This window comes from Prinia subflava, chromosome 5 (genome assembly GCF_021018805.1).
Source record: "Prinia subflava isolate CZ2003 ecotype Zambia chromosome 5, Cam_Psub_1.2, whole genome shotgun sequence".
Lineage (NCBI taxonomy): Eukaryota > Metazoa > Chordata > Aves > Passeriformes > Cisticolidae > Prinia > Prinia subflava.
The window spans coordinates 1,952,976-2,023,185 of NC_086251.1; the positions used below are offsets into that span (position 1 = coordinate 1,952,976).

The 70,210-nt window shown below is 42.2% G+C and overlaps 3 protein-coding genes and 1 long non-coding RNA gene across 5 annotated transcripts; 2 read left to right on the forward strand and 2 right to left on the reverse strand.

Annotated features, from left to right (window-relative positions):
* Window positions 1–446: 446 nt before the first annotated feature.
* ZDHHC13 (zinc finger DHHC-type palmitoyltransferase 13) lies at window positions 447–15,903 on the forward strand. Its single transcript, XM_063397545.1, has 17 exons — window positions 447–599; window positions 1,154–1,287; window positions 1,662–1,784; window positions 2,028–2,105; window positions 2,551–2,695; window positions 3,985–4,049; window positions 4,599–4,761; window positions 5,603–5,728; window positions 6,047–6,180; window positions 6,950–7,050; window positions 9,432–9,556; window positions 10,553–10,615; window positions 10,999–11,092; window positions 12,470–12,553; window positions 13,362–13,519; window positions 14,690–14,787; window positions 15,301–15,903. Exons 1-17 carry the CDS (start codon window positions 579–581, stop codon window positions 15,434–15,436), a joined length of 1,848 nt encoding a protein of 615 aa, XP_063253615.1. The 5' UTR covers window positions 447–578; the 3' UTR covers window positions 15,437–15,903.
* A 92-nt stretch (window positions 15,904–15,995) lies between these two features.
* On the reverse strand, window positions 15,996–29,662 carry CSRP3 (cysteine and glycine rich protein 3). Its single transcript, XM_063397546.1, has 6 exons — window positions 29,551–29,662; window positions 24,049–24,179; window positions 20,133–20,301; window positions 18,679–18,814; window positions 18,131–18,224; window positions 15,996–17,011 (listed from the first exon to the last, which is right to left on the reverse strand). The coding sequence occupies exons 2-6, from the start codon at window positions 24,158–24,160 to the stop codon at window positions 16,932–16,934; spliced, it is 591 nt and encodes a 196-aa protein (XP_063253616.1). The 5' UTR covers window positions 24,161–24,179; window positions 29,551–29,662; the 3' UTR covers window positions 15,996–16,931.
* Window positions 29,663–31,002: 1,340 nt separating this feature from the next.
* Window positions 31,003–36,193, forward strand: LOC134550768 (uncharacterized). Its single transcript, XR_010080427.1, has 3 exons — window positions 31,003–31,123; window positions 35,066–35,140; window positions 35,851–36,193. It is a non-coding gene; the product is annotated as an uncharacterized LOC134550768 (long non-coding RNA).
* E2F8 (E2F transcription factor 8) lies at window positions 32,379–43,903 on the reverse strand. 2 transcript variants are annotated; one of them, XM_063397548.1, is made up of 13 exons: window positions 43,675–43,903; window positions 42,224–42,499; window positions 41,750–41,906; window positions 40,422–40,673; window positions 39,609–39,770; window positions 38,072–38,209; window positions 37,558–37,767; window positions 36,942–37,026; window positions 36,208–36,691; window positions 35,112–35,330; window positions 34,230–34,359; window positions 33,825–34,141; window positions 32,379–33,134 (listed from the first exon to the last, which is right to left on the reverse strand). In XM_063397548.1, exons 1-13 carry the CDS (start codon window positions 43,711–43,713, stop codon window positions 32,961–32,963), a joined length of 2,643 nt encoding a protein of 880 aa, XP_063253618.1. In that variant the 5' UTR covers window positions 43,714–43,903; the 3' UTR covers window positions 32,379–32,960. The 2 variants fall into 2 exon arrangements, with proteins under 2 accessions (XP_063253618.1, XP_063253617.1); XM_063397547.1 differs by having other exon boundaries at window positions 40,368–40,673.
* Between the last annotated feature and the right edge of the window lie 26,307 nt (window positions 43,904–70,210).

Sequence of the window (70,210 nt, forward strand, 5' to 3'; positions counted from 1 at the left end):
TGCAAACAAAAAACTGTTCCAGCCCTCGACCACCATTTCAGGAGAGCTCCGCAGAGACTCGGCTGGGAATGGAAATGGTCCCAAATAGCCGTGAACTCCTGTGGGAACCGTGCCAGCAAGGAGGTGGCTCTACTCCTTTCAGGGAATTTTGGAGAGTCAGAAAGTCTCCGCTGAGCTTCCTTTTCTCACGGCTGAGGTCCCCCCGCTCCCTCAGCCGCCTCATCAGACTTGTGCTCCAGAGCCTTCATCTAAGGATCGCTTCCAGCTGCTGAGGCACAACCCCCTTTAAATTCGCCAGCAGAAAATGCTCCTTGTCTGCGACACGGAGGAGCCCTGTGCGAAAACGAGGGCGTTTTTCGGCGTGGTTGCGTGGGTAAAAGGGAAGGAGCCATTTCAGACACAGCTCCACAAATCGGGAGCCGCCGATCTGCAGCCCAGGCGGCTCCGCAGCGGCCCGGGCAGCTGAGGGACGGCTCGTCGGGACTCCCCCGGTGCCGCCCCGCCCGGGCCGTGTGTGCCCGGCCCCGCCCCGCAGCCGTGCCCAGGAAGCGGGAGCAGGAAGCGGCGGGGCCGCGGGCATGGCGGGCAGCGGCCCGGCGGTGAGCGGGGAGCCCCGGGGCAGTGCGGGGGCTGGAGCGGGGCTGGCACCCGGCGCTGCCCGGGCCGGGGGTGCGGAGCGCGGCCGCGGAGCCTCGGCGGGGGCGGGCCGGGGCGGCCGCGGTGCCGCCGGGGTCTGCCGGGGGCTCACGGGCAGGAACCGTGCGTGTCCTGCCCTGCGTGTGTCTTGTCTTGTCTCGTCGGATTTGTGGCCGCACGGGTGACTCTGTGGCTGCCGAGTGCGTTTCAAACCCTCCCCAAGGCCGTAGGTGGTGGTTTCTGGTGTGGCAGCGCTGTTGTGGGTGAGGCTGCTGTGTCGGGAACCACATGAACATCTGTAATTTGTCCTGATGCCCTTTGACCACATACCTGCTCTCCCCCGCAAGGAAAAGGATTGGTCTCTTGCTAGGAGGTTCCAACTGTGCTTTGAATTAACATTTTTGTTTGTATTTAGAGAACCTGATACGCACAGTGAGTGCTTCTGGTAAAGGGGGAGGTGTGTGTGGTTTGCAGCCGGTAAATAACAATGGTTATTAATTGTTTTGTTAATCTACAGTGTAAAAGCCATTGCCATGGGCCTCATCGACCTCATATGCACAGCAGCCACAGCGTCCATGGAGATAAAGGTCTCCCAGGCCCATATCCCATTGCTGAGGACCCCAGCACCTGTGACATTGTCAAGGCTACACAGTAAGTACATGTTCTGAGTGTGCAGGGCATTGAAATAGATGGGAGTGTCCTCAAATGTGAGCCAGGCTAGATATTTTTACTAAGGAAACATTTCCAGTTTCGTTTTCTCCCTGTAATGGAAGAAGAACAATGACTTACAGCTGCTATTGTAAATAAAAGCCTTTCAAGCAAGTTTGTTTAAGTAGAAAAGTCTACTCATCAAGGCACAGCCCCACTCTTTTTACGAGGCTTCTATGGAATGCAATGTTGAATTTGCTCCAGTAGGAACTGCTAGGTGATGCTTACTGAGATATATTTTTTCTTTAGAATGCAACTGTCTCCAGACTGGAAAGTACTGAAAAAATAATAAGTAATATTTTTTTTCCTCATTTCAGATATGGAATGCTAGAGCGATGCAAAGAACTGGTAGAAGCAGGATATGATGTTCGACAACCAGACAAGGAAAATGTGACTCTTCTTCACTGGGCAGCAATAAACAACAGACAGGAGCTGGTAAAGTAAGCTGCGAGTCCCTGTGACAGTAACACGGTGTATTCTGCCACTTTTACCTGTAATCACTTTGTTGCTTTTGTAATTGAAAACAAAGGAACACGTCATTTATTGCAAGCCCACTGTTGTCCATTTGCTTCTCTAGTGAATTTATTATGTACAATTTACTCCTTTAGCTGTGTTATCTTTAGTATAACATTTTGCTATTTTATTATGTCTGTTCCTGACCTTGTTGTGTTGGTATTACACAGGTATTACATTTCCAAAGGTGCCATAGTAGATCAGCTCGGTGGAGATTTGAATTCTACGCCCCTGCACTGGGCCATCAGGTAATGCTGCTTGCAACCACTAGCTGCAAATCTGTCTGTATTTATACCTGTGGTAGCTTTTCCTGCAATCCAGAGAGCAGAACACTGCCTGTCTGGAGAACACATAACCTGAAATAATTATTCTGGGAAAACTTCTCCACTGGTGAAGTCTACCATGGAAAAAAGATCAGTGCTTTCTTCTGGACTGTCAGGCTTTTGCCAGAGCCGGAAGCTTGCATGACTGCTCACAGGAGAAGTTACCTTAGAGTAATCACTGTATTCTAAATTAATGCTTTGCCATAGGCTTATTTATTAGAGTGTATATATTTATTATAATTTCCTGAGAAAAGCCACGAGGGTCTGAAATCTTTTGTGGGATGCCTGTGAGAATTATTAAGGCAATGCTTTCATTAAAGTATCCATTTTTGAAATAATCTCTCTAGTTTTATTTAATATGTCGTTGTAGACAAGGACACCTTCCCATGGTCATGTTGTTGTTGAAATGTGGAGCGGATCCCAGTCTCATTGATGGGGAAGGATTCAGCAGCATTCATTTGGCAGTGCTGTTCCAGCACATGCCCATCATAGCCTACCTCATAGCAAAAGGCCAGGTATGTTGCTGATGCCCCAAATGTTGTTTTCTGCTTATAAGTAGCTGCCTGTGTTATAGGAGACATTTTAGAATTAACTGGGTTTTTTTTTTCCTAGATGAAAAGCAGTGATTTTACACCCATTTTTCTGGGCTACAAGTGCAGGCAGACTTAGATCTTTTTTATATTTGTATATATTATTTTTTTAATACTCTTCCCTATTCCTGACATCCCCCACCTCCAGATTCACCTACATTTCAGCAGGTTTAGGAGTGTTGGTAAGGCTGTGCAGATTTGTGGTGCTGTGAAATAACAAATGGCTTTTAAACCTGGGAACAAAAAGCAGTAAATGATGTATAGACATGAAGAAGTATTTATGATTTGATTACAGGTATGTAAGTAATAACCTATGCAGGTGTCCATTAATTGAAGATGATCAGACTAGGTCTGAATTTTCATTAGAAATTTCTGTATTGCATCTATGGTAATTGATGTCTCTTAGCTTAGATATGAAATGAGCAGAATTAATGGCAAGTGTAACAACTTGCTGATAAAAACAGCAGGAGAGTTCTTAGATGATCAGCTGATTCTGAGAAATAATCCAGTGTCAGGATTTAGAAGTTTGCTAAGTTTATTTTCTTTTTCATAAAGCTCTCTTTAGAGAGAATAACTGATTTCTGGAATGTAGATACAGTGGTGTATGTCACAGGCTTCATAAAACTGTTGGCCCACCTATCTTCTACTAAAAATATCCAAGTGAATAATTCTTTTAAGTAAACCTGTGCTAATGTAATAATGGATGGTGGCAGGAAGCAGGGAAACCTTTGTTATGAAGAGGGAAGAAAGTTAGGTAAGAAAGAGGAAGGAAGAAAATTCAAGTAGTTAGATATTTAACTACGTTGTGAGCTATGTAATCCTTCTTTGTTGTTTTAATAAACCTGTTTTATGTATTTTCTGTACATCTGTTTACACAAGGAACATGGTTAGCATTGCTTTACAAGGTCCTTCTTATTTATGGTATTTCTTTGCAAAGAGGACAAGCAATACAGGTGAGGTGATTCACTTAAAAATATCCTTAGTGGATTCTCTCCCTTAAAAATTTCTTTAAATGGAAACTCAGAATGTTGTGAAAGACTTGAAGAAGGAGGAAAAAATTTTGAATGTGTGTTGGCTTCTGGGCTGATATAATTTGATTTCTGTCGATTTTCTGTTCATTGCTGAAGCTAAGCCAGTTGTATAGCCCAAAATTCCACTGTTTCTTGAAATCACTGGGATTAATCACTTGCTTGTTATCTCTTTCTTATTCTTAGAACATAGACACAACAGATTTCAATGGACAAACACCTTTAATGTTAACAGCACAAAAAGCCATGGGGTGAGTAGAGAACAACTGAAGAAGAGTATTGTATTGTACTCAAGAAGCATTGAGGTGAATCATTCCTGGTTTTTTAGCTGACATTCTTTTCTCTTCCATTTCTACTAAAATATGAGGCATTTCAGAGATCATGAGTTGGGAGTAGCTCATTGGATACAGCAAAGAAAGTGAAAACAGTTTTTAAAGAAGTTGAGGTTTGTGGCTGAATGATCTGCAGCCTTATTGTATGTTCCACAAAATGAAAACAGATGGGTGTGGATGCAGTGAAATGCATTTAGAATAAAATGGGGAGGTACAAACTACACATGGTGTTGTAGCAGGTATAGTCTGTGTTATGTACCTCATATTTGTTAAAATAATAAGGTAACCTAGTCTAGAGAAAAAACTTCCAGGGCAGGTCTGGAATTCTAAACATGGATCTGTCATTGATGAGCTGGTTTGGAGAAGGCATTATATATCTGCTGTTGTTTCACAAATGGGAACGGTTGATTTATAAAGTGTTCAAAAGTTGCATTTCCAGTACAGATTATCTTCTTTATTTTCATCTAGACCAGAACCCATGAGGTTTCTCTTAAAGTTTAACCCCTCTCTCAATGCTGTAGACAATGTTCAAAAGAATACTGCACTGCACTGGGCAATAGCCTCAGGAAACACTAGTGCAGTGGATCTGTTGCTGGAAGCTGGTGCCAGCCTGGACATAAAAAATGTCAAGGTACGATTTCCTTTGTGATATTTTATCCTATGTGGCATGAATGTGTAAAATGAACATGAAGAAAAATCTCGGTCCTTTCCATGTTGGATGTGAATTGCAGCAGGGATTGGCTAAGAGGAGGTGTTCTTAATCTTTCCCAAAAGGAAAAGCCACTCCTTTCTTGAGGTGTGGCTCAAAGTACAAATGCAGAGGTTCTTCACAACCTTTGTGCAATGAACAGCCAAGCCTTGTGTTCACTCAACAGCGATTGTGTCCTTTGCAGATTCTGCTCCCTCACTGGTTTTTTGTTTCATTTTCTCAGTGCCTTTAATTTCTTTTTCATTACTTAATTTGCCTGTTTTCTACTTGAAGATGTTGTCATGAGGACTTGGGCAGATTTTAAAAAATACATTTCTTAGTGTGCAGTCAGACTCGTAAAGACTTGAAATTAAGTGAATGTCCTCCTTGGAAAGCTGGTGTTTGGCAATGCCTGATTGTACATTCAAGAGGTTATCACATATGAAAGGCTTCAACTTAATATTTGTAGAAATTTATACTATGGATGTTGAAAATAGAGATTCCCATGGCTATATAGATATGTTATTGGAGGCAGTCCAGCAGATAAAAAATGCAATCTATTTGCAAGTATCAGTTTTCAGAACTACTAAGCTCTGATTTAAGCATGTTAGCACTCTAAATTTAGCTTACCTTTGCCTTAAAAAAATAGTTGGGGAAGGTGGGGCTGGGAAGTAATTGCCCAGTTAGTTTTCTTGTTTTAACTGTAGTCCTTTCCTGCTTCTGTTAAAAGTGAGAGTATTTATGTGTTAAGTACATAAATAAATAATGTTCTCTGTTGTTAAAGGGAGAGACACCACTTGACATGGCTTATCAAAGTCAGAATCACTTCATGGTTTATATGATACGAGAGGAAGAAACAATGAGAAACAAGAGAAATAACAGGTTATTGAAAATAGTAGAGAAATACGAGGTAATTTCCTGAGTTATAACTACTGGAAATGAAAGTAAAGCATGCTGTGTTTAGAGTGACATGCAAATTTATTCTAACCACAGTAATTTCTGAAACTGGGTGCACAAAACAGAATCCTTTAAAAGCACACAGGAGTGGTTTGGGTGGGGGGTTTTGTGTCATACCTCACGCCTGCTTTTGATGTATTGATATATTGATGTGTCACCTTGTCCTATCTTATCTTGAGTCTTTCAACATTTGTTATTGCATGAACTGAATACTTTTGAGTAAGACCTGCTTGAGTACTTTGTCCTAATTTAACAATAATAATTTTAACAGCTCCTCCTGATGTTGGCATCTTCCTTGGCATTCATGTGGGCCGTTGGATACGTCATGGACCTAAGTTCTGATTCTTGGCTTTTAAAAGGAGGTTTGCTTCTCAGCCTGCTCTTTGGGATGGCTCTGTTTGTGAGGTTTGCAGCTTTTTGTCTCTGTTTATGTACTTACATTTGAAAGTGTCTTTCACAAGTATCTGATGCATAATTCTTTTCAGAGTTTAGTTGCATTTAATATAAAAAATACCTTCTGAGAAGTGGTTGCATGGTGTGTGAAGAATTGAAATACATGTCCTTTTTAGAATGAATGACCATAGAAATTGAATTATTTAAGTGTATACAATAATCGTTTATTATTACTGAAAGATTGGAAAGAAAAGCCCAAACCCAGTCTGTTAGCTAATTTTATTGTCAGAGTGTTACTGATGGTCTGCATCTGGTAGACACTGAGATATCTGCTCAGAAATGTCCTTTATCACAACTTTTTCCTGCCGTATTCTGTCAGAGAATGAGTTTTAATGAGCCATCCCATCTCCTTCTGCTCCCCAGACCTCCCAGGGTTATCCTGAGCTGTTTCTCACTTTTCCTGCTACAGTCAGTGGTCACTAATATGACAGTGTGTGCAAATAGACAGAGACTGGACTTTTCACCCAGTCCTACAGCACTTCTCATACATAATATTGTGCTGGAACAGAGCACTCTTCAGTTTTATTTTTGCATTGTTAACTGTATATGTATGTATATGAATAAAAAATACTTGTGAGTGACAGTTCTTGATGGCTGCGAGAGATTTGAAATAAACCATGTGCGTCAAGTTTTTACAGTTACAAACCAGATGATTTATAGTCTGTGCATTTATGTTTCAAATTTATTTTGAAAAATACTTTTTCTTTTAATGTTCTTTCAGGCAACTCGTAGGGCTCAAGAATCTGAGGTATCTTCCCACAGCATTTCTGCTAAGTTCCGTTTTTTGGATGTCCATGACCTGGTTGTTCTGGTTCCTGCCTGATATCCTTTATGCTCAAGAAATGCAACTCTCCTTGGAGTTTATTGCTAATCTAAGCCTGATTGTGCAAACAGTGATGAGCAGTTCCAGATAATTCCATGTGGCTGTTAATGTCTGTAAGATTGGTTTAATCCCAGTGGGAACGGGCAAAGTGACTTCAAAGTTATACACAGACTAAAAATCTGTACCTTGTCTATAGATTTTTGTCTTCTTTATAACCTGAACTGTTTCATGTGTTACTGGAATATCAGAATGAAGATATTTGTTATAAAACTAATGGTTTCTGTTAGCATCTCCACATCACTCTTTAATCTTCCTCACTGAGGCTGTTGTACAGTGATGTATTTGGCATGTGGTGTAACTGGGTAACACATATCTTAATAATAATTTTAAATGCATCCTTTCTTTCTAAAATGATAAGCATTTGACAGATAGTGGTATTCATGCTCCTGCCCTTAAAAACAACCTTTACCACCACCACCTCCCTAAAAAAAAGAACTTTCTTTGTATTCCTGCAGAGAAGACTGTCGAGTCTTGTCTTTATTCACACTGAATCTTTAGTGTACAGTGGATTCACTTCTATCTGACATTCACTTCCTTTGAAGAGGCTTCTCGCTGATAAGTACAAAAACATTTTAGTAGTTTGTGCTCTCTGCTCTTAGGTTACACAGTGGCCAACTGTTTATTGATAAAGTTGTGTGAAAAAGCCTTTAGGAAGATACTTTACTCTGGCTGGAATCCTGTCCGGGCTTTTGCTCTAACCGGGTGACTTACAGCTGCAAATAAATTTGTTCTAAACCAGCTATAATGTATTGCTACACAGTTTTAATTAATTTTTAATTCATCCTTTCGATGACATTTTCTCTTGTACTGTTCCCAATTAGGATGTCCCTAATAGAATTATCAGGATTAACTTTGATGAAACAGATCGAGTATATTCCTGCTGGGGATTCACAAATGTGCTTGTATAAATGGGAATGGTGTTATTCAATTGTGGAGCTTTAAGGTTTGTTTTATTGGTGTGATCTAAGTCACAAGGTAAAAAGATTCCCCTTGTATGGATTTGAGTCAGACCCTTTGCTGAAGGTAGTCAGCATAGCCTTGTTCCTGACGTCCTAACCATAGCTTGGTGAGATGGGCCAATGGATGGGTTTCCATTTCACTGTCCAACCCTTTTTCTCATGAATGTGTTTTCCTTCTGGAGCTGGTCACAGATCTGAGTGTTTTAAAACTTCTCAGGATTTTATTTAGAGCTGTCTGTCTGTCAGATTTCCTCTGGACTGAATGAATATCCAGCCATTCTAATTAAGGATTTCTCTGAGCTCCAAAAAAACCCAATAGGATTGCAAATAGACCAGCAGTACCCACAAGAAACACACCATCATTTTGACTTCTATAGTTGCACTCTTGTGCCAATATTTCATAAGTTATCATCTTGAATTTCATTAGAACTGTTTGCAGTGTTGCTAGTTCATAAGACCAAAGAACTTTGAGGTTGGCATCCTGGATTTTTAACAATGGTTTGCACTGGGGTTCATGGAGTGACTGAGGGGTCACTGGAGATGCAGTGCAGGCCTGAGCTCTCTGCCTGCTCCTTGGTGGCAGCAGGGACTATTCTTTAGCTGCCTGAGCTCTCAGGTTTGATGCATGAATTTCATTAGTATGAAGCTTGTCCCACTCCATGTTCCTCTGTTGCTGTATAGAGACAATTAATCTTGGCATGTTTTCCTTCCCCACTCATCCCATACACAAATTATTTTAGTTCATGGTGTAGGAACTGTGTTCCTAATGTCCCGTTACCCTCAGAAGTGTTTAGCAGTGTGTGCTTGGGGTTTTTTTGTGTGACAAAAGGAGTTTCAGGGTGACTTTCAGTTACATTTTTCTGAATGAGCATATTTAGTTGCTTTTGGCTGAAATGAATGGGACAAGCTAAGATTGAGTTTGGGTTGGGGTGGGTGCAGCAGCCCATCAGATCTCACAGCTGCCAGGAGCTTTATAGCTCTTCATATCTGACTGGTAGTGTTTAAATAAAGTACAGAAGCTTCAGAGGGACAAAAGAAATCAAATTTGTTTCATATCTGTGAAATATTCCAAGGCAGAAGTCTGGAGGACTTTTAAGGAGGGTGACATGGAGCTATATTGTGATGCAGGTTTATACAGTTGTACAAGTCTTCTCCAGCACTCAAACCGGACAGAGCATTCCATTTCTCTGCTAAGATGGCCTTGGAAGGACAGAGAGGATCCCACTGTAAAAGTGAAAGTAATTTTTTCCTTCTTGTGTTTTGCTTGTGAAGTAGTATAAACTAATTTTAGAGTATTTTGTTTGTTGGACAAATAGTGGTGTTATGAGTTATAAGAATACAGTCCTTAACCTGACTATCACATACCACAAATGTAATTCTTAAAATCACTGTCATGCTCAGCATGATGGGTCTCCTCTATTACTTCTATAAAACCTGGAGTACTGATCCTGGATATATAAAGGCTTCAGAAGAAGAAAGAAAAGAGGTGGGTGATTCTCTAAAAACAAATGGAAGGGCTGATGTGGTGCAACATGTATGGACTTCTGGTTGAATTGTTTGTCATCATGTGCAGCCTTGTTAAAGCACTGAAAAGCAGTGAAATATTCTTCCTTGCAGAGTTTCTAGCAATGTCATTTAACAACACAGATCTTGGATAATTTCTCCTTCTGCTGCTTGTTTCCTTATCATCCTCCTCCTGCTATAATTTCCTTGCCTCTGTCTTCTCATTGAAATGTGAGCTTTGGCCAAAGATTGTACAGGCCCACTGGTGTTACCTGCGGTATGAAATCACACAGAACTTCACTTAAAAATAGAAATTTTGCATGTGTTCTGCTTCAGTTGTCTCTGGTTAGAAAGAAATAATCAGTACCTTCTTATGTATCAAATGCTAATAATTATTTAAATTTTACCATGTGCTTTGAGGACGTGTATAATAGTTTGATTTTTGTGCTTGAACACCCTGCAACTCACATGCTATTTCCTAGTTGTTTTATAGTGGCTGAAAGAAATCATGGCCAGCCAATCAGTAGAGAATTTAGTGTCTGGTCTCCCCAGCCTATGGGTTAAGGAAAGCATTTTGTTTGTGATCTCGGGGCTCTCATTGAGGTTGGATTTTTTTAGATTGCCAGGGAGAATAAACTGCGGTTTTAATGTACTGCTACAGGACTCATAAATATTGAGAGACTTCTCTGGCTGACTGTATGAGAGGTGCCATCTCCTTTTAAGGAGTATTTAATTCACATCATTTATTAATTTTGGCAACACAGAGATACTTTTTGGAGTAATCTTGTGTGGGTGAAGCTGCATTAGTCTTTACTGGTTTGGTTTTTTTCTTGTGCACCTCTTTAAATAGCAAGTTCTCATTCCTGTTCACGCTTAGCACTTGACACACTTAGAAACTGCAAAAGTTGTAATGAAGAAAGGTTCATAGCACCTATGGAAATGTGATCCAAATGCAAGCACACAATACTTTGTCTTTCAGAACATTGTAGCTCTTGCAGAAGCTGGCTGCTTGGACTTCAGAACGTTTTGCACATCATGTCTTGTAAGTGGGGCTTTTGTGCTTATTTTCTTTGTGAGCCTGCCTTTTACTGAATACTGCCATAAAGAACCCTTTTCCTCACTGTTTGTCATTAAAGTGTTACACAAGTCGTTTGTTATATATTGTTTAGATTTCTTTATTTCTTTCATGCTGACAAGAGATGCTTTGAGATCCTTGGATACTAATATTAATTTTAAAATTATTCCTTTTTTTTAAATTAAGGTGTGTGGTTCCCATCTATGTTCTGTGTTGTGAGCTCTATGACACAATAATTATACAAAATGTGGTGGTAACTGTGAGATGGTGGTTCAACCTTTGAGCTGAGTAGATGGTTCTGCACTGAGTGTCTTCTTTTCCTTCATCTCTTTTCCTTCATCGTCCCCTAGGTGAGGAAGCCTTTGAGGTCTGTGCATTGCCTTGCTTGCCAGGCATGTGTAGCCAGATATGATCAGCATTCTCTGTGGACTGGACGGTGCATAGGTGAGAGTGTGTTCCATCAAATTTGAAAATACCACGTATTTTACAAGTTGCAGAGGTAACATTTATCCCCTTGGAGAGCACACGTGATGCCACAATATCCCTTTGATACTGAAGGGCTCTCATAGGGGCTGGAGGAAAATCAGATGGAAGAGAGAAAAGCAAATAAAATTATTCAGGGATCACCCCAACAACACAGGCCACACAATCTGTACCACTTTTTTTGAGAGAGAAGGAACAGGGGATATGATTGATACTTTAAAAATGAAAGAAAAAATTATTGAGATGGTGGCTAAAGTGAATGCAGAATGATTAACCAAGCACATGGTAGTAGAACTAGGGATTTAAAATGGTAAAGGAGAAAATGTCTCCACATGGCAGGTAGTGAAATTTTGGAGCTTGCTGCTGTCAGGGTTTGCAGACACAGGCAATCTCAGCAGGTTCAGAAGGGGATTAGACAAACTTTTTTGGACAGTGTGTCCAGGGGTAGATGCTAAAAGAACCAGACAAGTGTGCCCAGTCTGACACTTTAATGCAGTGGCTGTGGATGAGGAGAATGAAGTGCAGGAGGTGTCTGGACTCGTGTGTCCTCCTGAACTTGCATTGCCTCTTGTCACTGTTGGGGACAGTTGTGAGTGGAGCAGCTGTGCCACTGAGATAACCCTGCAGGGTGTTCCCATCTTCTTCTTCTTCCCTTTCACCCTCTCTCTTCTCTTCTGGCTCATTACTGATGGTGCTCAAGATGGGAAGGTGACAGCTTCGCATTGGTAACAAGATATTTTTCACTTTTTTTTTTTTGCCAATAGCTTTTTCCCTAGTGTTAAATGCTATTTTTACAACGTTGGCTATTTACAAGGTGCTGAGACATCCTTCTGATGTGTTGTCTCAAAGCTTTGAGCAATATGATTGTAATTAAAAAGAAATATCTTCATGTAACAGTTTTTCTGACAGAGGTCTGGGGGTTTTTATGGGTATATTTTCAATTCTGAAGCACACAAGGTCAGACAAATTGAATAGCCTCGACTTCTCAGCCACATGAGACAATTTTATTGTGCATGGAGTGAGTTGTGGTTGCTTGATTAGTTCTCATCAGACTGAAACAGCTGCAGGCATGCTCTGAAGGAGAGACAAATCCTGCTTGACTTGATCAGAACTAATTCTATTATATAAATTGGGGTGGCTTACAGGAGAAAGTTGAGAGAGAGGTGAGCCTTGCCAAGCTCTCTTATGGATGGCAGAGGTTAAAATGAGAAATGGTTTTGACTGCCTTTTTATTCCTGTTAACTTCAGTGGAAGTGCAAGTACTGCTGAATTTTAAAATATTCAGCTTTAAACATGTTTTTTTCCTTTTTTCCCTTTCCTTTTTTTCCTCAATTTCAGGCATTGGGAACCATTATTACTACCTGTTGTTCCTGTTTTTCCTGACAATTACTGGTGTCTGGCTGCTTTATGGAACTCTTCAGTGTATGTATCCCTGAATTTAGTTTTATTTAGCTTTCAAGAACATCTCTGTGGTCCTTATTCTATCAGCATTTCATTTCCAGCCAGTGTAACCTGCACAAGTGATACCTTATTTCTGCAGTGATGTTAGTGTGTGGCCTAAGTGAAAATCCATCCTATCTGAGTCTCTGGTCAAATACCTGATTGCATTTGTGTTGAGCAAGAATAAAGGTGCTGCTATAGTGGGATATCACTGGAAAATGAAATAGCAGGAAGCATTTTTGTTCAAGGGGAAATAGGGGAGCCATGTGGAGGAAGGGCAGGTGACAGGTTCTGATCTGGATGCCCTTTGCTGTCACAGAAAATAAGTTGGTAAATACCTTATTGCAAAAGCTTGATTAATTTTTTTTTTAATTTGGAGACATCTATACTAAACACAAATACTTCTTTTTGGTTTTGACACAGTTTAATTCTGAAGAGTAAAAAGTATATTATCTCTTTAATAAATCCGAGCTGTTACTTTGAAAAATCACCAAAATTATTGGAAAGGAGAGGAAAGCCCTTATAATTTAGTTGCTGAGGGTGAATTCCCATAGCAGCAACCTTTAAAGCAAGGCTGTTTTTCTGTGGGTGATGAGCACAGAGTGTAGAGAGGATGCAGCCAGAATAGCAAGCAGTGACACATCTCTGTGGGTGCTTTTGGGTGGCAGCGGGGTAGGTGAAACCTGGTGTTTCTAGAGGGTGTTGCCATGTAATATTCATTTCATGCAGTAATCTTTGCTCAGCTCTTCAGGGCTTAAAAGCACAGCTGAGTGATTGTGTGTCTTGGCAGATTGGTCCAAGCACTGTGCAGGAAGCTTCCAGCAGGATGGAGTGTGGGCATACCTCACTCAGACAGTGTCCTGCTCTCCCTGGGTGTCCTACATCTCCTCAGTGGCCTCTTTCCACACCCTCTGGGCCTCTCTGTGGCTCACTGTTCAGCTGTATCAGGTAATATTTGCCTTCTGTTGATGCTTCTCATCACATTAAAGCTTTTCTCTGGATGATTTGCTCCCATAAAAACTCTGTGCCTGCTGTCCCTGATTATTATCACAGCACGGTGCTTCTCTTAAATCTCAGGGCAGCCCTTGAAGTTTCACAGGTTCTTGTGCACTCAGCATTTCCCTGTTGCCAGTAGAATCACAGTCTGCTAATCATTCCTATGAACGAGTTCTGGGCATAGAACTACTATCAAAAATAGTAGTTTTTACTACTATTTTTACTACTCATCAAAAATTCCAAGGCTATAAGAAGTTGAATTTAAAGACAAGGATTTTATTTGACCAGTAGAACTGGTATTAATGCCCACCAAACTGCACAAAAGCTCAGTAACACAATTGTTCCTGAGCTGGAAATTCTATGGCAGAGCTCAGCCATGTGTCATTAGACTGTATTAAATCCCACTGCTACTGTAAAAACATCTGACCTGGATTTTATCTTTTTGAGGACTGTCAAATTTCTTGTTTGAGTTTTTCTCAGGCTGTGCAAACAAAATTGAGAAGAGCTGTCTTTAAACATCTGTGAAACAGCTTGTTTAGCAGCTCTTAGGAAAGAGGTGACTTTGAAATATCTGTTAAGCACACTGAGCTTGTTTTACATCTTGTTTAGTGAAAAAACCCCAAAAGCTCCCCAATTTTAAATGTGTACTGCTGGATTTTTGCAGTGCCCAAGACATGAGATACCATGCTGGAAAAAGGGAGGGTATTTACAGTTTGACTCCTGTGTTTCATACACAGTGATTTGAAAGTGTAGCATTTAGTGTCATTGTGGATCAAGGCATCTTTTTCCACCACTTTGTGTGGTAGAATGCAGACAGAAATCTGAGGAGATTGGTGCTTACCTGTGCTAGATCTTATATTCCTGCAGGCATCTGTGGAAGTACACTCCTCACAGACATCCCAGTGAAGCTTGTCTTCTCTGGAAGCTGGTGCTGGAGCTTGCCAGCTTCTCTTTTAGCCCAAGTGACATTTAAAAACAGACTTTTCAGTCATCAGTTAGAGCAGTGGTTACTTATTTGTTGGATCTGTCCAGCCTCTTCCCCCCTGCATCTTTTGGTCTCACTAGAATTTTCATTTGTCATGTTCATGTTGTAACAATGACTTATGTTTTTCTTTTAATCAGATTGTGTTCCTGGGATTGACTTCACATGAAAGAATGAATCTCCTGGTACAGAGAAAATCCTCTAAGCATCCTGTTTCCCTCAGGAGGACTCCATACAAGTGGGTATTAATGAACAGAGTGTTTTAAGCACATTATCTCTTCAGTAATGATTTACTTCACTGCTTCATAAGTGCAAAAACTCTGTTGTGGGGGTGAGGGAGTGCTGTTCTTTAATTTGTTCTTCAGTCTCTGTGCCTGTAGTGTAGGATCAGAGAGAGGATTAAGGTTTGAACTGGCCCTTTTCTGACTTCTCTTGCAGAATTTAGTTCTGTTAATAAAGAAATCAGTACCAAGGTTTCCCTGTTTGCTCAGGTATACTACCAGATGAGATCTAACTAACTCTTAAATATTTGAGTTCAACTTCATCTGCTCTCATTTGTTAAAGTAAAACATGTTGTGAAAATTCAGCCAAGGAATAATGCTCAACTGAGAGCTCTTCTGTTTCTTCTCCCTGAGCTGTCTCCCTTGACAGGTTAATATCTTGAATACTGTCTCATGGTGAAGTGGTATTTTTCATGCTTGCAGTCTTTTTTTTTTAGCTTTATTAATGCATATTGTTCTCTTTTTTTCAGCCTTGGATGCTTCCAGAATCTTGCAGACTTTTTTCAGTGCAGTTGCTTTGGTATGTTCAAACCCAATGTCATTGACTGGGCCAAGCAATACAAACTTCTTCATCTGGCCAAGGAGAAAAATGTTCATTCTGTGTAAGGTTCTGCCTAATTTCGAAGGCAGTTGAGCTGAAAGCTAAATAAGACTGGATATTTTGTTAATTTTTACAAATTCTTCTGAAGCTGTTTGTTTTTATTTTTTATTCTTGTTTCAAATGTTTGAACTTATCTTGCATAAGATACAGCAGATTTGTATATGGAAGTCAGCCTGTGTCTGTGTATGTTTAGTTTGAGCTGAAAGTATTTAAAATTTTATGGGAGGAGATGACACAAATATATATATTTTTAAAGGTAAGTTTTTTGGGGCAGAATTTCCAAATCATGTTGGTACCCTTTTCCGGTAACAAAAGACAATCAGATTTGAAAATTAAGGTGAATGTTCATGTTTAAAAACTTAATATTCCAATTACATTGTAATTTTATTGCTTATGCTGTGAAAACCTCTCTTAAGTCTTTGTATTTGAAGAGTTTACATGTAATAAAATAGTTTTCATACTTGTAAGTGTATTTTTGCAGACTGAAATAGATTCAAGGGATATGTGAGGTATTTAAGAGTGGGTGGGCACAAAATTATAAGAAGAATTATGAATCTTTGCTTTGTTTTTCACATATATATGCCCTGATGGGGAATAAAAATGGGTAAGTGTATGATGGAAGATAGCAATGTGCATAAAAAGAGGGAATTGTTCCCCAGTGCATCTGGAATATCTCATGTCAGCCACGTTCCCAGGGAAAGGAGGGGCCAGCTGGGCAGTGTGATATGAGTGTAAGTGAAAGCAGGGAGCAAGGAAAACCAGCAGGGAAGGAGTTCAAGATCAGGAAATTAAGGTGAGATACCATCTAGAACTGACATGGTAAGCAATGCAGTGAAATGCAATTATTGTGGCTAAGCTATGGGGGGTTTCATTCATCTTGATGAAATCCATTTATCTGAAACACCGTGGACTGTATAAGCACAAGCAAATACAAATAAAAATCATGTGAAGCAGTAAGTACTTTATTGGAACTTGAAAACAGACAAAACTTACAACACTGTATTGAGAGAAAACATTGAGGCTTTTTAGAAATGCCTCCCTCAGAGAGAGAGGATTTCAAATCCTTTTTAATTGTCTCAAAGCCAATGACGTCTGCTTGTTATAACACAAATATCAGCATGTCCAAAAGTCAGCTAGGAGACTCGTGGAAATACAGAGAGATGAACATTGTGAACAAAAGAAAATACAATCTGACTGGGAGCACCTGGACCCTTCACTCCAGAAGGGATCCCTGTGGTAATCTACAATTCCAGTATTGGTTTAAGAAGCAAAAATGTTCCATGAGGTTCCTTGTCTTTATACACTAAACACAAACATGAGTCTAGTTTTATCACTGTACCTTTTTAATCTACTCCAAGAATTTCTTAAAATACAACTCACAAATTTTTTTGCCTGCAATGTGGAAAATCTTAATCCAATGCCCTAGGTTCTTTCGTATGTTATTTAGTGTTTTACTTGACAGCATCAACAGCAGTTTGAGTCTGTGGCCTGCATTTCTTCTCATTCACATTCTTTCTTTTCCACTTGAGTGAGGCCACCAAATCCAATTCCTTTGGGACCAAAATTTTTTGCGTAGCAAACTGCAAAAGAAGGAGGAGAAGGTCAGTGGTACTCTGAAGGCTCCCAGAGGTAAATGTCTTTCGATTTTAATTTTTAAGTTACTGTCACATTTAAGTTGGTAAAAAGGAAGGAAATCTGAAAAAGTGTATTTTCCACAAGTTTATCCAGTTCTTAATAGTGAAACTGGTATCACATGTTTGAATTTCACCAAATTTGCATCTGGTGATCTCAGAAAAAGTTAAGAAACTATATATTTTTTTAGATCTAAGTAATATTTTCATTAAAGTTACTTTCCTGTCTGAAAATGCTCACTAAAACTTGGTCTGATGAGTAACACAGAGTAAACCAGAGATTTTTAAGAAGGAGAACTGGAGCATAATCCAGAAACTGTTGATGGGTGTTTAAGTAATTCCATTTGAGCTCTATATTGGTTAATGTGTGCCTAGTTATTTATCACAATTCTGCTAAGTGGTCGTGGTGAGCATATTTCTCCAGATATGCCAGTTTGATGCACTTGTGTTTGACAGGCTGTACCCAAAGTCACAGAACTCCAGTGTTCTTCTTGAGGGTTCTCTATAAAGTTTAGCTTTGGGTATAAAAACTTCATGTATTTTTTTCCCCTTAAGCTATTTCTGGGAGTCAAGTCAAGTCTGTGAACTTTCTGAATCTAGGCAGAACATCCAGATGTATAATTTACCATTTTTGCCTTAGCTTCCATGCTACCAATGCAGTGGAAATAACTTTAGAATTTTACTGCCAACAATTCTGACCTGGAGGACCAAAGCTCTGTGGATTTTTTATTTCAGTGAGTGAGACTGTGCAGGCACAAGAGCCTGCCCTGCAGACGTTGCCAGCGCTCTGTTAGGAGGGCTGACAGATTTGAGAGGTTGTCACATTTGTAGAAAAATCACAGCTTTAAAATTTAAATGTTAATTGTAGAATAGTAGAAATGTTAATAGTAGAACAACTACAATGTTACCATAGCTCGTTGCTTTCAGAGAGTTGTTAAAAAAAGACAAAATGAAATTTCCAGGGGATGTTAAGCGGACAGCAAGGTAAATCTCAGTGGCAATCCTAGGTCTGAAGAGACTGATTTTAGGCTGACCCTGTGCCCCAGCTGAGCTCCCTGCAGCTCTCACCTTTGCAGTAGAGCTCTCCATCCTTGTCCGTGACGTTGGTGGACTCCAAACTCTTCCCGCAAATGGCGCAGCGGAAGCAGCTCTTGTGCCAAGGCTGGGCAGAGGAGGACAAGTCATGGTGTGGCACAGAAGGTGCACAGCCAGCAGGTAAAAAACCAACAACTACTGCTTTGTGTGGTGAGGAGAGGTTAAAATGGGTTTGTTCATCTTGTGGCTGCAATTTTTAGTCATTCTGGGTTGGCCTTTTTTCACTTACTTTGTCTTTATATCTTTAATTGCCACTACAAGTAAATATTTTTAAATATACCCAGAGATCAAAGCCAGCTTGTACAGTAATCTGCTTGCTCCTCAGACATCAGTAAGCAGCAAAAAGTAGAAAAAGGTTTGCAAAAAGCACAAGATTTTAATACCTGTCGCAGCAATTTGCAGATTCACCCTTATGTTAATTTTATGAGTGATAATTTAAATGATCAAGGGCCTCTCAGCTGTGGTTTCTCACTATTATAAAAGAGTGGGGTTTTTCTCCTGGTGCTGAAGTCACTACTTACTTTTCCTCCTCCCATGATCTTCTCTGCAGCATACACTGATTTGCCACAACGGGGACATTTATCCACATCTACCATCTTTTTGGCAAACTTGGAAGCATTAGTTGGTGTTGAAGGGCGAGCAGGCTTTGGTGAGCCCCTAAAACAGAAGTTTTTAAAGCTGCTTAAAAATGTTATCTTCTTTAGAAGAAGGATTTCATTATTTTTTAGTAAGGCATTAAAAAATATTACATTGCTGGTCTCTGACATGCAGAAGGGGATAAAAAAAGAAGAAAATGAAAGTATTCTATTAAATGCTATGTTGTGTGATTAAGAAACTGGTACTGTAAGCTCTGATATTTCCTTTTCTGGGCAAAGTACATAGAACTAACAGCAGAAAAGATGATATTTAATGAAAATTGAAGTAAAACTCCATTTTCTCTCCTTGAGAGGCAAGAAGAAAAATACAAGGAAAAGATATCTAGTTTTCATAACTGCTTATCTGCTGGTACTCATCAAACAAAATAAAAATTCAGGTTTTTCATGCCATAATTTCATTAGGCAGTGAACTGTTTGGACAGGGGTTCTTACCTGGCCTAGGGTCAAAAAGACATCAGAAAAATACCTTTGTTTTCTATTTCTGGGCTTTGTGCTTTTTATCTTTGTGCATCAAGCCTTTTACAGAATGATTTCTGAATTATCAGGTCGCTGGACTGCAACAGGTCATTATATCCACAGGATGCAACAGTTTTTGGTGCAGAACTCTGCCCGTAATGGATTTGTGTGGTACAAGGAGCTACAGTTAAATACATTGTTTAAGCTTTTATTTCCTACACAGCATATTGGTTAATTGGTTTCTTTACAGTCAGACCACCAGAAGGAAGAAGCCTCGTTGATTTAGAAATGTGCAGCTTTGAGAATTGCAGGAAAATCCTGTAAAAATGAACTGTCAGGGCTAATTATGTGCTTTTGGGAGATGGTGTCCCATTAGAATTTCTTTGTTCAAACACATTCTCAGTGTGTTTGTAAGTGTTATTCGAACCACAGGGAGGATTTAGAAATGTTATTTCCCCCACTGAGAGCAGAGCTGACAGTATGGGGTAGTGTGATTATTTCTCTAAGAGTGAATTTTAGCCTCTAACAGGAAAAATAAAATACTCTCCTTTTCTGTGGTGGATGTGACTTCACCACTGTGCTGCAAATGGCAAATTACAATTGCAGTGAATATTTACACGTGTGGTGGCATATAAAGGCTGCTTCTGCAAGATAATTGCCTCTTGAAGGAGGGGATAATTTGTAAAGCTGGTTTAAAGACACTGAGCATCATTAAAACCTGTAAATTACTGTGTCCGTGGAAGCAAAGGGTGTAGCAAACTCTGCTTCTTATGCTGGATGTTGTTATGGCAACAGAATAAAATACATAAAACACCCTGGTAGAGATGAGCAGGACCAGGAGCTGTCCCTGGGGTTGAACTCACTGCTGCAGGTTCAGGCCCAGGTGTTCCCCAGTGTCAGTGCTGAGGCATCCTGCCCCTTGCCCAAAGCCAACCCCCTTGGGGCCGTATTTTCTCCCGTAGCAGGTCTTGCAGTAGATTTCAGACTCGTGAGCTGCTACCGTGGTGCTGTCCAGAGCCTTCCTGCAGGCCACTGAAAACAGGGAGAGAGAGGCATGTGTCAGTGTTTGCCTTTTGGAGTTTGAATTTATGTGGTTTAAATTAATTGGACTGTTTATTTTTGTTTGGCTTGAAAAATATGGGGAAAGGAGCCAGTCAGCATTAAATTGGTCAGTATAAAACTTGTCAGTATAAAACTTGGCTGGGCTGTTGCTGAAGTAAGGGGAAGATTCCTCTGTGTGTGCAAAACCTGTTCTTCTTTTGTCACTCTGAAGTTATCCTGTGATCCCAGGGAAATCTGGATCTGTGAAGCTTAAAATGGACTTGGGATAACCATCCTTAACTCCCAAATTTGAAAAAAGGGGGGAAAGAAGGTTGCAGAGGCATCGATGCCACTGTGCTTGTGGACTTGTCAAAATACTTGCTGTGAGTGTGTGGTGGCTTTCTGAGCTCAGCCCGGGCTGTTTGGATGGGATGTGTTTGTGAAAGAGGCTTTAACATCGACACCAAATCTGGAGTCAGGCAGGATGTGCTGGGTTTTTTATCATTATTTGTTTGTTGGAGCTGTGGCACTAAGGCCAATTGTCAGCTCTGTCAGACTTGCTCCAGGATGACAAGAGTGTGGTGTAGCCATTCCCAAGCAGAGCTCTTAAAAATCACGTTTGGTACAGAGAACAACAGCTGAGCTCAGCTCGCTAAGAAAGGGATGGCAGACTTTTGGAAAGAAGGTGCCACAGGAACGCCCAGCTTTCATCAGGGAATACAAATTGTGTCCTCTACAGCACTACTAATAATGAATGGGGGAAAAAAATAGTTTTTACCCTCCTCACTATTTGGTGAGGAGTATATGCTGGTGTTTTATGCACCACTTTGGGAGGAGGCAGCCTCCACCCCACAGAGAGAGGAAGATCTTTCAATTCAGAGTCTCTCTTGAAAACCAGGATTTTCTAGTATGCTAAAAAATTACTGCTTCAGTATTTCTTGCAAGTTGTTCACTGTTCAACGGTGGTTGATTAGCAGTGGGGAAAAAATTGGCAAAATCTTTCACTCCAGGTTCCTTAGAACAAAATGCTTGCCCTGCAGAGGGCATTCCAGTCATAAGCTATTGATAACTTGGAAAACAAAATTGCTGACTTCATGTATGCAATAGAAAGCTGTCAAATACAGAAGTATTGCAAGTGGCCAGAAGTGCAAACTCTGGAGGAGCTACCTGAGGGTTTGATTAGCCCATTTCCCCCAGGTTTACTTTAAAAGTCCTCCTCTGAATCCAGTTTATCTACCACAGGGAATTTATACTCTGGAACCTCTGCATCTTTCATTACAGACTCCAGGCTGGTTTGGGTTGGAAGGGACTTTAAAGACCATGTAGTTCCAACCCCCAGACCAGGCTGCTGTTCAGAGGCAGTATATAATATTTTATACATCCCCAGCTCCCTGGTTGTCTTTGTGGCTTTCCTCCTCCCTGTATTCCGGGGAGGGGGAAATAATTTGCCAAGGCCTTTCTAGTTAACAGAAATAAAACGAGGCACTCCTGTAAACGTGTGAACCTGATCTCCTCGTACTACAGTGTTGCTTTGAGTTGATAATTATGTTTGCTAAGGGAGTTAAGGGGTGATGGAAACTCTAGCAGCAGCTAAAGTGTTTCTATTTCTGGTCCCTTAGGGATAGGGTATCAATTCCCCACGACAGATGGAGCCCTTGAAGTGCTATTGTTGGAATAACTTGGATCCTGTCGTCTGCCAGCAGATCCTGCTCTCCCTGAGGAGATGCAAGGGTGAGATCCTGCCTAGTGTCCATCCCTGCTGCACTCGGGGTGAAAGCTGCCGGTGCAGCAACAGGCTGCAGGTAAGCAGGAGTCTGTTTAAACAGCAAAGCAGGGACTGCTGGAAACAAGTTTCTCAATTGTAGTCCTCACAGGGAAAACCTGTGGAGCAGAGAGAGAGTGCTACGTATAGTTTAACATGATTCTTCCTCTGTTAACAACTTGCTTGGAACTGTTTATGATTCTGCTGAAATTGGGCTCTTTGGTCAAAAAATACTGATGTGCTTTGTGTGCCTGGTCAAATAGAATGTGAAATGGAAGGTATAGTTGAAATAGTTTTAGATAGAAGTACACAAAAGTGCAGCTAAACTGGCTTTCCGTGCCTGAGTTTAGGTTGGGGGCGATTGGTTTCCTGCTGTTGAGAGATGAAATCCTATAAATGGTTCAGAGAAAAGCCCATGGGTGTGATACACGATCCTGAGGCACCCAGAGCTGCTGAGTAGTGTGTGTGAATCATGGGGGGAAGTAAAGCCAATTAACATACCTTGCACATGCCAGCTGGGCCATTTAGATTCATCTTTAGGTCTTAACCTTAAACATACTCCTGGTGGAAATACTATTTTTGGTATCTAAGCTAATAATAATTTAATTCAGACTTAAAGCAAGGGGCAAATAAGGGAAAATTTAAAAAAAAAAAAAAAAAGAAAAGAAAAAAAGAAGAAAAAGAAAAAAAACCCAAAAAAAACCCCAAAATACACCACTAACCAACCAAGAAAAGCCCCACAACAAACCAAATATTTGACAGAGCCAATGAATGTAAGTTGTATACCATGAATTAATAAAAGAAAACAATCCAGTTGTACTAAGAACAAAGCTTACACTTGAGAAATATCCGTAGCCGTGCTCTGTTAGGACAGCTCTTCATTTTTATTTACTATTAATTGTTATAGTCAGAACATGGAAGCATTAAGAAGGTTCTAGTTGAAACTGAGTTTTTCCTTTTACCATTCTGTAGGAATTGGCTGAAGGCTGTCAGTTAACTGAAAATGTTTTGAGGGAATCCTTTCTTACTTGGCCTTTCAGGCATCACTAAAGGCATCGCTTGGACTTCCAGGCATCACTTTTAGGGCACAAAAACAGCTCAGGTGTGTCCTTTGGGATCATTCTGCAAAGTTCTGCACTGTATCACCAAGCACTTCATGTTCAGTCTCATGCCCCCAAATAAGTCTCCATCTCTCCAGGAAAGGAGGGAGAAAATGGGATTCAGTGGCTCCTGAACTGTCATGCTGGAAGTCATACTGCAAAGGTACTAATCCCAAGTATTGTCTACAAAATATAAGGTATTAATCCCAAGTATTGTCTGCAAAATAAACTCTTCAGCTGTCTTTGGCTCTTAGCAAATTGTTTGCTCTCTCCCTCTCCACAAAGGGCAAACAGAGCTGAGTTTGTGCCTTCTCTCTGATTTCATTTTTTTTTTTAATTTCTGCTTCTTCTGCAGAGAAAGCAAAATTCCTGGAAGCCAAACATCAGAGGAGTGTGGAGGGAAAGAGTAAATGGAATGGGACTACATGAAATATGGGAAGGAGGAGTGTGAGTTGGTTGGAGGTTTTGATGACATCGGGGTCTTTTATCTTTTCAGTGTGAAACAAATTAATGTCAGGATTCACTGTAAAAGTAATCATCTCCTCAAAGGAAAGAAGTAATCATCCCTCTGCCTAATGAGTGCTGTTGAATTCTGCTGGACTTTTTAACCTGGAGCAAACCTGTGCTGTTGGGACAGAAGGAAGAGTTTCCTGGAGAAGGACCTGGATACTGCAGTTCTGCAGCACCTCAGTTTCCCTGACAAAATCCATCTCATGTTTGGACAAAGAAAAACCAGGAGCCCAAGAGGCAGATTGCTCCAGGTAAAAGGCAGCAAAACTACCTGCATTTATTAACAAAAATGAATGTTGTGGCTTTAATAGCAGAGTTACACAGAGCTATGAGGAGGGTGCTGTGATGTTAAAGCATTCAGCTTACTGCAGAGGAAGCAGGACTTGTGGAAGCTCCTTCCATTGCACTGGATTTCCTCAGCGTGGTACACTGTCTTTTCACAGGCCCCACACTTGGCTCCTCCTCCCCAGTTTGGCATCTTTATCTGAAGGGTTAACCTAGGAAATCAAATTACATAAATAAATACAACAGCAAATGTGGATTCCTCTAAATGGAACAGCTTGATTAAAATAATAATACTAATCTCCTCCCTCCCCAGTGGACTGCTCCTGCATACTTGCAATATACTTTATAGCTGTGTGGTAGAGAAGTGAGGGTGCTTTGGGGACAGGGACAGTGTCAGTCCCTGTGCTTCTTTCTTGTACAAAAGGATATTTCTTTGCTTGGTATATTGTGATGGTCAATATGTGAAATGACTGTGAGGTGTTTTGGTGAAAAGGTGTTAGGATCACTCAACCCTCCTCTGCGAAAGAGGATCTAGGATTTGTTTTCAGTAAAATAGTCATTTTCTTTCAACACTCTCCTGTACCTCAGCATAGCCTTTTCTGAGTTCCTCAGGAAACAGCCCCAAGATCACTGTGCTGCCCAGTCATTGTAAAGTAATCATGGGTAGGTTGCTGAGGTGTTTATGGTGTGGTTGGTGGTTTTTTGTCATTGCATTTAAAATCTAAACATCAGAGAACAAAAAGCACCGTGGGTACCGTTGCAGTTGTTGCTCCTGCAGTCAGCACGGAGGTGCCTTGCCCAAGGTCACACAGAGGGCAGGAGCCCAGCCCAGCTCTCAGTGCCCTTCCCTGTGCCTGTCCTGGCACACACCTGAACCCCCAGCCCTCAGCCTGCCCTTGTGTTTTGTGGTTTGAGTCATGGTTTCTGGAAAGGCTGGGACGGCCTCTTGTCATCTGCACAGTGCATTATCGCCGTGTTCCAGGGCCCTGGCACGGGCCTTCTCCTCCTTCTTGGAAAACCAGTCACCTTCTTATTATAGGCACTTGGAACCTGCTGGTGCTATTTGTGCTTGATAAAACTCACCAAAAGGTGCTTCTGACCAAGAGGAGGGCTTGGAAGGCTGAATCGGGCCTGCTGCCTGAGAATTTTCTTCTGAGGTCAGGTGAGAGAGAGGGGAATTCATCACAGCAGTGATGTAACAGAGCTGGTATTTTCAATTAGTGCTGTTTTAGACTAACATTTTACTATCTATTTACACTGGACTAATGTCCTGTGCTCATCATCATCTCAGTGACTTCTACACTTCGATCTTCTGAATTTCAGAATGAAATGAGCAATATCTACATGCAGCTCTGCACCCTGAGGCGAATCCTTTCTGACAGCTAAGACCAAACATCCTGCAGTGGTCTAAAAGAGTTGTCTGTCCAGCAGAGGGAAGGTGCACACACTGAACCAATAGCACTGGAGCATCGTTCATCTCTTCCAGACCCTCCCAGCTCTCCTGGGAGGCTGCTCAGGAGCAGACCTGCTCTGGCAGTTCCAAAACAGTAATGGTGCAGAAAGGAAATGAAAACTCAGCTTTCTTCTGTCTATCTGCAATGTAACAAGTGAGAAGCAAAAAAACTGATGTAGCTGAAATCAGAAACAAAACTAACTGTGCACAGATGAGCTGATGATGAATTTGACCTCTCTCACTCAGTGAAGCTTTTACTGAACAGCACTGTTAAATTGGTTTTTCCATTTCTTTTAAATGTGAGATAAAGGAGCAGAAAGGAATCTTTCATGTAGGTAAAATCTTATTCTCAGTCTGCCATTCAATATTTTCTCCTATTTTTAAAGTACTTTTCTATTTGTGCCCTTTTTTTTTCCCTTATAAAAACAGTTTAAGCCATGCTTCAAACATTTTAAAAGAAGGAAGAGCAGCTGTGGATAAAAATCGGTTTTGTGACACTTCCTTGAAAACGAAAATGAGATTTTTGTGTCTGCAGTGTTCCCTTCCAAATCAGGTCTCCAGTGGAATCCCTCCCCAGCTGAGGGAAGGAGAGTGGTTTGTACCCCTGGTCTCTGTCAAGCTGCTTCTCCCCCGTTAGCTCTAAAGGCACACCAGGCCTGTGGCAGCAAGGATAGTTGTTAGAAAGTAGCTGCCATTACATCATCAGCTGAAGGGGAAAGAATAATCTCTGAAAAAGTGTGATAAAGTGTGATAGTGCTGTCAGGGGCTGTGGTTAAAGCTCTTAGGAGGACCATTGTTCCTGAGGCTAATTATAGTAACATGACTGGGCATGCATACACATTTTCCATGTTTTGTTGGCATCACCTGATGGGAAGGTGTAGGAGAAAGAACAAAGGCAAGGCAGAAGTATTCCCATGAGGGTTGTGGTGTGAGAACAGCAGTGCCTGCCCTGATGTCTGTGCTGGGAGAGGTACCAGGGCACATCTGTGCTCTTGCTGTCCAGGCTTTGCTCGTCCCTCTGGAGATGAGTGCCCATCCCTGTGGCTGCTGCCTGTGCAGCGGGGTAACCAGGAGGAGGTGACCTCCACAGGGGATGTGGCACTCAGAGTTTTGTACTCATCCAAATTGCAACAGTGGGTAAAGCTCCATCCTTTCAATGTGCAAATAGAACTTGGTCTCCCATTTGTCATCAGAAAAAAATAGACCCCAAGTCTCCACTTCCCATAATTTCATGGGGTGTCAGTGTCTGAATCCCTGTGAAATTCCCTCAACTTTGTTGTCTTAATCTGTTTAAGTTTTCATCTCTGCTCCTCACATGGTACTTGTTACATCCTGGTGATCTGCTGGGAAGTGGAGCAGACTGATCCTAAAGGTAAGGAACGTGCCACACAGAAAATTCTGAGTGTTGGTGTTGCCACGTGTGGGCACTCAGGGCGCTGTTAGAGCATTCTTGGGCTTGCTCAATTGCTACTTGTGTCCTTCTTCAGAATGCAGCTTCTATATGGAGCAGAATTTATACCAGAGATGTGCAGCCAAGGATTCGTGCCTGCCATTATTTAGAGCTTATATTACTCCTTTGTAGGCTGGGCTCAGGGCAAGGAAGCCTTTGAAGCATTGGTGTGCTCTGCACAGGCATGAAAACACTGTGGGCCATCTTCTTTTGGGCTGTTAGTCATACTGTCCAAATGTGTCACATCACTGCCACAGAGTGTCTCTCTAATCTCAGTGCCATTGATAAGGATATAATCCAAATATGTGTTTTGATCCATTGATCTAAATGGGTGATGGATGCAGTGTGGGCCTGATGAGATGTGGAGGAGTAAAAGGCAGTGCTAATGCCTGACTGTGCTGCAGGTGAAAAATGTAATTAATTAATTTGAGTTAATTCTGGTGCTTCCTTGCTAAACACGAGGTTTTCCCTTCTTTGTGCTCATGCATTTGGCAGTCTGGAGCTCAGCTCTTACCTGCATGGACTGCAGAGCTGTGCACTGTGTGGTTGGCAGGGTTAGGGTAGGCTAGGGTTAGGATGGCTTTGAAGGGGACAAACAGAATGGGAAATGTTGGTCTTGGTGGCCACTGGTAGCAGAAATGCTCAGTGGGGAGTGGTGGGCAGGCTGTGCCTTGGATCTCTCTGCATTTTAGTCCCAGCTAAGTTCTTGGTCTAGACTCAGAGGATGAAAATACTGACTGCTTGATTCCTTACCTAACCAGCAACCAATAATAATATAAAACTCCAACATGCCTGTCTGCATTGAAATGCAAACCCTCAAGGCTGCATTTGAAATTCCTTTCCCAGCTGAAGGCTGTGGGAGATGCCAGTGCAGCCAGAGCTTCCCTCTGGTGTCTAATCACAGCTCTGCTGTGCCCTGTCCTGTGACCACCGTGACTCATTTGCCTGTCCTCAGTGCTGCTCACCCCAGCAAGATAGATCTTCCTTTATATAACAGCAATAAAATGCTGCTGTGGTTTTTCTCTGCAGCTGACACTCACGGTGAGGTTTTCTTTTGATGTGTCTGCATTGGAGATGCCACTGCATCTCCAACAGCCTGGGGGTGTTCCTGTCAAAATCCAGCCCCTCCTGGAATGCGCTTCTCCCTCAGCAGGGGAGATTCACAACAGGGGGAACATTGGTGTTTGAAGGCTGAGCTCATTTGATGGAGATGTGATCTTGTTACGTGTTTATAATCCTATTTCTGGTATTCCAGTGCATTCAGCAGACTGTGGCTACAGGTAAATTTTATTAGTTAGTGTCATACACAGCTTCCACCATGATCTCACAATAACCAGCATTTTCCCCTTGGTTCTGCAGTGAAGCAACACAGAGAGGGCAAGGGATGGGAATTCTGACACTGGAAGGAAAATACTGATTTTTCATTGACACTGGCCATGCTAAGTCACAAATGGCACTTGGAAACAAAAGATTTTAACTGATTTGGTGTGAAGCACATCATGTGCTGGTAGTGTCCCATTCCCTTGCTCTCATCTCTGTTCTTCCACTTTTTTATTATTTTCTAGCCTAGTAATGCCACATTTCCTTTGAAACTTCCTTGATGCACACGTCTGCAGAAATTTAAGATTTCATCTCCAAAAAATACAATATCCTGACACTAGAACAAGGTCCTTCATTGTGACTTAGAAACCAACCACACCCCACAGTGACGTGCTTGTACATTCACACTCAGCCTGATCTGTGTGGCTGTGCAAAGCTGCATCTGCTGTACCAATGACCTGTTCCTTTTTCCAGGCCTAATGCTGGGCTATCAGCTTTCACTATTCCTTCCACAAGATCCTTCTCTCACTCCTTATCCCTGCACTAAGTCTTTTAAGTGCCAGGTAAAACGATAACAGAGTTTGAAATAGCACTGTGATGACTGAGATAAGACACAGAATTATTTTATCTACGTATCTGCATGCAAAAAAGAACATATTTTATCTACATATCTGAAATAATTTTACTTTTAGGCAGAAAATTTTCCATAGTAAAAACAAGTATTCATTCATTTATTTATTTGAATTATTGGGGTGTTTTTTTTTCTGAAGACTTGACCAATCACGCCTTTTGGAATGCTTGAATGATGGGTTTGGGAATAATTCTTTCATCCTGCATTCTTCCCTAGCCATTTTCTGTCAAGTCTGCATAGAAGTTTTCTTATTATTTGGTAATGAAAACAGTTGGTGACTGACATGAAATATTTTGAAGATTTGGGGGGATTTGTTTTGGTTTTTTACTTCTAGGATACTCTAATGAAAGCACACAAATTTGTTTGCTGTGTACGTGTGCTTTCTAAAGACTGACTGTTTGCAGAAAAAATAATTCTGTAGTTTTGTAACAACGTTTTTAAACATTCTGAAACTTCTGTTATCCTGTCTTGCCTGGTCCCAATGAGTGTCCCTAGTGAGGATCCCCCAGCCCTGCTCTTGCAGCACTGCTAGCTGCTTGCCTGGCTGAGCCAGAACAATCTTTCTCTCTACTGGCTACTCCAACTCTTAAACTCTGCTCTGTAGGACTCATACTTCTGTATGAGTTTTCTTGGTTTTCTTTGTCAGGCAACAAATTGCTTCTATCATCTGTTAGGAATAAAAAAAAATACCCAAACCCTTTTTGGCAAAACGCGTGAGACTGTACTTACCGGAGCCACTGGAAGGTTCTCCCTCTTTCCTTGGGTCTCAAAGGGTGTGAGCAGGAGGGGCTCCTGCTCTCTTTAAATGCTGTGACCCCCTCTGTCAGCCCTGTGAGCTGGGAGGGGAGGGGAGTGAGAGTTTCAGGGATCTGAGCCATGCCATTGCTATCACCGAGCTGAAAATAACCTCTGACAAAAGCCTGGCATTTCGTTCCCTCCTGCCCGCTTGTGAGTAGGTGGACAACAATGCAGCCCCTCGGATTCCACCTAAAGGACATTCCTGACTGCAGCCTAACAGATCAGAAATAAAGATTCAAGTTTTGTAGTTGCTCTTCTGCATTGCTTAAATGTGAATCATAAAATAACAGTCCCTGAAATGGCAATCTAGTTATTAATGGTCACACTGCCAGAAGTGATTTACCAGAATAATTGTTAATAATAAATTAAAACTTGATTAGCACCCCCAGGAAAACAACAGTTCTAAACTGAATAGCATTTCATTCTGCAGTTCCTGGTTTGAGAGATACAACTGGTTTGTCTTGTAGGACACAGAGAATTATGCTGTTAACTCAAATCTTGCCTTTTTTGCTGTTTTTAGGCATTAAGGTGAGTAGCTAATGTGTATAATATTTGGCCTGTAATTATTGCAATTCTATTTGCCGCGCCTGACTGAGCCCCTTGGAAATGGATGAGGCTGTAGATGTGTTAGAGATGTGGGCTCTAAAGCATGAAACCCCTTTTTAGAGGGCTTTATTTTAAGGGCCTTAAAGGTTTAGAAGCTAATGCTCATTTTCTGAACAGATGCCTGAATTTAGCAACTTTGTTCAGGATCATGGCTGTGTATGGAAGGGCCCACCCCGGGGTTAAACTCTCAAGGTGAAAGTCTCGACTTGGGGACTTTCATGGAAGCATTAAAAAATTGGATGCCAAATCCACGTCAGACTCTAGGATTTGGGGGTCTCTTAGCTGAGACTGCTTAGAAAACACTTGGGAACCTCTAAATCTGTTTGCTGTTGAGCCTGGCATGGATTTTCCAGTGTGGACACAGGTCCTTGGTGTCAAATTGAAGGACTGTTTGTTTCCTGAGCAGAGGAGCTGGACTCCCTCCCTTCTTGGTTGTTTCTCCCCAGGTAGTTAATGATATTCCATATAAGATAAAGCCAAATGCAGAGGGGACAGTGCAGTGTGGGCTGGGAGGGGTCATTGGAAGAGGGCAGCGAGGTGGGGTTGGGGCAGGCCTGAGCTCCCTCTTGGGAAGCACTGAGAAGCTTCTAAAATCTTTGTGTTTGCACTCTTGGTGACTTATATTAGTCTTCAAATGTCTGACATTTGAGAGGGATGAACCTTCACTGATGTCCACTCCTACTTTATAGATCATGGACTTGGATGGATTTCCACCATACCCAACTGCAGGGAACTCTGCATAGAAAGCTTTTGCCCCAAAATGTGTTTTCTCTTTGCAGGTGAAGAACTTTTCCTTTTCCTGGTGTTGGGTGCTGCCTAATTTCTGTGCTGCTGTGTGCCCCTGTAAGGATTGGTGAAAGGCTCTTTAGAGCTCCAAGGAGCTGCTGGATCTGTACAGGTTAGTTGGGTTTACCTATAATTCTGTGCTTAGCAGGACCTGGGATTGGAGGAAAAGACTCAAGATGTGCAACTGGAGTTGCATGTGCACGAGTTGGAGGGAGAATGTAGTTTTGTATAAATCACTGGAAGGGATTAAAACCCTGCCCTGATGGAATGCAGAGACTCAAAAGCAAAGGCAGCCTGGGGATCAGAGGGACTTGCCCAGAGCACATCAGGGCATGCTGCAGGGGAGGTGAGGCAGGTGGGAAGAGCAGGGAGCTGGGCTGGCAGAGACAAAGGCAGAGACCCTTGGAGCTGAGGAAGGAGCAGCTTTTCATCCTGCAAAACCAGCACAAGGAGGAGAAGAGCTCGTGGAAAAGCAAGTGCAGTGTGTCAGGAGCCAAGGGACACTGGGCAGCAGGTCACAATACGTGCTCAGCTTTCCCAGCACCATGTGTGAGACCATTGCATCAAGCCTCATTACTGCAGTTTCTTTGTTTGTCAGCTGTGGTGCTCAAAAATGAGAGGAGTGTAGTTTGTTTCCACTGAGTAATCCAAGTTTCTAAAGCCTTTGCCTTTATATTCCAGAATGAAACTGATAGCAGGTGTAAGGAAGATCATTTATTTCTTTGGAAAGGGAAAATCTACTCAGTGCTCTAGTGAGAATTCTTCCCTCTCCCAGCTGTTATTGTTCTTCCCCTCATTAAGGAATAGTTCAATCATCATCCTATTCTGTCAGGTGTATTTTGTATTACAACTTTGCACTACCAAAGAGCAGATGAGTTTCTTTTACTGTGGTAGCTGTTTTAATTATATTTTTTTAATGCAGTCCAAGCTTGAATCTTGGGCGTTGCTACTGTTTCTCTTATCCCAGGCACATTCCAGCTGGGAAGGCAGATACATTGTACTTTTATTTAATTTGTTAGCTACTACTTGTTATCCGAGTGTGAACTGTATTTGAGGAGTCTTCATCTTTCTTCCTTCAGTGTATGAGACACTGCTGCCCATATTGAAATTCAAGTGGGTTGAAATTTCTGTGACATTTGGACACACGTTCCTGAGTTCTCCAAGGTGATATCTTAGTTCCTAACTGGTTTGTTCTAACCTGTTTTTAGGAGTTTTAATATGTACTGATAAGAATTCAGAAGGTACACTGAGTTACTTAATTCACTTTTTCACAAAATACCATTTTCCCCCTTCCTTCAGAACACAGGAACCCTTGAATGAAAAGATGCCAGTGAATATGCAATGTATAGCTTAGATAATTTAATCTGATCAAACAGAAAACGTCAGTGTAGAGTTTTATGTAAGTTTAATCTCAACAAATCGATTTAAAAATACAGTATAAATAATTCTTAACTTATATAAAAATCGATTAAGAAAATTTGGGGGTTTTTTTTGGTGCTTCTTCCTAACTTTACAAAAGAGCATTATTAAACACAGAAGCAAAACATTTTAACTATGGCCTTTTTGCTAAGACGTAAAATATTTACACACTCACAGTACTTTTTTTTTGGTGCAAAATATGTACTGACTGATAGACTGTACCTTTCTGTACAATTTCAGCTTACTTTGCATAGACAAAATCAACACACACTTAGAAAAAAAACCCCACTAGATACATAACTTTGTTGTCAAAATACTTCAGGTAAGCTTCTTGGAAAAATGCATTAGGCATTAACTTTCTCCTTAAGAGTCAGTTTTATTTTGTAAAGCATGAATTAAGGCTATTCCAGCATTGAGGTCTTGGCAAATCCATGTCCAAGCCATTGTCCATCACACAATGTCAGACACGGTGTGCAGTGTGTTAGCAGGAATTTTCCCTGCTAACATAGTCAGCAATTCCCTATCCAAAATTAGTCTTCTGAAACTTCAAGTTTTCGTTGAGGAATACAGAGAGTTCCTTGGGAGGTTCTCTGGGTACCATCTGAGTTTGCAGATAGTGAAGGTTCTGTGTTTGGCCCTCCTGGTGTGCGGAAAAAGTGTTCTGTAACTGCCTGAGGCTCCTGAGGTTCCTTTGGAGCACAAGGCTGAAGGGAAAAGACAAAGTTACTTTCATTTATGGAGTAATAAAAATTAAATTCTACTTCTAAGTTTCTGCAAGATGTTAGCAAACTCTTTTTTTTTTTTTCCTTGAAATTTAAAAACTTAAATTTTACTGAGAAGGATATACCTGCATTCCTTGATATATATATAAATACATCAAGTTTCTCTAATCCCCTTCTTTTTTAACACAAACAGATAGTAGGCAATACAGTATTACATAAAATATACAGACAAACTTTCTGTGGGAAAAAGGTATTTAAAATCCTGTACAGTCCTACCCTGTTAAAAGAAAAGCTATAATTAAACACAAGGACTTCAGGGGAGATTAGTGAAGTAACAAGAAGGAAAGATAAAGTAACAAAGGGACAATTTGTTAATAAGCACAGTCTCAGATCTATGTAAAATCCTCCCTCTAAAACAGTGGTCTCTTCACATCCCGTCATCTTCCAGCTGGCTCCACTTCCACCACAAATAAGTCACTTATGTTCCTTGCTAACCTCTCATTTCTACTGTACTTAGGCTGGGCCTTCACTGCTAGCTCTCTTTGGGCAGTGCTGATTTCTAAAGATCAGAAAGAAATGTCGATTTACCAATTTTACCCGCTGTGAGGGAATCACTGCACCGCACTCCCCACTCAGCCCACCGTGGTGGAGCCGCCCTTTCTTTTCACTCACCTTCCCCTCTTGCACACTCGTGCTCCCTGAGCTGGGGTTGACATTTTCTGACTGGGAGGAGACGGGCACGTGCTGCAGGACAGGATTGGCAGCCACTTGCACACCAGCAGGGATCAGTCCTATGTGCTGCAGCATGAAGTTGAGAGCTGAAGAGCTTGGATTTGGGGCAGGGCTGGCGCTGCTCGAAGTGAGGCACGAGTTGCTCAGGACAGGGGCAGCAGCTATGGAATTGGGTGACAGCATTATGTTGAGGGGGGTGATGTGGAAAGCAGGGATGTTGACTGTTTTCAGCTCTGAGGCTGGCACTGGAATGACACCTGCAACAGAAACACCAAGTGGTGAAAGGAAGAATTAGACAAAGCGGTCCCTTTGAGCCAGCCGCGGTGGTGTTTGCCTGGCACTCACCAGTGATGGGAGAGCTGTAGGCTGTGTGCTGCACAGAGCACAGCCCAGCCTTCTCCTTACTGGAGCACTCGGCCTTGTTGCCATGGGTGCAGTGAGTCAGAGGAATCAGATAGCCAGAGGGGAAAAAAGTCTGAGGAACAGAGACAGCACAGCTTCAGCCCAAACATGGAATATACAGACCCCAAATGCAACCCTCCCCTGCCTTGTTCCCATTCCTTATCCTCCCTGTGCCCAGGATGCCATATCCCATGCCTGGAACACAGACTCAAGGACATGCTCTTGCAATTAAAACCACACAGAAGTCAGCTGGCTCCGTTTCCAGTTGATACTAGTGGTGGGGAACTGGAAATCCACCTGGGATTAACACAGTGCAATTTGACCAGATGGAAAAGAAACCCTGATACTGAATACTATTTTTCCAGAAGAAACATCCTGGAGCCAGTAAACCATCACATCACCTCATCCTTGGATTGTGTTTTTCATAAAACAAATTGGAAGACAAAACTTTTGCATTTACACCTTGTGTTTTTGTCAACAGAACTCTTCTTTATTCAGCTGCTCCACAGCCATGTCTTAACTGCAGAATGATGAATTTTAGAGGAAGAGAGTTGGATGTGATTGTGTTTCCAAGTTTCAAAGCCCTCAGCTCCTTAGTGTGACCTTGGTTCCAACGGAGGCCTAACAGCCTCTTTATGTCCTATTTGTGTACTCACTGCAGAAACAGAAACCCTACATTCCTACAAAATCAGCTTTTAAAAGCATACTAAAACTCAAAAAAATTCAACCAAAGACAGCCTTGGTAGGTGTAGCTCATTATAGTTTTGTTTCTTTTGCAGAGACTCCAACTAGTGTTTTCCCAGGGAATGGCAAGACAAATCTTACCTCAGGAGCAGGAATGGCAAATGCCACGGGTATGTCTGGTTTTGTTTTTATTTTATCTTCATCTTCTGGAATATTTTCCTTTGTACATTGGTCACAGCAGCTTGCCATGTTCTGATCTGCTGTTTTGGTTTCCTTCTGTCTCTCTTCCTGGACACTGTCCATTTCATGATCAGTTTGTGAGCTGTTGGAAGGTGGCTTTTCATTCTTAGTGCCTTCTCCCTTTGAAAAAAGTACATACAAAAAGAAAGGCAGGTGTTGTAAGACTTGACAATGTCAGTTAGAGCCCTACAACGATATTTATACATTCTGTAAAATTGGAGAGCAAGCTTTTTACTTCCTCCTCAGTCCCGAGTTTGTGCTGTAACAATTTCTGGTCACTAGGAGGGCCAGGTCCATGTCAGCACCTCTTGTTTCTTCCCAGCCAGTGCATGTTGGACACCATGTGCTGCCACAGCACACCCATTACATGTGGTGACTGTTGTGGCAAGCCAAATTTACAGCAGATTTATCATTCACAGAGATGCTAACACAATCAGCAACTGAGGAGCAGAAAGCACTTCAGCCCCAGTCTCTCCATATACACCAAGTTTATCTGAACCTCTCACTCTCTTTATGTGCTGTTCTATTATGCCTACAACAACCCAACACTGGTGGAAATGTGTAGAAGGTATCAGGATTTTGGGATGTTCCCTGTCCAGTGACTTTTACATATCCACTTTCCCTCCTAACACCTCTACAGCAAAGAATGGATGCCAGCAAATTTCCAGAACCCTGGATTTCAAGGGTCCTGGAAGATCTCCTGCTTCCAACCTCGCTCTCAACCTGACCTAGTCCAGAATCACGTATAAATAGGTAAGTTTTGATGTAATGTTTTGTAAGTTGTTTTATTTTCACTGCACCTGTACACTTTGTCTTCTTAGGTACGAACCCCAGCCCCTCAAACATCAGCAGGCACAGCAAATGGACACCCTCTCTTCAAGCCTGATGTTATTTAAAACACCTACACTCACTGGCAGGCTCCTACATCACTTGGAAAATGAGTAGGTGGCAACATCACTAAGCCATAAAATGGTATTTTAAAATTAATTTAACTTACCAAAGAAGTATCAAGGCTTTCCTCATCACTTTTACGCCTTTTAATTAAATTATTCTCTGGTAATGCTTGTGATCTTTTAAGGCCCCGCTGAGATGAAGTTTCTGATTTCGTTTCAGCTCTTTCTTCAGCTGCCAAGGCTTTTGCAGGCTCATCAGCACCTCTGTGAGCGTCCCCTTCCTCAGTGGTTACTTTATTTAAGCCTTTGGAGTTGCTGCTCTTGGCCCCAGTGCTGCTGGCACACGGCAGGGGCTGCAGCATGAAGCCTGGGCTGTAGGTGGTCACCGTGTGGGCCTGGGAAGGGTGCAGGCAGATGGCATAAGAAACCCCAGACTGAGGGTGAGGGAGGATCACGGGGGACACCGAGCTGTGGCTGGCAGGGCACACGCCCAGGGGCTGGCTCAGAGCTGGCTGCTGGCAGGCTTCAGCCTTGGGGACAGCCTCGGGCGAGGACAGGGCACATTTCATTTGTGTCTCTTCTGCCGTCCTTCAGCAAAAAACAAACAAAAAAACCCCAAATGTGTGTTAATTCCATCATGCAGAAATGAATGTTCTGACAAATTATCTTCTGTAGGGCAAAGACTTAACATGAGCTTGTACTTCTCGATCCACTAAAGAGAAAATCAATTCAAAACTAGCCTGTAGTACTCAGGGTTACTGATTTTTGCAGGCTATTGCCCCACTCAAACTGAGCATGACTTGAACTTGTTCTCACCTTTAAACTTGTGCAAACTTACTTGGATTGTCCTTCCAGCTGCTGTTTAGTGATGGCTGGAAACTCAGATATTGCATTGGGGAAAACTGGTAAACTTTGATAGGTACCTGGTTGGAGGAGAACAAATCAAAACTGTGAGTACATCAAATTCAGAAGTTCAAATTCAACTTTAACCTGAGGAGACTGCATTATGTAATGTAACATACACATTTCATGAGACAACTTATCCTCAAACTTAGCCTGGATTTGATTTGATGTCAGCTTACATCAAACCAATTTTAAAGGCCCCAGAGAGGAACCCAGCAAGAACATGAACATTGACAGGTCATTTTCTGGCCATTTTGTGGAATACAGAACTGTTTAAATAATATGATCCAAAGCAGAGTTTCTACAGCAAAGCAGGTTCAGAGAAGACTCAACATTCAGAGATACAGTAATTCTAGACAAAGAGAAGGTTTGTAGCCATTTCTATATTTTTTTAGAGTTTTTAAGATGTATCTTTTGAAAGGAGGCACCACCCACGCATTTGCATGTCCTGTGAGAGGAGGGCAAGCCCAGATATTTAATGCAAAACCACATCTGGCTTAAAAACAAAGAAAAACAAGTTTCTAAAAGAAAAGTTAGGACAAGATGCTTACTGGCACTTGTTTTAACTGGGCTGGTTGGAGCAGACTGGATCTTCCTTCTGTCGTTCTCTATGCTCTTAACTAATTTAATTAGAGATGAATGCCGAGTGAAGTTTTGCTTTCCTTTTGAAGGAAAAAGGGCTTTTGAGCACTGCTCTTTGGAAGGGATGGATTCTGAAATAGGTGGGGCACAGGTTGTAGAAGTTGCTTCAAGTTTTGTATCTGAAAAGCAGAAAAAAATATAGGTATCATATGCAGATTCAGTCATTAAAAGCAATTATTTGAGCCTGGCTTGTAATTCTGGAAGTAGCAGCAGCAGCAAACATGGAAATTCAACAATCTCAGTAGGTGAATATCCACTGTGTGCAAGTAAATATTGGTTGCTGTGCAGTTAAGGACAGTGATGTGACTAGTAAAAGACTTTCTGCGTAGTTATTCTGTCTTTTGGTCAAAAAATTGTAGTAGAGAAAACAAAAGGACAATCAATGTCATCAGCAGAACAAAAGGAAATGACACATAGACCTACCCTGAGTATTTGGCAGGACCTCAGGTCCTGTCCACTTGAATGCTGGTTTTCTGCCTCTCTCCTCTGTAACGTGAACTTTTTTGATAAGTTTAAGGCTGCTGAGAACATTTGCTATGTCATAAAGTCTTCTAATTTTGGCTGAAATAATAAAAAAATAAATGTAAAGTATAGCAATTGCAATTAACAAGTTAGCATGTATTACATAAAGAAATTAACACCCTTTAATCAGCTAAAAGAAAAAAGCTTTGAAAAGATTAGAAGAACTATTTTTTGGAACAGGTCTTTATAGAATGAAATAACATTGTGATACAAAGTTTACATGTAAAATAGAATGACATAGATACAAATCTAGAAGGCACTGCAAAGTTTATTATGCTAAATATGAAAAAAGGGATGTTTTCAAGACAAGTTCATTTCTGAGCAATGATCAAGCCTACACAAATCCCCTAGTAAATATAAATAGATTAAAAGGCAGGTACACACATGCAATGGCAAGTGTGGGAACTGGAGAGAAGTGAGACACTGAAACCCAACAGGATCATCATCCTGCATGGCTTCCCTGGCTCTAGGCTGAGCCATTAGGGAAAAGTGTCAGGTAGAAGTCAAACTACAGCTGAGTTCCAGAGCAAGGTGAACGTGCTTCGGTCAGGGAATTGTTTGGCTTCATAATCAAGAATGTGGTAATACATGGGATTGGTACTTGAAATGCAGGTAGACAGATGGAACGCCCTGAAAGTGCTTTTATTGTGAGACAGGCACTTTTTTATAGAATAAAAGCAAGGAAAAAACCCTGCTGAGTAGCCACCCACCCTCTCTGTGTTGCTGTGAGGCAGTGGAAAGGAAATCATGAACTGAAACCAGCAAGGATCAGCATTTGCATAGACACAATTCCACAAACAAACAAAACCAAAAATAATCCAAGCAAGCAAAGGAATCTGAGAATCAAGGAAGAGTCTATTTTTCAATGAAACCCACACCTATCCCTCAAAAGCAGCACATTTTTAATTTTTGTGTGTCTACTGCCCTAGATCTAGAAATACCATTTCATTTGAATGGAGAGGAAGAGGAGGAAGTGTGCAGGGAACTGAGAGAAGAGTAAAAAGAATGAAGAAATCATTGGCAGTTGGAGCACAGGGTTTCACTTCCTCTGACATGCAAATTGGTCACAGGACATTTACAGAATTTCTTTAGATTTCTACAAAGTTAGTTACGTGGCCACAACACAGATTTTGCATGATTCTGGGACATCTCGGGTGAAATGATGCTGAAAACTTGGACAGGCTGCTTGAGGAAAGATAAATTGTTACCAATATGGAGCCTTGTGACATTACTTCAGGAGGGAGGATTTAATGGACTTTTCCTCTCGGTGGGGATTATGTATCAATGACCATCGAAAATTATAAACTGCACAAGGTGTTTAGTGAGTTTGTGGAGGCTCAAGTAAATATTTGTGGGAGGAAAAATGAGACAGTATTTTTTCATCATATGAAGTAGTACAGGGATAATTGATCCAGCTTACACTTGCTGCTGTACTTACTTTTAAACTTGCTTTTATCTAAGTCTTCTAACTGATCTTCTCCAATCAGGATTTTAGCAGCAACTTCAAGGCTCACTACTTGAGGTGTTGATACAAGGAACAGCATCACAAATTTCTGACTCATCACTCGTAAGGACTTGTATTTCCTGCCGTTCACTGATGCTGCAGCAGACAGGAGAAAGGATTAAAGTATTCAGTGACACCCCAGCTACAAACATAAAACACTGAAGAAATTTGTCAGTGGTAATTGTAAGAATAACACAGGGACTAGGCAGGGCCAATGCTGGCTCCAGAATCATGTTTCTACATGACAAGAACCAGATGATTCATGGATACCAGGTCTAACTACAAAGAAAAGAGGGTGATGTATCCCACATACACATTTCCCATTGTCTGACAACTTGTACTCTTAAAGATGCTTAACCCTTGATCAAAATTTCTTCCAGGAATCAAAGCTTAATTAATGAAACAAATTGAGTCATTTATGCTTCAAGTTTCTATAAAACTTGGTAGTAACTTCTGGTTTCCTTAACAATTCAGTGGTAATGGCAATTGGATGATATGTTGGTGTATTTGATAGTTTCACCTGATGTAAAAACAGATTACAAGAACTGAACAAATAAGACAAGTGAAAGAGTGCAGAGCACTTTTTCTCACCACAAAGTTGTGGTGCCTTTGGAAGACTAATTTTTTTTCCAAGTTCCTAGAAACTTATCATTTTAAGTACATATTATTCTTGGCATTATAGAGAATTATTACCAGCACGAAATTCCACTCCTGGGAGCTCGACAAAAGACATTTCTGACTGCTCACTTGAGCCAAAAGAACTTGCCATTTCTTCATTCCTTTCCCCGCCGGGCTCGAATTCGTGCTCGTACTCTCTCCTCTTGATGGTCTGGATTTGCTGTGTGTATTTGTTGTCCTCGCCCACCTTCCTGAGGGCCTGCAGGGTCTGGGGCAGGTTGTGGCGCCCGTGCCACACGTATCTGTTCCTGGCCAGGCGGCTCACCATGTGCAGGCTCTCCAGCACGTTCACGATGTCGTAGATGCGCCGCCGCTCCACGTCTGCCAGGGAAAGGCGTGGCACGCGTTACCTGCAGCACACACTGCTCTCCTTCCTCCTAATGCTCCTCTAAATCGTGTTTGTCAGTCCCGTATCACAAACTGAAAATAGCCCTCACTGGTCATGCCAGCAAGGAAAACAAATCTTGCTTCCTATATGGAAAGACTTTGCTGTTCCAGAGTTATACCTGGCTTTCAGCATTCCTTAGAAATAAAACTTACTGTAAGCCAGAAGAGCCATTATGTGGGTTTCAATGCAGCTTTAGGAAAAACAGAGCATTTTTCATTATTCACTGCATTGATTTTAGATTCTGTCCTTAAGTAACCTTGGAAATCCATTGTAGGAAACTGGTTTATACCTTCTTTTTACATGCTATTTTATTAGCACACTCCTCTTTTCTCATTTGTCTGATCAACTCTTGGTTTTGACCAGACATTTCCTAGAAAATACGTCCTTTTGTACAAAGTATTAAAAAATGTACATCATACAGCTTTCCATTTTTTATAACCATTATCCATATATAAGCTGTAGAATACTCTAACTCGAAAACCTCTCGATTTAAAAAAGCTTCAATTTGATGTTAGAAACACTAACTCTGCAGAAATCATTGGTGCAACATAAAAATAGTCTATTTTTATAGTATATTATAATAGTATATAAATGAGAAAGTTGAGTTATCATCAAGAACAGGAAGCAGTTTCTTGCTTTGATGTCATGACTGGACAGGAAGCTGAGGGCTTAGTTTGAGAAATGCTAGTTCGTGCTGCAAAAATCTAACCTCTAATCTTAGGTATCATCTCTGAATCCAAAAACCTGCAGCTGGTTATTTGTGGTATCAGCAGCAATTCAGATGTTCAATATGAAACAGAATTCAGAGTTTCTCAGTTTAGTTCAATGAGGAAACATCAGCATTTTAAAAGAATTGCTCTAGGAATTAGGAGTTTAAAACTGGCTTTAAATAAATCTGAGAACAGAGTAAGCATCCAAAATTGTGCGGAGCAAAACTGTACTAACAAAAATGCCACATGATTGGCAAATTTGCATGGAGAAATATTTTAAAGGATGAGCACCAACTTACGTAGCTCTTCAGTGACTTCATCAAGGCAAATGTAACTTTTCTGTGAAGGGCTGGGGTAATCAGGATATCGAGCTAAGAATTTATGGCACAGTAATCCCAGACTTTTCTCTTTCCGACTCGGCTGAGATTTTTCATATTCATCCCCCAATATGTGCTCCTACGTGGGGAAAAGGAAAACAGACTGTGAGGATTCTTGACAATATGTAAGTATAGATATTTAACAGGATTGTAGTGAGCAATGTCAAAGGGCCAGTGTTCTTCTTTTGTCCTCAGCAGCTGTGAAATAAAACCAGAATGTTACCTGTTCCATGTAGCTAGTCAATATCCTTATTGATATTTGGTAAATGCTCCAAAATCAAAACTTAAAAAATAAGGTGTGCTATGTCAATGTATAATGTTTATACTGAATCAACAGCTTTCAGCTAACTTTAAACCAAAAAGAAAACAATAAATACAGACGACTTTCCAACATACCTGCAAACAGTGTTTTGTCTGTAGGACCTCACTTGAACTGTCTGACAGTTGCCTCCTCTGTTCTCTGCTCCTGATCTCAGGACTGGCTGCACTGATCAGCATTTTCAGGTTGGACGTAGGTGTCCATGGATCTGCCGGAGGGGTTTCCTTGGGTTTGGGGGGTGTGGTTAGAGGTTGGCAGTCAGGCTGTCTCTCTGTCAGTACCAACTGCGAGGTAGCCGCTTGTTTCAGAGGGGTTTTCAGTACGGTTTTGCATGGCTCAGAATGCTCATTTTCCTACATAGCAAGAAAAAGAACAACGGTGGTGTTAAAACCCGGGTTAAAACCCATGATCCATTTATCAATAACAGCCAAAGGGGGTAGAGCTCCATTGCATTTTTTGGCTAACTCTGAGTCAAGGGTTCCAGTCCTACCCTGAACCAATGAGTCCCTTCCCTGAAACCATTTCTGTGCCTGTAGCTTCAGGCTCGGGTCCCGTGGCATTTATTCCTCGGCTAAATTTCCTTTTCCTTCCTCTGAGATGAATACAGTCAGAACATACATTAATGCACAGCAGAGAGCTCTAAATAATGGCTGGAACATGTCACGACCCGGGAGCGGGCGTGATGTTGCTTACAAATCCTTGTTGAGCTAAACAGACACCAGCCTACATGTCAGGGAACTCTTTTATCATATAAAAATGGTATCCTATCGATTATCCTTTATCATATATTCGCCTTAATCACATAATCGCTGCGGCCACCAGCGCGGTAGTTAGTAGTCACAGAAGTGTTGGCTAACAAGCTCTGGACTTTTACAGTGAACTTTAACAGGCTCCCAACGCGCTTCGGAGCGGAGTGAGGGGTGGAAGGTGGTGGCGGGGCTTGCCGAGATGGCACAGGGGAGGATGAAGCAGGGAAGGTGAGGGAAGGGCAGGCTCTGGGACCGATGCTCTTCCCCGCCGCTCCCCTCGGATTCCACCCCTCCCTTTTGGCGCCGCGGCCCCGCGCATGCGCGCTCGGAGCGCTGGGGACCGTGGGGGTCCCGGAGCCGCTCGGGCTGAGGCGCCCGCGGCTCTGAGGGCGGCGGGCCCGGCGCGGCCGCCGCAGCCCCGCGGGGCCCTGCTCCAATGGCACCTCCCTGTCACTGCACCCGCAATGTCGAGACAGACCCGCGTCAAACATCACCGCACCCGCTCCTTCTGCTAAGGGAAAAAAGAGAAATATAGAGGAAAGGAGAGGCAGGAAGAAGAAGTGTTCTTTGCGGACGCCGTGGATGAAGTTTCAGGAATTTAGCTGAGGACAGAAATTAAAGCCAAGGTAGAACGCGCTCGGTTTCTGCCATCCCGCGGTTTCTACCCGCGATCGCTCCGATCGAAGCGGTTTCACTCCCCGCGGGCGGCGGGGCTGTCACCGCCCCGCGGGAAGCGGCAGCTCCGGGGCTCGGCTGCTCTCGCCCACCGGAGGAATTACCTTGTCGCCGGCCCCCATCTCCCCGCCCGCCGGCCGCATTCTCCCGCCGCCTCAGGAGGCGACACCCGCCGTTCCCGCCGCGCCGCTCCGCATCGCAGGTCCCGCCGGCTCTGCAGGGCGGGAGGACGGAGGGAGGCACTGGCTGCGGGCCCCCGTGACGGGCCGGTTCCCGCCGCCCTCCGCGGCCGCCGGGCTCGTCCCGCCGCCTCCCGCCTCCCGGCCCGGCCCGCGCGCGCCCGCCGCCCAACGGCCCCGGCCCCGCCCCGCCCCGCCCGCCGCGGCCCGGCACCGCCCATCGGCCGTGCCGGCGGCGCCTTTAAACACGGGGGGGCTCGCTGCCCCGGGGCCCTCCCGCTCCCTGGAGATCCCGCCGCGCACCCCACGGTCCGGGAGCGCCGGCGGCCCCCAGGAACGGCGCTGCCACCGCCGCCACCCGGCTCGGCCGAAGCGCGGGGCTGCTCCCGGTGCCGATTTGAATTCAACGCGCGGAGCCGCCGCGGGCGGGTGGGGCGGGTGCGGCAGCCAATCAGCTCCCGGCGCCGCGCCCCTCCTCCCGCCTCCCGCTGCCGGGCGAGCGCCGGCGGGGCTCGGGCCGGGGCTTTGGCGGGTTCCCTCCCTCGCTCCCTCCCTGCCTCCCTGCCGCCCCAACGGCCGCGGGGTCGCGGGGCGGAGCGGGCGGGGGGCGCCGGGCGGTTTAGCGGAGCCCATTTACCCGCCGCCGCCTCGCGCCGTCCCGTCCCGTCCGTCAGGCGCCGCGCGGGCTCCGCGCGCCCCTCGCGCCTTCCCCCGCCGGCCGCACGCCGCGCGCGGGCCCCGCGCGCCCCTCACGCGGGCCCGTTCGCCCCTCACGGGGTCCGGTTCGCGGGGGGCCCCGCGGCCGCCGCGCTCCTCCGAACACACCGCGCACAGAGCGAGCAAAATACGCCGCGTTTCGCGTTTAAAGCACACTGCACATTGCCTGTAAAACACCCCGCGCTTGGCGTTTAAAATACACCGCACTTTGCGTTTAAAACACAGCTCCGGGCTGAGCTCCACAGCCGGGGCCAGGCCTGGACACCGGCCGGAGCGACTGCCCCGCTCAGCAAAAAGAGGGGATGAAAGGTGAGTGTGTGAGCCGGTGAGGGGCTCGCTGTGGGGTGGGAACGCTGCCATCGCCCCTGGCCTAGGGGTGTTAGTGTACCCCAGTGTAAGGGTCCCAGCCGTCTGGCGCCGCTTATCGCAAAATCACAGAACCAACTATGTTGGACAAGACCTCTGAGATCAGCGAGCCCAGTTTATGACCGACCCGTGGCACTGAGTGCCGCGTCCAGTCTTTCCTTAAACCCGTTCAGGGACAGCGAGTGACTCCAGCGCCTCTCTGGGCAGCCCATTCCAACCTCTGATCACCCTCCTTGGAGAAATTCCTCCTAATGCCCAACACAAAAACCCTGTCGCATCTCAAGGCATCTTGTCCCGTCCCTCGTTCCCCGGGAGCAGAGCAGGCTGCACCCTCCTCTCAGGGGCTTGGAGGGGGCGATAAGGTTGCCCCCGACATTATCGCAGAGGTTACAATACTTTTGTTCTGCAGGCAGGAGTCTGGCATTTAAACCCACCTGGCCTCGGCTGGTTCTTGTACCGGAGCCGGGATTTCCAAACCTTTTAATGTAACTCTGTAATTTCTCCTGAAAGGCGAGTCTGAAAGCTTGTAAACTCAAACGAAAAAATAGACCCCAAAGTGACCTTCACTGCTCGGTGTCACTTGCCATGTAGCAGCCAAGGGTTATTCTCTTGCAGTGCCTATGTGCCACGCCTTAAAATGTGGGATTTGGGTGGACAATTGCTCTTTTTCCTTGTTTGTGCTTTGATACAATTACTGTGCATTGGTTTCTTTCTATAAAAGGTGCACGAGAAGGTGTGACTCTTGTAACTCAGAGCTGGTATGTGACTCACAAGAAGGACAAATAAAAATACTAACAAGTAATATGTGTTTTTCTTTACCCCCACAAGGCCAGGCATGACCACATGGAATTTGAGTTACTTAAATGAGGAGCGCTCACGTGTTTCAAAAATCAAAAACCAGGAAAAAAGAAATCAGGCTTTTACATTCAAGCTGTCATTTGAATATTTATTTAATTTATGTTGAGCTTTGAAAATTACCTTTATCACCTAATCAAGAAGCCATTATCTCTGTTCAAACAGCACACTCTTGTGACCTTTGTTCAGGGGACTTCTTTCCTGGTCTCCAAGTTTGCCTTACAAGCTGCCCATTACGGCAGTATCAGACATTTTAAAGCAAAGGTTAAAAGAATTTCCAAGGTTATTACATCTACTGAAATAATGATTCGTTTAATAACTTGTGTGCCTCTTTTACCACGCTCCTTGCCTTTGCATTTCTGAGATCATGGAATCACGTGGAGCAGTAAAGGGTCTTCTCCCTTGCAGCCATCAATTTAAACTGTTTGTATTTCCCTCTGCTCTTGCTCCACTTGCATAAGAAACTGCAATTATGTTCTCTGCCAGGTACCTCTTAAAGGAAAAAGAACAAAGATTAAAAATGTTAATGTCCCTGACATGGAAAACGAAGGCAGCAGTAGCAAGTTAATAATGGGTCCTTTAATGTATAACCTTGAAGCCTTTTGTGTGATGATCCTTGTGGGGGATGTTTGCTGTTTTCAAGTGTTGTGCTGAATCAAGACACCACCTGATGCCAGAAATCGGAGCTGGAGAGTGATAGGTGAATTTTATCTTTGCTGGTTCAGCTAAAGAGTTACTTGCAGCATCATCATGTGGATTAAAGGGAATGTGTGACATATCCTAGCGGCTTGGTCAAATCTCACCACTGATAAAGTGGTAAATAAGCAAAGAATTTGTGAAATTAAGTGCCTCTATTCTAATAGTTAAGCATCCCTCCTCATCTGCCTGTAGAAATTATCCTCTTCCAGAAACAGCTTCAGCAATGCACTGTGCTAAAGAAAGCACTAATCTGGTTTGCTCTGCATGCACTGCTCGAGTTGTATTTCTTCTACGGACACTTTGTCAATAATGGATTTGTTTCAGTGTGATCACAATGCAGCAAATTCAGCATCTTGTGCTGCTGTGCTTCCTAGACATGGTGCTGCACTTCTGTCAAGAGGAATTGTAATTAATGGCTCACATACAAACAAAATACACATTGAATTTTACTGGAGTCATTAGGTAATTCCATGTATAAGACCACTTAGAAAATGCCCAGGTGGGATCTTCATCCTTGGGGTTACTCAAAAGCTCTCGATGTGGTCCTTAGCAAGGGGGTTTAGTGGTCACATTTCTGAGAATATTCTGTTGTAAAGTTCCAGTAAAAAAAAAAAAAAAAAAAAAAAAAAAAAAAAAAAAAAAAATCACTGATAGCATAGTATGTGAATTGAAAAGATTTTGTCATCTCTACAGCCTTCAGAAAGCTGAACTTTCTGTGGCTTTATGCCCTGCTGTCGGCGTGCTCGGACTATTTCAGGCTGCTTTCCTGGAGGAGCTACTTTGTTATTTCTCTTTCTAGGGCTGCAGTGGTGAATTTGAACGTGGCTGCCAGCGGGAGATGTGCAGGGAAGTGCCTCGAGTTCAGCATCCAGCTCCACTGCTGAAACACTGCTTGTGGGAATCCCGGCAAGTGATCCTGTTTATTGCATATGTCTCTTTCAAGGGTCATCCTTTCTGGCAATGTTTCTTTTATTCAAGTGAATTTCAAAAGGCAACTGATGACTTTGGTTTATTAAGCCTTAACTTTAATGTCTGATGGGGTTCAAGGAGAAACTGCAGCCTTCTGCAGGTATGCACTTCTAGGCAAGAAGTTCATGATATAACCAGACCCCCAAATACCTCAGAAATCTCTCAGTAGATTGGGTTAAATATTTGATCTATTTAAGTATAATTAATAAAATTATTGCCTTCGATAAAAATGATAAGAAGGCAGAATTGTTTCAGGAGTACAAGGTAGTAATCAGAAGCCAGGGTATTTCCTTATTCACATGCTGCTGGAATGTTAATGTCTCCAGTCACTTCAAAATAGTGACAAAATCTGGATTATAACATTTACCCTTCTCTTGTCCTTGTCGTCGTTCTGGGCTGTGATGTAACCAAAACATATCTTCATTTCTGAGCTCTGAATAAGGTTTTGCAGAGCGTGCAGATAACCGGAGGCCGTGCCTGCTGCCGGAGTGGTGTGAGCGCTTGGGTTCACTAGAGGTCACACTTCTTTTACTCCTCCCTGTCTGCTCCTCGCGGAGATGCGCTGGCGGGCTGTGCTCCCGTCACGTTATTTACCCAGCAAAACGACAGCTCTAATTCTGTACGGGGCACAGCAGCACTAAGTGGCTTTTAAATGATTTAAAAAAAAAATACAAAACAAAAAAAGCCCCAGACTTTTTAAAGATTAGACAGGGAAATGATGGCAAATAAATGACATGTGGCAGACTAAAAATACAATGTCTCAAGGCGATCTCATGGGTTTTTGTCAGACGGTATCTCCACAGGCGTGTTGTCACCGAATCCTAAAATGGTTTGGTTTGGAAGGAACCCGAAAGCTCCTCCAGTTCTAGGGACACTTTCCCTGAGTTCGCTCAATGCCCCGCTTGGCCTGGGGCGCTTCCATGGACCGGGCATCCGCAGCCTCTCCGGGCATATCCCGGGCGGTGCGATCGGCCCCGCCGCAGGCAGGCACAGCCGCGGCTGCTGCAGGCACCCACGGGAGTCCCCGCTGCCCCGTGCCGGCCTGGGGGCTGCCGTGGCAGCAGGGAAAAGGATGGGAAGGGAATAATCGGCAGCCCCAAAGGCGGGTGCAGGGGCTGCTCCCAGCGCAGGGCAGGAGGCGGCAGCGCCCGCTCCACAGGGCCCTGCGGAGCGCTCCACTCCAGCCCCACCTCATTCTGTATTCAGCAGTCCGCATAAAATTAAATCATATTAGGGCACGTTATTGAACAAGCTGATTCAATTTAACCGGAGTTTATTTGCTTTCTGTTGTTACATTGCCTTTTAAAATTAGGCAAATTAAATCAGCTGGTCAAGCTCTGAGGTGAAGGCTGGGAAGGAAACGAACCCAAAACATTATGAAAACGTGGATTCCTAAACAAACAAATGCCTTTTTCAGGCATGCTAATTTCCGGGAACGCTAATTAAAACTTAATGCATGCACCAGAAACTGCACTGCAAGAATATTAATAGCATGGTAGGAAGAAAAATAGAGATACAGTGTTTCAGTGCTTTACTTCTGTAGGTATATTTTTCCAGTTAAGATGAATTATTGGGAAGAGAACAGCTCAGAAATCTGTGTTTATTTAAGATCAAACACGGGGCACTTTCTTAGCTCTGGAACACCTAGAGCTAAGAGTACTCAGTAAAGTGCATGTCTGTACTTCAAATGTGTTTTACTTTTTGTAGTCAAACATTTCACAGGTAATACCATCTAAATTATTTTAGTGTACTTTCGATTTTGTTGTTTCAACATTTCAGAGGTGAGGAGTTGAGAGTCAGGGCCATTTAAACGAGTCAATATTTTTGAGAAATTAGGAGGAATTCTGCTTACCAAAGGGAAACGTCCAGCCAAGTCTTTCACAAGAGTTATTTCCTGAAAAGGTAAGTTGGAGCAAAGGTCTGCTCGCTTCACATCCTTGAAGTAGAAGATTATACTTTTAAAATCATTTATATACCCAAGATTTTTATGTGTTAAAAAAAAAAAGATTGCTATTATATTGTTATTTGTGGGGGCCTTTGGAAGATGTTATTTCCCTAAGTGATGTGTACTGAAAATGCTTTATTTATTTTGTATTTGTTCTGTCATGTATTTGTAGTGGAATCCAGCATGGATTCCTAGAGCAGCCTATGAAGCATTTTTCTTAAGACCTGATCTCAATTTTTTTTTGTCAACAACCAGCATCTAAGTTCTTATTTCAGAGGATTCCTACTGCACAGACACATCCTAATGTTTGTTTAAAATGCAGATTCTTACACCAATTCCTTCCCCTCTCTGTTCTTTAGCTGCGAAATGACACATGTGATTTTCAATGGCACATCAATAGCAGAATACTTTGTATTGTGGGATTAACAGAGCAGACTGCACTGACATTGCACAGACAAACTCCACTCCTCTGGTTTAGCTGAATAGATTCTCAATATTCTCCTGCTGAATTGTTTGCCTTTACTCACTGAGTTGGAATAAAGTTGCATTCACATCAAGACATTTTCCTCTAGTGCAAAATGACTGGTTTCAGAGGATTTACATCAGGAAGGAATTTAGTTTGAGAACGTTAATAGCATTTTCTATTTGAAGATTTTTCTCCATGTCACTGTAATTCCCTTTCCTCGAGTTTTTGTCCCATATCATATTTGAAAGCTGTTTCTCTGAGTTTGCTCTTCACATGTCTCACTCAAACCTTCTGTCCAGCTCTGCCTTTCTAACCTGGGCCACCTTTTGATCTTCTTGCTCTGTAGGTTCTCTTGCTCTCCCTTCTGATGGCTCGTTTGTTCCACAGTGACCCTTTTAATGCTGCTCTGGGGTACTCCCACCCACCAGAGGTGTGTTCTTGCAGGCTGCCCACAACAAGTACAGGGCAGGCAGCCAGGGACACGAGCGTGCATTGTCATTATCCCTAAGTTTGTGAGGTATGGCTGAACACCTTGGACATGGACTCAGCATTCCTCTTGCCTTCCTTGTGCCATCTTCCCAGCTGAAAGGATTGCCTACAGAATGACCTTCTCCTTTTCCAAAGGTATTCAGCACCAGACGCCCTGTATGCATCTTCCTTGTAATGAGTAGATACCAAAGCCAGGCTCTTAGCTTGTCTGTGCTGTGCATTCCACGTTGTGGAATGGGCAGTAAAAATCCTGGCTTCTTGGAAATGGCATGAATTATAACGGCATAAAGGGAATAGGGGATTCTGAGCTTCTTCGTGTGCAATTAAAGCAAAATTCTGTTATGAGTTGAACACAGACTTTTCTCTCCATTAGCTAGTTTTCCATGTCTTTTGCATGTAAAGAGAGTTGTTCAGCACTGCACACATAACCTTTTCCTTTTTTCCCCTATGAGAATGCTGCTTGAGTGCAATAAATCCACCACAAAGCCCGTAATACCCGAAATAAACTTTACTTGCACCTGCCATCTTCTGTTCCAAATGCCATCTCTATTGAAACACTCCTCTATATTCTGCATGTAGCATCTCAACCAAGCTGAATTATTTCATCTGCCACAAAGGGATTAAACATGTCAACAGTAATTATCTTTGCCTTAATCTCTGGCAGTTGCTTTTCCTTAAATATGCTCAGAGGTTCATTATAACTTTCTCACTGAATCTCTTGCTGCATAGATGTACCAAGGTATCACTTGCTGGCATAGCAAGTGCTTACACGTGTGTCCACTCCTGCAAACAGGAGATGGTCAGGAGGGTTTTACTCATAAATTCTGGTCTGTGTTGCTCTAGTTAAAATCCCAGTGGAGCTTATACCATGCTTGGAAGCCTGTTAGGCTGCTGGAAAGCAATTCTAACCTACGAGAGGACTGAGAATTTTTGCAGAGCTTTGTGTTATTAATATGAAATACTTAGTGCTTTGAATTCTAATGGCAGTCAAGCTTTACTTTGAACTAGAAGAACTGGCAGAGGTGAGCAAGGACAAGACAGCAAGCAAGAAGAATTACTAATTTGATCTTTGAATTTCGTAGACTTTTTAAAGATACATGACCCCCAAACAGTGGGCTCCCGAGGGTTTCAGTTTATAAAATAACTGAATAATATTTTATATCTCAAGTGCTATTTTTCCAAACCTATTAGTAATTCTTGCTGTTCAAATCAGTTTAACTCCATGTTGTGATTAATTAACAAGTTTGGTTACTTAAAATGACTGTAAAATGTCATTTACCGAAGCCTTGAAACAAAGGTTTCGATAAAAATATCACAGAAGTCAAGAGAAATAAAACATTTTGTTAATATCAAGTTTTAAAAGGTGGTACTTTTATTAAAATTAAAGCCATGTTTCACTCTTTTGAAATACTTGTACTAGAAAAAAAACGGCATCATCAAATATACATTAACCTAAAACTGCACGGAAAGAGAACTCCAGTCTTCTGTTATTAAAGGAAACTTGTGTTTATTACCTTTTCACTACATTCCTGCTGAAAGGCTAGCAATTAAAGCTAACAACTAGACAAATACATTTAGGGTTCTCTCTGGGCATTACAATATTCCAGATAAGGCTTTTGGCACAGGCAGCAATACTGGTGCTCCAGGAAGGCACAGAGGGTGATAAATACACATTGTGGTGTGCCCATCAAAATAAAATCCCATTTGCTCTGCTCGGCAGCCTCACCAGCTCTTCACAGAAATGATAATTCTCCGAAGATATTTTCTTGTGAAGACACAAAGGAAAAAACCCCCACCTTAAATACATTTGAATATTCATTTCTTAGCTATCTTGTTCTGTTTTGTTTCCTCCCCCTCGGAGAATGCAGGAAAATGTGTGGTGCTCTAACAAAGAGCCTTTTCCTCCTTCTGAATAATCTGACACGGGGAAACTCTGCATCCATCCAGTGACAATTATGATGAACTGGGGTTTTCACTGCGAATTCCCTGCTGGCTGCACTGCAGAACACGGCCTGTCAGTCAGGTAGGGGCGATGTGCAGCGTTGGCTCCTTTTCCCCCTGAAGGGACTGATACAGTGTTTAGCCACAATGGAGAGTTGTCCATTAAAATGACAGCGGCCTGGAAAGACACTCGGCAGGCTGAGCTCCGAGATGATGCATAATGAGCTGTGAACGGGCAGGCAGGCACCTTTTTCCAGAACCATCTATCCCGAGGGGAGCTCGCTGAGCAGCCTGGCCAGCCAGGGATGCCCTCTTGGTGTTAGTTTAAGGGAGGGACACTCCTCTCCAGAGAACTTTGTGGCATGAAATGATGCTCTGCAATCACAGAATTCACAGAATCACCAGGTTGGAAGAGACCTCCACGACCATCCAGTCCAACCCAGCCCTAACACCTCAACTAAACCACAGCACTCAGTGCCACATCCAGTATTCCTTTTTTTAAACACATCCAGGGATGGTGACTCCACCACCTCCCCAGGCAGGGCATTCCAGTATTTTATCACTCTTTCTGTAAAAAACTTCTTCCTCATTTCCAGCCTATATTTCCCTTAGCACAGCCTAAGACTGTATTCTCTTGTTCTGACTGGAGAAAGAGACCGACCTCCACCTGATACAGCCACCTTGCAGGGAATTGTAGAGAGTGGTAAGGTTACCAATGTGTGTTTGTCACTTGGCTGGGACAACAACCATCTGCTTTTACATCTGTTTCCTTCTGCTGTATCTTGTTGAGTTACAGCAGCATCCAGGAGCATCAGCTGAAACAAAGAGTCCGCTTTCATTTGGTATTCACCACTCCAAAATACACAAGGATGGATTCTCCAGCAATCAGGTACTTATTGGAAAGATGGCCTTTGATTTTCTAGAATCCTTGCTCTCTTCAGTTGGTTGTGGACTTTAGGTACTGAGTCCCTTTCTCTCAGCCAAGCCCATTCCAGCCTCCCCAAACAGCTGCCTCTGGCTATGCCTGGGATTATTTTAAACTTTCTGCGTTACAGATAAGCAAACATTTATTGGGCCAAAGAGTGAAAAAGAATCAGAATGTGTCACAGCACCTTCATCTGTGAGAACACACTCCTGGTGCCTTTAGTGATTACTTCACACAAAATACCTGTGTGCTATTTAGTGTAGGGCAAGAATGGCACATGGATACCCTCACTTTTCATTGCAATGTCTTTCTTTCTTTGTCCTAATAAAAAGTCAGTTATGCTCTACAAGTGACAGAGCTTCAGCAGAAGAATGTTCTCCTGTGCTTAAGGCCAGCGTAAGGAAACAGGACAGAAAAGTTCAAATGTTCCTTTGTAGACAAGAACTTCAACCGGCTTACTAGGGAGGATTTCCTGAGATGAATTTTGTGGGGTGGTAATAAAAAGGATGGAATAAAGAGTACTTTATTCCAGAAGATGGTGTAGACCAAAGAATCCTGAGAGAAAGAAGGTGCTGCTGATCAAAATTAGAAAGGCCTGGGAGGGTGAGGGTTCAGCTTATTCAGTACATTAAGAGCTCAGCTTTTTATCATCTCTTGGAGATTGTAGCAAGAATGTGTCCCCTCTATTTATTTAGCCTAGACACCCATTGCTTTCTTAATCTGTTTAAATTACTATCTTTACATTAAGAAAAGGTAAATTCTGAAGGGTTTTCTATCTTGTGGGGAGAGGAAAAAAGCAAGGTTCAGACACATCTGTCTGTTCTCCATTTCCTCATATTCAACAAATCTGTGGAAGAACAGATTCAACAAATCTGTGGAAGCCAGCACCACTGCTGGCTTTTAGTTCACATCTCAACAGCTGGATTTCATCTGAACACACGATCAAAGAGAGACACTATCAGGTAAGCAAAGCTCAAGATTTTAGAATTTATTTTTCCTTTAGAATTTACAGTATGCACAAATGAGCATGGGCAGACAAGTTTCAAGCAATTAAATCCATGAATCAATGTCCTGATTTGAGCAGTAGTTTTGGGTGGAAGCAGGGTCAGGTTCATTCAGTTATGAAAAGACAAAAGCTCCCTATGAACTTCAGAGAGCAGAGACGTGCTCCCAAAGGAAATGCAGTCTGACTATGGATGGGTATTGGCATGGAAAGCTACTTCTAAATTGGCAAAGCACAATGGGAGGTTTGTGTACCAAAAAATCACACCCATGACCTTGGTGGCAGTGCTAGCAGTGCCTTAATTGGCCTTTGCACTCAGGCCAGATTGCTCTTGCAAATTTTGTTTTCCTTCACCTAATTGCTGGAGCGGGGCTGAGCGGGTGCATGGCCAGTTCACGGGGATGGTTTGCCAGGGTGACTGACAGGCTCTTGGGCTGGAGATAAGCACGCTTCTCCAGTTGTTTGCAGAAAGTCCTGCCTCGTGTGGAATCATTCCTCTCTGTAATCAGGGAATCACACATCAAGATAAACACTCGCACCAAGTCAATAAGCCTAATTTTTATTTTTATAATTGATCTTGAGAGCCACCTGATTCTGCATTGAATCGAGACTATAATTTCAGCAGTAAACATCTGATATTGTAATGAAGAAGCTAAGTATGAATAGAGCCACATTTTTGATTAATTAGAATTTTGTTGCCAAGGAATTAATCTGTTTTCCCTTCTCTGTGGAAAAAAATCCAACCCTCTCTAAAATGAGTTTCTCAGCAGGGATAATTATAGAAATGTTGAGTGAACTCCAGCAGCAGACATGTTTCAATGTGTCTTTGTTTTCCTGGAGCAAGGGGAATATGGGAGAGAATAGATGACCATTAAATACTGACTATGGCTGTTATTTTTCCTGATCATAAAGTAACAGAAAAGCCTGTCCTAGACCTAGGCCTTCCTGGGCACTAAGCTATTTCTGGGTGAGATAAGAGCGAGTTTAGCTCAGGCTGTATTAACTCAGCCCCGTATTCATGGAGAAATGGCTCCAGGCTGGAAGTCTATCCTGGTTAGCTGCTGCTCTATCAACTGAGGAGCTGCTGTGGTGATACGCTGCACGCCTGTGCTTCCTTGGATGATCCCTTGGACTGATTCCCATCCTCTTCTGAGGCAATGGGGGTGATGCTAGCGGAACTGACAGGCCCCCAAAATGAGTTAACTGTACTGCAGGAAACTTTGCTGAATTACTTGTGATTTAGGGATGTGAATCCGTTTGTGCACATGGCAAGCGAACGTGTAATTTCCATGGGCATGAATAAATAGAGCAACCACTTAGTATCTTAAAACACTGCTTTCTGTCATTACTTATGGCAGCAGGGCATGTATTTCATTTCTCCTAAGGTTAAGGGAAGAAATGCTTTTTTCTTTGCTCAGAAAAGCTACCACACTCACAGGATTTGTGTCTGTTGCCATGTTCCTGCTTTAATACGTCTCTTTAGGATGCAGAAAGCTGTGTTCAAAATCAGGATAACCAGACAGCATTAGAAAATGCAAAAGGATCCTGTCTCCGTATCAGAAGTGCAGATTCAAATGCTGCAGTTCAGGCTCATCAATATGGAATCAGATGCGAGTAATTGAAACTTGCTGTCACCGCGTGCTTCTAGCAAAGTGTGAAATTGAGGAACTGGGAGACAATGCCCAAACGCAGGGATGCATGACTGCAGCCTTGAGTGCTTTCCTTGTGGGGGACCCAAGGATTTTATTGCCTGGTTACCCGCAGAGTAGAGAGCACAGAAACTCTTAGGCATGACAATCCTTTGGGTCCTAAACTGTATTTCTTCATTTTACTGTTCACTAAAAAAAAATCCAACCCAAAGCCCTGTGGAAGATTGATTAATGCATAATAAGCAGTTAAGTCTTGCTGTTAACATAGTTGAGACTCTATTGTTGATATTTTTAAATCACTTTTTCTCAAAGAGGTGTGCTGTAATTTTTCTTGTGTGAGTGATGATGTACAAGGATTGAAAACCATGTACATCATGTATGTCCTACAAGGCATAAGCAGTAGCAGTTACATTTCAAGTGAAATTACCAGAGGAATATAGGGACTTTTTATTGGTATTAATTTTATTTCAATCCCCATGAAAGAAGAAGATTCCTTCCTTCAAAAAGAACATGATGATCTGGGCTCTTTCTTAAGAACATGTTTGTGGTTAGATAAGGTCCTCTGCCTCATGCTATGCAAAGAGCTCTCCCTATACAGAAGAATATTTTTTTAAAGACTTTCTGCTGTGTATTAATGATTTCTCCAGTTGTAGGGAGAGGGATGAAGAAGAAAGAGGCCCTTATCCCTTTAAGAGCCATGTAAAAGAGCATTAAATAAGTTTGCTCAGTAAACAGAATTCTTGTCAATGAAGTATTAGTTCTTGTGCACTAGAGTCCTAAATAGTGGATGGAAAATCTAGTATCTGCAGTAAAATATAATAGATTGTTCTGTGTTAGGTCTAACGAAACAAGATAGAAAACCCTGAATATAGCATCTTGGTTAGAAGTTACCCCCAAAGACAATTTCTATTTTTGCTTGTTTGAACAAGCAGCATATGGTTTATTTCGAGCTAAAAATTTTTGTGTGAACTCAGCTTTCTATCCTTCAAGGACAGGGAGAGCTCTTCTATTCCTTTCTGATCAGATGCATTTATATCTCATGGAAACAGTGAAGAAATGCTATTTAAATTAAAGTACCTCAATATACATATTTATCATTTCCATGCATCCTTTTGAAAAAGAATAAAATGTTGTGCACATCCTAGGAGTTGCAGCCAAACAGTCTTTTCACTCTAAGAGGAAGTAAATGAACCCAAATTTCTTCTCTGGTCGGTTTTAAAGCCAGGTATCTTACTAAAATCCACAATCTGCCTTAACTCTGAAACCTTTTAAACATCTGGTTACCAAGTGAAAGGAACAGTAGGTTGAAACTGACAGCTAGCTCATGGATATATTTTGTTTTCCTTCTTGCTCTGATTAATATTTTATTCCTTAAACAGTGTTTTGAACACCTCTGAGACTATTGTTACAGGAGCTATATTGTGAGAGAATGACAGATGGTGGATGAGGAGAACCTTTTTCATAAATCATTTCCCTTTGCAATGCTTCTATTTTATCTTCTGTAAAATAGTTAGCTAAGAATATAATATTCTTTCTGGTATTAATGAGAAAATTTGTAAACAAAGGAATTTCTTTGACTCCAGGCAGTTGCATTTCACCTACCAGCCCTCAAAATACAAAAAAAAAAAAAAAAAGGTATCACAAGCTTGATGTGGTGTCTCTTCCTGGTTGCTAGCAAATCTGCTTCTGCTTCTTTCACAATTTCATCACAGATACGGGCTCCAATCCTGCCAGTGTTAATATTGAAACTGCTATTTTGGGTTAAAAAAAAAGTCCTTTCAGTCTATTAGAGTGCAACAGTATCATTTCATTTCACATTCTACCTCCTTAAAAGGTTGTCACAGCAGCAGTAAACCCAAGATTAGTTAAAAGCCAGGACAAAATTGCAACATTCCTATACATAAGAAAACAGGCGAGGAAAGATTTCCACTCCACTGAAAATTCCTGCTCTCTTACATCTTCTTAACTGACACTTAGTGCTTGGATAATAATGAGAACATAGGAAAAAAAGATTATAGCTTTATGTTAGTGACAGTAGAGTTATGGCTGAAGAGCTGCCTTCATTCTAAGCCTTCATTTTCAGCACTTACAGCTTCTGAATATATTACCCCTTGGGCTTCCATTACACATGCTTGCTTTCATCCCAAAAAGGGGTTTGTGGCTTTTTTGTTTAGTCTTTTTCTTTTTTTCTTTTTTCATTACATTTTCTTGGCTATTTATTTGATACCTAAATATGAGGAAAATTATCCTGACTATTTCATCAATAGTTTAGATTTTTCTTTCCCCACACAATGGTGCTGGTGTTTCTGCAGAACATCTGCCTTTGATACAGCAGAGGAAATTTCTTTTATAGATAACTATATGAAGTTCTTAAACCCTACCTCCTCTCTTTTGCTTTTTATTTCTTGAAATAAGCATGGAATTTGTCCTTAGAAAAAGAATGCTGAAGAGTGATATCATAGTTAAAAATGTAAATACGTGCTAACTTATTCTCAAAGTTTCGCTGTGTGAATAGTGGCTGCACATATCTGAGTAAAAAGAATAGATGATTTCTGAGAGTTTAGAGCAGGACTCCACTCTCCTTTATGATGTGGTGGGAAAATAGGGTCTGTTTCACCAACAAACACCACAAATAAAAGCCAGGCTTCATACACAGCTCCAGTGTTGGATTTTGTAATGCTGACAAACAATAACCTCCCTTTGTTTGTGTACAGTCTAGATGAGTGGGCCTGATGTGGGGAAAATGATGAGGAACCAGGAAAGTCAAACCCACTGCCACGGGCTCCTGATGGAGGCCCCAGCTGTCAGCCCCAACAATAATAATTTCAGTCTCATGGCTTTCAGTGCAAATGGATTAACTCAAAAGATGAATTAACATCAAGGGTTTTGTGTTTGAGTGAGAAACTATTCCATGTGCCTGTGCACATGCACAAAAAGAATGAAGGATCAGCAAAAAGAACCAAAGATCATTAAACACAAACAAAACCCCAGTCCTGAGTGGGAAGTTTCTCTCACACAACCATCATTTATAGTCTTTCTCAAGTTCTTTAAGAATGTGAATATTGTTTATTTGAGAGCTTATATAGTTACTTTGTTATGTTTTTAACTACTGTTAGACACAGATTCAACAATATGTCAGTATTGTCCATTGTAATTCTAAAACAAAAGGGGTTTCTGTAGAGAAAAAAGCATCTGTAGAAAGCAAATTGTTAATATCTACACTACCTGTGTTCCTAGGACCAAGTTTGCTGCAGTGCTTCACCTGGCTGGGACTGGCAGTAGCATCTTGAAGTGACAAAATACATTTTATTATATCTGAGCAAGGTCCTCCTCACCCTCATGGCCTCTCCAAGGCCGTAATTTCACAGGGAACATGGTGCTGGCAGTGCTGCTGATCTCATTAGGACTGGGATTATGGCTTGTTTGCTTGCTTGCTTGCTTGTTGGTTCCTATCAGCTCTGTCCAATTAAAATGCATTTAAATAAATGTGAAGATTTCAGAATTCTCATGTCTCAGGCACTGAGAAACCACAGAGCTCCCCTGAAGAAGGACAGAAACAGATATCAACTACAGAAATACTGTCTTGCTTTTCCAAGCTACCACAGGGCATTGTGAGGAGAGACAGATCAGGGAAAATCCAAGGCTGTGGAGCACTGCACGCTGTGAGCAAAACTCCTGCTCTCATAAACCTAAGCATGACATCTGACTGCTGTTAAAAACAGCATTTTTACCTTTGGAACAAGGGCTAGTTATGACAGAGATCCCATAAAAGTGACAGCCTCAGAAATACGTGGGCTTCCTTTCAAGGAAAGACTAAGCATGAGTCTAAGGCACAGTTTTATCCCTTCTCTTCCTTCTTTTCCATAATTTTCCCCCCTCCCCTTCCTCAAATCTCTCACAATAGCTTGGTCAACAGCATTTTCTTGCTTCATTGGTTTTGAAAAGGACTTGCTGTTCCCTGCTGTTAGATTATTTCCAGGAGACTGTCTCAGGTCAATAGTCATAACATTCTTTGCTCCACTCCCCCTTGCCCCTGATCAGGCAGAGAAGTAATAAAATTAAACAAAAATAAATTAACAAATTAAGTTGGGAAGTGGGAAAGGCAAGCATGTTTGTATTTACAGCATTGCTCCAGTGATTTAGGGTATGGATTCTTTATGTGTTCAAGGACCTGGTCTCTACATGCAATTTCCATGAAGAAATTTGTCCTACAAGGCATAAGCAGTAATAGTTACATTTCAAGTGAAATTACCAGAGGAATTTTAGGGACTTTTTATTGGTATTAATTTTATTTCAATCCTCATGAAAGAAGAAGATTCCTTCCTTCAAAAAGCCTAGCAGACACTGACGGTAAAGGAAAACTTAGCCAAAATACACATCATCCAGCTGTTACCTTGGATGTTGAGGTTCTTCAGGTTTTTTCCCTACTCTTTCTCAGCTTTAACAGTGTATAAAAGGGCAGGAGGATGTTCTGGAGGCACACGGTGCCACCAGAGTGAGGAGCACTGCAGAGGGCAGCGAGGCTCCTGCTCTTTCTCATGCTCCCTCCTGCCTGGTTCATTCAGCTCTCCTTATACACAGAGGTGCTCAGTGCACATTGCCCAGCTGGGGCTCACCTGCAAGTGTTCTTCCCTCCCCCCTGCAGATCTTCTGCATTTCAAGGTGTCACAGGTTAGGACTGCCAGTACAAAGGGAATGTTTTAGTTTTGTTTGGCACTCCAGCAAATATCGGTCCATGTTCGGATGGGCTTTGATTTTCTGTAACTGCTTGAACTGATTCAATTAGCACAGGAGCAAGAAAGAAAGACTGTTCCCGTTAACTGAAATGAAAATTTGATTATATGGTGTTTAAATAGGACAAGGTGTGATAACTAGCAACCACTGATAGTTTTACAGTTTACAAAAAAAGAGAGACCATAGCAGGTGGATTTGACAGCAGCAGGAGTGAACAAGAAGACAACTCAGTATGCAGCTAACCAGTCTTGGGAACAAACATGTTTGCTTTTTTCCTTTACTCTTCAAAATCTGACTAAAACGTCTTTGATGTGCATTTTAGTTGTTGTTATATGTGTGTGCTACTGTAGGGTCACAGAGTTATCCAGCAGCCAAGATTGTTGTGGTGAACCCCAGTTTGGGAGCTTGAATTTTGCAGACCTCTCAAAAAGCTTCCATTTCTTTTCTTCTTTATGTATTCTTTTGCCTACTTATAATCTATATACAGAAGGACCAAAGAGATTGTTTTGATCTTATATTCATCACCAGTCATTAAAACTGTTAGTTCAAGTTTTTGCTTGTACTTTTGTAGCTGAGAAATTCAGGTTCTGTTGATGACAAACTGCTGGTGCACAAGCATCTTCTACCCAAAAGGTTTGGGAAAAAAAGGAGAAGTTTTTGCTGGAACAGGCCCTATTTCAAAGGTGTTTGTCTTGCTCATATAAGACAACTAAAGAAAAAGATATCAGGTAATTGTCCACATATTGGAGAAATGTCTTAATTGTGAAGCTGTGGAGAATGACTCAGGGTATGTGACTTTCTGGCCTAACAGCAGCCATCCCTACAGGATACAAGAGCTTGGGCTGCACAAGTTCAAGTTTCAAGTCCTGGTTCAAGCCAGAAAGAATAGAAATTTTGTGAGTCTTTTGCAACACACAACTATTTGCTATCCAAGGGTATTTCATGGAGTGTTACTCAGAGTAGCTGAGGGTGGAAGGCATCTCTGGAGTTCATCCAGTTTAGCCCCCTGCTCAGAGTCAGCCACACCAGCAACCTGTTCCAGCATTTGATCACACCTAAAGTAAAAAAAAAAGGCAAAACCAACCCAACAAACCCAGCAAAAAAGACTCAGAAAACCAAACCAAGACTTTAAAAATACCGAACTAGAATTTCCTGTATTTCAGCTCAGGCCCATTTCTTCCTGCCCTTTCACTGGGCAGCAATAAGAAGAGTTTTGCTTTGTCTTCCCCTTGCATCCCTGTGGGAATTCACACAGTTTTACCTATTTCAGTGGAAAGAGATGAGGAAATGGTGTGGGATGCCTGGGTGCCTGTGATGCCCAGCTGTTTATTTTCAGAAGCAGCTTTGGGAGTATTCACTTACTCTCTTTTCTGATATAAGAACAAGAGGCATTGCCTGGCTCAGGCTATGAGCCACAAATTGCTGGAAGCTGGGACTGCACAGTACATAAATATAACTGTGCTTGGTTTGCTCCTATATCTCCTCACAGGCTTTGGTTACTGAGCTCTGCTAGGGATAAGACTTTGAACAAAGCTGCATTTTGGCATGACTTGGTACATCTGCTTTTACTTTCGAAGACTTTAGAGAAGTTTCAGAGGGATAGATGTCCTCCTACAGGAAGGAAAAATTGCTCCTAGATGTTTATCTTGAAGCTTGGTTATTATAATTGTAAATAAAAGTTAATATTCATGTATTATAACTCAGGTCTTGTTTGCTTTTTATAGAGTGTGAAATGAGCTTCCACTCATAATTGCAGGTTTTCTTGATTGATGTGAAGCTGTTTTCCCTGTAAGCAGATACTTCTCAGTTTCTAGCTTTGTTCAAAATATGAATAAGAGAAAACAATTTGGAAAAAAAAATCGAATTGCAAAGAAGTTAATTTCCTTATGCCTCAGGACAGCAAGAACTTCTGAGTTAGGAAATGACATGCCCTTAACATGACTGTCGGCTCTTGCATTGAATGAAAGTTGTACATCAAGAGGGATCTCTCATTACATGATTACAGCACATATTCTCCTTGCAAGATACAAGGCACTCCCCCTTTGGGTCCTGCTTATGAATTTTTACAGCTTGGAGAGCTGCAAATGTGCTTGAGAGGAAAGTGTATCTGTGACCAATGGGAACATAAAAGGGGAAGAAAAGTTGCACGACTTCACAGACCTCCTGAAATTTCATGTCCCTGTGCATCAAAGGCTTTGCCTCCTCTCTGAAAGATGCTGTTTTTATCATTGCGCACGACACTGCATCCTTTGGGATGGATTCTGCCAGCTAACAATAGAATGACTTCTATACAAAACTTGTCAGGTTAGCAAAGGCACAGGAATGCAGCTGGTCCTTAAAGATGGAAGTGCATTTAAATGTACTGTATATTGTGCATTCAGCAAGCACCAGGACTCCTTTCCTAGCTATGCCCTCTGTGTTCAGAGACTGGGTTTGATTCTGAGCAGCAGAGCCTCTCTCCAACTCTACTGTCTTGCCTAAGTGACTTCATGCAGTCCTGAGTATGGTAATTTGTAAAGCAAATCCATTCCAGTATGAAAGTGTTCTGTGAAATCTGTTACCTCTAAAGGCCAAAATTAAGTTTAACATGTTCAAAACAACACTTTTTTTCCCCAGTCTGATCTATTCCCTGTTTATTTCTGCTACCATGTTGTCATTGCATCCAATCTGTCTGTATATAAACAGTTGTAAACACTTCTTACCAATTTTTCCAGTGCTGTGAATTGCCTTGAAGGCACATGGGATAGATAGGAAGAGGAAAACAGGGGATTTTTCCATATGGTCTGAATAGTATATGATATTTTAAGAAGGCTATTTCCCATTTATATCCATTCATCCCTTTGAATTTCAATCTTTAAATCATTACCTTTTCTCTCAGGACTGCTGTGAGGCTTAATTCATTAATGTCCATAGAGTGCTTTGAAATCCTTAGATAAAAGAGATGATAGAAGTGGAAAATATTAAAGCAAAAATGTGAACTCACAGCCTCTCTCTTCCTTACCTCACCTGTTCATGAAGATCTTTATAACCATACTAACTTACCTTAGAATCAAGGCAAATATATTTTCCTTTGATGTACAGATAACATGAGGCTTCAAATGCCCATTTTAAAAAATAAACTTTTTCATAGTAACAAAGTTAATGTAAAAACTTCTCAGCAATGTTTTTAATCTTCTATTCTGTGCTTCCCCAATTAAAAATGTGGTCCTGGTTATATCCAGCTGAATCTTTCAGGACTGCATCAATGCTGAAAGATTTACACTGCTCTCTCTGTAGGTTCACATTAGGAAAACGGAAGTTCCTGTATCAGGTTTGTGTCACTTCAGACTGTAAAATAATTGGCCTAATATGATTTTTTCAAAATACATCATTTGTTTTCTAAATGGGAACCACCTTCTCTATCCTAACATCTGCACAGGTTTCTGTAAAGCAGATTGCTCATTTTCATAGGAGGATCGGATAGTTCAGGTTAGAATGGCCTCAGAAGATCTCTAGTCTGAGCTTTTGCTCCAAGCAAGGACATCAGATCAGGTTTCTCAGGGATTTATCCCAGCATAGGGCGTATTTGCCTACCAACTTCTATCTGGAGCCTCTAGATCATCCATTACCTCAGCTGCTTCTCTTTCCATCTCTGAAATCACAAGATTGTCCATGGCCTTTCTCAGTAACTTCTTTTTCCCTAGAAAGAAAACTGGAAAGAAGGGAGAGCAGGGTAAGAATTATTAAGTGTAAGTAAGCCTTTTTGAGACCATGGAGTACATATCTTTAAGGACAGAGTCAGAGCAAGGAAATAAGGGTTGCCACCTCAGCTTCTTGGTTTGGATATTGCAAGTCCCACTCTCCAGGCCTGCTGAAAGAAGAAATTCCCTCTTTGGCTGAAGCCACTGACTAAAATCTGTGGAAAGCAGCTTTTTCCAGGCATTTGTGATCACCCTCTTGATCCACACGAGGCACCCCATACTATCTTTCACTGTCTCCAAGAGAGGAAAGGCTCCATTTCCTGTCTTCTGAGTCAGCATGAAAAGACTGACCTGCTGCAGAAGGTTTCAGTTTTCTCTCCAGTGCTCATCTTACAGCCCCCAGCCGGGCAATGCTTTGTGGTAGTGCAATCTTTACCGACAAATAGGACAGAGAACTCTTTATCAGCAGGAAAAAACCTCACCATCCTTAATTCAGGGCTCAGTTACAGCATTCCAGATACTCAGATTGTCCCAGACAGAGCAGCTGGTTGTGTTTTCAAAAAGATACTGTTGTAGTGTCTCTCACCTTCCCATTGGAGTTCATATTCATTTCTGACAAGAGCCAATCCATTTCAGAAATTCCCCTTTCTGCTGCTGCTGTGACATTATCCTGCTCTTCCAGTTCAGCCATTTAAAGTCAGTAGGAAAGTCTAGTGACCTCTTTAATTGCAGACAGAGCAGATATCTACGAGCCAGTGGTGGAGAGCAGCTAGTTTCAACCTATATTTAAATCCTCAAATAAGCATATGGTTATTCAGATTTCTCTTTAAACTTCTGGTCTGAAAGTTTCTCCTGTATTACGTAGGCATGTGTTGATACAATCTGGAATTTTGAGGTGACTGTAATATTGCTACCAGATATTAGGCTAGAGTTGTTTTACCACCACTTGATCCTCAAAGGAGAATTAATCATTGACTTAACTAGAATGCTAATATGAATGATTGTGTTGTTATATATATGTTGATTTCTTTAACTTTTTCAGCCTTCTAGGTCCCTTTTGAAAACAAGCTCGGCCAACCAAACATAACAAGCTTTTACTTGAGTGTGTGTACATGTTAAGTAAACAAAATATTTTTGCTGCTTATGCTTGCAATATTCAGCTTCATTAAACATGTTTGTACACAGTCTACATGGCCTTTTGCAGCACATGTGACTGACTTGTAAGGCACATTTCATTCAGATAAAAGAGGACACAGAAAATGTGTTCCAGAGAACTCGTTTCAATGTAGCTCTCCCAAGGCACTCTCGAGGTGTCCTGTTCAAGCAAAGCACAGAGCTCAAATCTTGAAAACTGTGAGGAGAGAATGGCCTGTTGTGGTTAAACCTCAGCCAGCAGCCAAGCCCCTCACAGCCCCTCGCTCTCTCCCCCAGCAGTGGCATCAGGGAGAGAAGCAGCAGAGTAGAAACTCATGCCTTGAGACAAAGAGACTTGGATAGGGAAAGCAAAACTGTGCACACAAGCGAAGCAAAACAAGAATTAGTTCTCTGCTTCTCATGGGCAGGCAGGTGCTCAGTCACTGACAGCAGAGCAGGGCCCCATTATGTGCAGTAGTTACTTGGGAAGACAAACACCATCACCCCAAACATCCCCCTTCCTCCTTCTTTTCCCCACTTTATATCCTGAGCTCGATTTCACACGGTCTGGAATGTCCCTTTGCTCAGCTGGGTCACCTGCTCTGGCTGTGTCTCTTCCCAGCTCCCCAGCTTCCTCACCAGTGTGGCCATACAGAAGCAGAAAAAGCCTTGTCTCTGTGTAAGCCCTGCTCAGGCATAACAAAAATACCTCTATATTATCAATATTACTATTAATATTATTGTGTGTTCAGCACAAATCCAAAATGCAGCTCAGCACAATCCCAACTTAATGTTTGCAAAGGTGTTTCATTATAGCAATGAGTGACCATGGAAGATGCTGGCTGTCTGTGAACACAGGCCGTGGAGAGAGCAAGTAACTTTGGAAAAATAAACCTTCTAACCATGGAAACACAGACTGACAACTCTGAGGATGACAGAGATGAGAGCTAAAACTAACAACAGTGGATAGAGGGTTGCCCTAGAATATTTACACGGAAATATTTACACTGTGAAATAATTTCTTAGCCTTTAGGAGCCATGAGTGAGGAACCAAGATATTTCTTACCAAAGAGGTCCAGGAGCCCATCTTTTAACAACTGTAGGGAACCTAATTCTTAGAGAACAGCTGTTCTTTTTCTTTCAAAGCTGTCGTTTAAATTCCGTGTTCAAACTTTCTCTTTAGTCTGAATGGTTTTCAGATCACAGGAGGGGTAAATGGATGAAACAGATATTATATACCTGTTGCATTCGATTGATCTTGATTTCTTTTTCCAAACCTAAATGTTATTTAAAGAAATCTTTCATATTTAAAAAGGAAAAACCAATCTCCCTCATGCCAAAGCATACAATAAAGAGTGACAGGATCTGGCTGTCCTAAGGGAAACCTATTAGCTCTCTCAAGAGTTAATCTTTCAAAGGTTATACTGGGTGTCAGAGAGGTAAAATAGATTCTAAAGATGCATTCTGTCCCCAAAAGCAAAAGCTTTTCTTAATGTACATGCATTTCACAATAACATCTTAAAAATGCAAAATAGGACATTTTAAAAAATTCATTGCCTAAAGTCGGAACTTATGTGAACATTCAAATTGATTAGCTACAGCCAAAAGCTAAAAGGTACATAACAGAGCCTGAAAAATTAATGAAAGCTTTGCTATTTTAGGTTAACATCCCTGCTTTTTTGCTATCTAAACACTCCTACCATTGCAGCCACCAGCTTTGTAACAGAATGTTTTACCAGACCCTGCAGCAGACATGCAGACAAATGAACTCAAGATTGTCCTCAAAAGCCTGTGAAAACACCTCAGGAAATGTTGACACTTAGAGTTTATGGATCAAAGCTGAATTATCTGAAGCTAAATGATTTAAATTCTTCAGAAGATGAATTGCATGTAGCTCTTCATGAATGTTTTGTTTTCTAATTATGAAACATTTTTTCACTTGCAATGAAAACTAGTTCTTTGAGAGCATGAATAATATTCAGTATTTTTAGGCATCTTTTAATGTGTTAGAACTGAACTTTCTCTGACATTTAGGAGTGTCAGGAAAAAGGCCCTTGCAGAGGAAGCCTCGTATTTCTAAATGCTTATGGCAAAGAGTGGGTTTATGGCATCACGACTCGCACAGCCCTGAAGAAGCCTTGCACTGCAGTGGTGATTAAAATGCTTCAGGCCAGGTCCAAAACTCCAAAGCATGGCCAGTGTGCACTCAGCCACTGAGGACTTGCTGCCTCTGAGTTCCAGCCAAGAGCAAGGGCTGGTTCAGTACAGCTTCTGGAGAATTTGTGCTCAAAGGCAATGTTTGATTTCACGCATTTACAGGGCACGGCTGGCATTTAGACTTCATCCTGTGGGAGCCTGGTGTGCTTCCAGAACCCATCTGAGGGGTGGCCTTAGATGACTTAAAGCTGGCAAAGCAGGAGTCCTGAGTCCCAGGCTGCTGCTCCTACCCCACAATCTTTTCCTTTCTGTGAGAACACTAAATGGCTTTTTCATAGGAATTGTACTGGGATTTGACTGACATCATCCTGGACTAAAGGTGTCCATTTAAAGTGCTTTGTCACTGATTTTTACAGGACAAGGGCTGTCACCTTTGGTTATGTATGGACTCTTAAATAAGAGAATTGTTTCTGTGTTAATGTCCAGTGAGAACCTGGACCTTGATCATTATCTTTTTGGAGTCCAAGGCTGTAACTTTACACATGATTACTTTTACCTTTCTAGCAGGCTGGAATACAAAAGCATAAGAGCCAAAAAGAGCAGGAATAGCTTGTGGTTAACATACTGATTCAGTTGGGAGATGTGATCTTGGCAAATTCTCCTCATCAGCTCTGGGCCATAGCTTTCTGCTTCTAAAACAGAGATTAAAATGTTGCTTCTTTTTTTTTTTTTTTTTTTTTTTTTTTTTTTTGTTCTCTTGCCTTTTGTCTCTCTAAATAGCAAGCACTCTTTACCATAAGCATATGTGCAACACCTTGTGCACTAGTGCTTCTTGCTACAACCATAACATTTAATCAATAAAAATAAGCCTTGTGCTTCTTTGATTCATGAAATGCCGAATGTCTTACTAGTCTGAGGAGACAAACGTGTATTTCAGATGACATTTAACTGGAAAGAGTGGGAGGTCACTGTCCTTGCCTTTCACTAGGGGAATGTGAAGCCAGCAATGCAAATTTTTAGGCACTTGGCATGCAAATTAACAAACGAGGTGGCAGTACACACGTCTTTTCAAAGCTCAAAGCATCACATGTGTACAGGAAAAAAATATAAAAGGTTACAATTCTTTAGTTCTCTACAGTGAAGCATTCTTTCAAAGGGAAAATCCATCACTTTGAAGAATTTACAGAAGAAAACCTCCACAGCAACTAAAGCTGTAGGCAAGTGAGTGAATGCAACTGCTGAGAAAAATAAATAAGGGCCTTTACAGCAGTCCCATTGAATTGAAATTTTCCTTTATCACGGGCTAGGCTGTTCTAATCTTCTTTTCTACCTCTAGCCACATACTTTAAGAGAAGATTTTCTAAACATAAAAATGCTACCGTAGAAGCAGAATTTTTAAGTAATGTATAATAAATCATCTCTTACCATACTAAAACATCACCTGAATTAGGCAAAGAATCAGTTTGGCTTAATTTCTCATTCCTGTTGTCTACATGAGAAATATTGGTACCCACAAAAAAACCCAAACAAAAACAAACAAAACAAAACAAAACAAAAAAGCAGCTGGGTCACACATTGACAGGAATGTCATCTCCCTTGGGAGCTGGCAGTCAGCAGGTGCCTCAAAATGCTTGAAAAGGCCTTGGAGCACAGGCCAGACTGAGAGTCACAGTGACGAAGCCTCCTGAAGACACATTGTCCCCAAAGGTGCCTCGAGCCACTGCAGCCCAGGCGTTTGTGACATCTTTTTCCAGATAAGCTTCAACAAAACCTCAGGCTACCTAAGTTCATAGGTTACTTTTTACAGAAGCCACATACTTTGACATTTAAAGCACAGAACCAAAGAAAAGGTCTAAATGAGATGTAGATTTTATTTACTGGTAGATGTACCAGTCACTGGGCTGAAAGCTCTGATGGAATTGAACCTTGAGGATAAAGTTAAAAGCAGACCAAGACTATAGCTGTAATTTTATTTGGGGTTGAACTGAATTTTCTTTGCTCAGGAATGAGGTGCCACAGAAGGGGTCACAGACAGCACTAACTAGCAAGTATAGAGAGAACATGAGGAGAGTGCCCTGAAAAGCTGGGCTGGGGATATTCCTGTGTGGGATAGGAAGGGTGAGAGCTGCTGATGCTCCTGAATGGGAATGCTCCCATGGAACAGAAACCACTCCTCTCCTCGCTGATTTCTCATGAAGGGTGCTTGGCCAGGCTGGGTGACCAAGGCTGCTTGAAGTCTGCTGGGCCAGAAAGCCGTGTTGGACCAAAGACGGCTGCTGCTGAACCTTCTGGAGTGCAGCTACTTGTGATTTCCAGAACCGGTGCTGAGCTTCCTAAGAAGCTCAGCGAGGAGTGAATTCACACCCAGCCCGGCTTATTAGCTCTGGCTTGGTAAAGCCTGCGAGGCTCCGGAGCAGGGATCTGCACTAACGAGAGGGTGACACCACGTTTACACTAGTTTTTTTTTTTTTTTTTTGAATACGCACCTAATCTAGACACGTTTGGTACCAACAATATATTGCATTAAGAGTGCTTTGCGAACACAGCCATGGCATCCCTCGGGCGGCATCCCCCGCACTGTGTGCCCTAGCTCCTGCAGCGATGCTCCTGCATCCCAAAGCATGGGCACGGGAGGATGGGCACGGGAGGCTGGACAGCAGGCTGGGACGCGACGGGCTGGGCAGAGGAGGGCATGCTCTGCCCCAAAGCCTCCCCGCAGCGCTCTGCTGGCC

Excerpts from the sequence above, each read along its gene's own strand:
- E2F8 (XM_063397547.1), bottom strand. The coding sequence starts at position 43,713 with ATGCGGCCGGCGGGCGGGGAGATGGGGGCCGGCGACAAG. Across the intron at positions 34,360-35,111 it reads TTGCCATTCCTGCTCCTGAG|ACTTTTTTCCCCTCTGGCTA; the intron begins GTAAGATTTGTC and ends TCTGTTCCTCAG. Across the intron at positions 33,135-33,824 it reads CGAGTGTGCAAGAGGGGAAG|CCTTGTGCTCCAAAGGAACC; the intron begins GTGAGTGAAAAG and ends TTTTCCCTTCAG.
- CSRP3 (XM_063397546.1), bottom strand. The coding sequence starts at position 24,160 with ATGCCAAACTGGGGAGGAGGAGCCAAGTGTGGGGCCTGTGAAAAGACA. Across the intron at positions 18,815-20,132 it reads CTGGGCCTGAACCTGCAGCA|GGGCTCACCAAAGCCTGCTC; the intron begins GTGAGTTCAACC and ends CTTCTGTTTTAG. Across the intron at positions 18,225-18,678 it reads AGATCATGGGAGGAGGAAAA|CCTTGGCACAAGAGCTGCTT; the intron begins GTAAGTAGTGAC and ends TCCTCTGCCCAG.
- ZDHHC13 (XM_063397545.1), top strand. The coding sequence starts at position 579 with ATGGCGGGCAGCGGCCCGGCG. Across the intron at positions 1,288-1,661 it reads GACATTGTCAAGGCTACACA|ATATGGAATGCTAGAGCGAT; the intron begins GTAAGTACATGT and ends TCCTCATTTCAG. Across the intron at positions 13,520-14,689 it reads TCACTGTTCAGCTGTATCAG|ATTGTGTTCCTGGGATTGAC; the intron begins GTAATATTTGCC and ends TCTTTTAATCAG.